The 61,667-nt window shown below is 32.5% G+C and overlaps 6 protein-coding genes and 1 pseudogene across 6 annotated transcripts; 4 read left to right on the forward strand and 3 right to left on the reverse strand.

Moving 5' to 3' along the window:
• Window positions 1-391: 391 nt before the first annotated feature.
• LOC130956654 (laccase-14) lies at window positions 392-2,941 on the forward strand. The gene is made up of 7 exons (XM_057883675.1): window positions 392-502; window positions 576-727; window positions 815-1,059; window positions 1,136-1,252; window positions 1,420-1,704; window positions 1,839-2,501; window positions 2,743-2,941. The coding sequence occupies exons 1-7, from the start codon at window positions 392-394 to the stop codon at window positions 2,871-2,873; spliced, it is 1,704 nt and encodes a 567-aa protein (XP_057739658.1). The 3' UTR covers window positions 2,874-2,941.
• A 16,756-nt stretch (window positions 2,942-19,697) lies between these two features.
• Window positions 19,698-24,181, forward strand: LOC130955027 (beta-xylosidase/alpha-L-arabinofuranosidase 1). The gene is made up of 7 exons (XM_057881801.1): window positions 19,698-20,425; window positions 21,222-21,509; window positions 21,616-21,785; window positions 21,893-21,990; window positions 22,069-22,419; window positions 22,487-22,897; window positions 23,070-24,181. Exons 1-7 carry the CDS (start codon window positions 19,985-19,987, stop codon window positions 23,639-23,641), a joined length of 2,331 nt encoding a protein of 776 aa, XP_057737784.1. The 5' UTR covers window positions 19,698-19,984; the 3' UTR covers window positions 23,642-24,181.
• Window positions 23,983-25,559, reverse strand: LOC130955028 (soyasaponin III rhamnosyltransferase-like). Its single transcript, XM_057881802.1, has one exon. The coding sequence runs from the start codon at window positions 25,505-25,507 to the stop codon at window positions 24,077-24,079; it is 1,431 nt and encodes a 476-aa protein (XP_057737785.1). The 5' UTR covers window positions 25,508-25,559; the 3' UTR covers window positions 23,983-24,076.
• Window positions 25,560-26,932: 1,373 nt separating this feature from the next.
• Window positions 26,933-28,620, reverse strand: LOC130956002 (soyasaponin III rhamnosyltransferase-like). Its single transcript, XM_057883020.1, has one exon. The coding sequence runs from the start codon at window positions 28,471-28,473 to the stop codon at window positions 27,031-27,033; it is 1,443 nt and encodes a 480-aa protein (XP_057739003.1). The 5' UTR covers window positions 28,474-28,620; the 3' UTR covers window positions 26,933-27,030.
• Window positions 28,358-30,256, reverse strand: LOC130956001 (7-deoxyloganetin glucosyltransferase-like; annotated as a pseudogene).
• A 906-nt stretch (window positions 30,257-31,162) lies between these two features.
• On the forward strand, window positions 31,163-32,447 carry LOC130956003 (syntaxin-related protein KNOLLE-like). Its single transcript, XM_057883021.1, has 2 exons — window positions 31,163-31,225; window positions 31,303-32,447. The coding sequence occupies exon 2, from the start codon at window positions 31,313-31,315 to the stop codon at window positions 32,258-32,260; it is 948 nt and encodes a 315-aa protein (XP_057739004.1). The 5' UTR covers window positions 31,163-31,225; window positions 31,303-31,312; the 3' UTR covers window positions 32,261-32,447.
• A 10,385-nt stretch (window positions 32,448-42,832) lies between these two features.
• Window positions 42,833-44,400, forward strand: LOC130957874 (NAC domain-containing protein 104-like). The gene is made up of 3 exons (XM_057884713.1): window positions 42,833-43,253; window positions 43,721-43,983; window positions 44,064-44,400. Exons 1-3 carry the CDS (start codon window positions 43,091-43,093, stop codon window positions 44,193-44,195), a joined length of 558 nt encoding a protein of 185 aa, XP_057740696.1. The 5' UTR covers window positions 42,833-43,090; the 3' UTR covers window positions 44,196-44,400.
• The last annotated feature ends 17,267 nt before the right edge of the window (window positions 44,401-61,667 follow it).

The raw sequence follows: 61,667 nt of genomic DNA on the forward strand, positions 1-61,667 counted from the left end.
TAAAAAAATAATTTAAAATTTTTTATTTAATATTTATTAATTATAGTTTAAATTTACTTTATTTAATATTTATTAATTATCACAACAATTAATAAATACTAAAAAAGATAAATTTAAATTATTTTAGTTGATTTTTTTTCACAAACATTATTAAAATTTATTCTACTATTAATATTTTCGATAATGCTAACAAGACAAAAAAAAACTAAAATTTACTTTATTTAATTTTTATTAATTATTACCATAATTAATAAATATCAAATAAGGAAAATTTTAATTTTTTTTTGTTGTTACCAAATATTTCCATAACATTTTTTCTTTTCTTCTGTCTGCACGAGACACCTTTCATTCCACACGCACTTTCGATTGGATCCCAAGTTCCCAACCAATGATGGTGATGAAGACTAGTAATGCATATTCTTTGATAATTTTTGCAGTGCTATCCGGTTGTTATCTCATTGATCATGTTGCAAATGCTGAAGTTCATCATCACAGCTTTGTGGTAAGTCTACTTTATTTCATCATGCATGCATGTTACATAACACTTAGATGAATTATGCCTTTAATTTCTGCAGATAAAATCTTCAAGTTACACTAGACTATGCAGCACCAAGAATATTTTGACAGTAAATGGAGAGTTTCCAGGCCCAACCTTGAAGGCCCACACAGGAGACACTCTTATTGTCAATGTCTATAACCAAGCAAACCATAATATAACAATATATTGGTATGTGCCTTAGCTTCTACTCTATACAATAGAAAGTATAAGTATATGCATTAATTATTGAAAGAATATTTGCATTATTTTTCAAAGGCATGGGGCTAGACAAGTGAGGAATCCATGGTCAGATGGAGCTGCTTACATAACACAGTGTCCAATTCAACCAGGTGCAGTGTTCAAACAAGTTATCCATTTGACCACAGAGGAAGGAACCATATGGTGGCATGGACATGATGGTTGGTCAAGAGCCACAGTTCATGGAGCTTTCATCATTTATCCCAAGCATGGACAAAACTATCCCTTTCCCAAACCCCATGCTGAGATTCCAATCATACTAGGTATGTACTAAATACTACTGCACCAACAAACTTTTTCCTCCATTATTGATCACTATGATTTTTGACTCTATTGAAGGAGAGTGGTGGAAGAAAGAAGTCATGAATATTCCAATAGAGGCAAACAAAACAGGAGGGGAGCCAATTCTATCTGATGCATATACCATCAATGGTCAACCTGGTTATTTGTATCCCTGCTCCGGTAATATGCTCGGAAGATAAAAAAAAAGTCAGAACTTACTTTATTTAGTATTTATTAATTTTAATAATAATTAATAAATGCTATCGTTTTTGGCTACTTTTTTTTGTTACCAAATATTTCTGTTTATTTAATTTTGTATGGTTTTGCTTTTAATATGATAGGTACTTTCAAGATGGTTGTGGAGTATGGAAAAACATATCTTCTTAGGGTGATCAATGCAGTGATGGATGAAGAAATTTTCTTTGCAATTGGAAAACACAAATTGAGAGTGGTAGCTAAAGATGGATTCTATGTCAAACCAATAGAAACAGATCACATAATGATCACACCAGGACAAACCATGGACATTCTTTTAGAAGCAAACCAACCACCTGCTCTTTATTCCATGGCCGCCAGTGCATATTTGAGTGCTGTTGGTGCTGGCTTTGATAACACAACCGCAACAGGTTTCACTCCGTTCAACCAGTGACAGATACAGAAAATTTAAAACAATATTATATACTTATAACTTTAAAACAAAAAGAAATTTTTTTTTTTGTTTAAGTCCATGAAATTTATAAGATTTCATCCATGCATGCAGGTTTGGTTATATACAATGGCTCTGAGGAAGACGGAAAAAGCCCGATTGGGTGCCGTCTTCCGCCGTATAACAGAACAGAAGTAGCAACTGAATTCACTAAGCAGTTGAGAAGCCTTGCAAGCAAAGACAAGCCAATCAAAGTACCTGAGAAAGTGGACACCAAATTGTTATTCACAATCTCTGTTAACCTGCTTAATTGCAGTGCAGATAAACCATGCAAAGGACCATTTGGTAAAAGGCTTGCAGCTAGTGTGAACAACATTAGCCTTGTGTTACCAAACATTGACTTTCTAAGAGCCTACTATGAGAAAATCCCTGGTGTTTTTGAGATGAACTTCCCCAGAAAACCAGAAAGGGGATTCAACTACACTGATGATAAGTTGCCAGGTTATGTGTTGGCAACAGAATTTGGAAGCAAGGTGTTGGTTTTGGAGTATAATGCAAGTGTTGAGGTAGTTTTGCAAGGGACTAGTGTGGTGACTGGTGATAACCACCCTGTTCATTTTCATGGATACAGCTTCTATGTGGTTGGTTGGGGTTTTGGAAACTTTGATCCAAAAAGAGATCCCAAGAACTATAATCTTGTTGATCCACCTCAAAAGACCACTGTTGGAGTTCCAAGGAATGGTTGGGTCGCCCTTAGATTCAGGGCAGACAATCCAGGTCGGTTTTTCAAACTATTTTGTCGTCGTTAATATCTTTTTATTGAGTAATACTATACATCTAAGTCTTTTTACGAACTAAATCCAACTAAGTTAAACTGGAATAATGCTAGTCGTAACTAATTTTTGTTATATTAAACCAACTTGGTTAACAAAAAGACTTGGATGTATAACATTTTGATATATTTTTGGATTGTTTAAGATTATATAAGGCTAATGAATGTGTTGAATATGATGATTAGGGGTGTGGTTTGTGCATTGTCATTTAGAGAGGCATGCAAGTTGGGGGATGGGAATGGTGCTGCTAGTGAAAGATGGTCCTTCTCCTCAGACACAAATTCTTCCACCACCTTCGGATTTACCCAAATGTTGAATCTTGTCTCCATTGCTGTCACACCAAATATGGATTATTTTACATGAGAGATTCTCCAAGTGCCTTTTCGGTTTCGGTTATAATAGTCTTGGCAGTTTGGCACCACTAGAACTCAAAATGTGACTACACAAAATAAAATTAACTTGTTATAATTGATGAGTTAGGACACTCCTATGTTATACATGGATTCATATGAGTATACATATATGACCCTATTTTACAAGCAAGTTCTTCAACCTGCAAAATCATCTTTCATATAATAAAGTTGAGAGGTGACTCCTCACAACTACTAAAATCACAACTACTAAAAGCACAGTACTTAATTAATGGTGCATATTTTGACGTAAAAACTCAGGTGCAGTTGACAGCTAAGTGCCGTTAAATAATTTGATTGATTTGACTAAATTTTTATCTAACAGCTCTTAACTATCAACTTTACATGAAGTTGACTGCACTTTGATAGAGTCAATGATAACAATGACTAGTAGTGGTATATGTATATTTATTATTGTTTGTTAGAATTTTATTATTTAATTTAATTCAATTCATTTTCCTCCATCAAATTATCAATATATATTTATTCACAGCCACGGAAGCCAAGTCACCCTAAAAGTGAAACACAGCTTTCAATTTTTGTGTCTTATACGTAATTTTAGCGTTTTCTTAAAGAATGAATTGATGCGTTGTGTCCCATTAATTCAATTTGTCTCATTCAATTTCCATATATCAAACAAAGAATAAGACATTCTTCAATAATATTCCCCAATTTTAGAAGAACGTTACTATGATCAGATCCATATATCTTAACTCTCTCGCAATTGATTTGGATCTGAGCCACTTTCATGGCTTTTTTCGGTGGTCACGACCATATGCTGCCTTGTCTTATTTATCAACCGTAGCTAGTTATACCACGGAACGTGATTATTCTCTGATTTATTATCGATTTGAAAAATCATACTCAGTTTGGTTCCATAATTTTAAGTACCTAATAAACCAAAAAAGAAGCCATATTCATGTTTGATGATGATTTTTCCTTTCACGTACGCTATGCAATTGTGGAACGTCGTCGTCGTGATAATAAAATAAAAGGATTATTATTGTTCCACATTTTTTTGAAGAACGAGAGGTTAAAATAAAAATAAAAAAAAACAAAAAAAAATAAATAATAGGATTCTGGAGAGCTAACACTTATGAACTCATTGATATTTATGAAAATGATTTAAAATGTTAGAATTGTCACCTACTCGAAGAATGAGCTACGTTCCATTTGGTAGAAATTAGAATACGAATTTTTGAAGCACTGCATAGTATGTGATTATTATTTATTAACGATTTTGACTTTGGTAGCGAGGCTGCAAATGCAATCAATATTGGGTAGGTAATTTTTTTTTGGTTAACATATTGGGTAGGTAATTTGCAGCGGACCAAATATAAAATGGGTCTAGTATGGGCCTCTATGGAGTATGCTGTGTTTCCACTTTTTAATTTGAATATGGAAACAAAAGTCGTGTTGAACTCGGATATGGGAAATATAGGTACTTCACAGCTATGTGGTGTCAGTGGAACAGAAATCTCGGACCATGCAAGTTTTTCATTAGTAAAAAATTGAAAACAACAAACAATTCGGAGGATCCGTTTTCTAGCTTCCGAAATTCATCTTTGCTCAACCACAAGTCGGACCATTCGATTTCTTAAGCAAAATTTTAAAATCAAACAACTCGTATGGTCCGATTTGTATACTAATTTTTTCAATTTTTTAACACAAATCGGATCGGATTCGATTTATGTACTCTGAATTTTTTCAACTTTTTAAACACAAATCGGAGGATTTAATTTATGTATTCCACAATTTTAAAAAATACAAAAAATTACCATGTTAAAATATATTATTCATTTTGCTTCCATATCAAAATTTTTTAGCAGCTACTTGCTTAGCATGGAGCAAAAATATTTTCTTATTCCATTGTCAAAATAGTCAAATTATTAGTAGGACAGATCCTATAAAGAAAAATTAGATATGTGAGCATTATTATTCCTCTATATGCAGGTATATGCACTTATCAAAAGGAGCTAAAGATATGTGTTGGCATATAGTTATCCTAGATAGTAAGGTAGATGGTGTTTTTGGAAGATGGATTGGGACTTGAAAACTTTATCATTGGAATTGGACCATTAACTAAGTGCTCTATCAAAGTTTAATTTGCAAGTTGCAAGCAATTGTAGAACTAACCAACGAGATGGTTGAACATAAATGAATGTGATGCATCATCATGCATGTTGGATATGAAGTGGGTGGGTGGCTTACAGTGAGGATCATATCATATGCGTCACCAAGTGGTGGACCCCACTGGAACCCGTATGAGAAGTGTGCTTTTCTGCACTCGGGTCCACCGTATCCCAGCCCCACCCCCACTTTCCCCATTCATCTCATTCTCACCTCTCATCTTAATTATGGATTTGGGATCAATACTCATTTTCTTCTATTCATATAATCATTTTTGTATCTATTAGTATTATTACACTTTATCACTACTATAATTATTTCTGTATATAACCAAAAAAATGACTAAACTAACTTTCTTCCCATTTCCAATGTTTAAATAGTAATAGTGGATTGAAATAAATAAATAAAGAAAACGAAAAACAGATGTACGTCCATTTTGGATAGGGACAAGGGTACTTTATAATTTATAGATGCCACTGAATGATGGAATCAGACACAATTATACTACACATCTAAATATTTGTATTAACTAAATTAAACTACATTTTTTTGGTGACAAATTAAACTAAATTAGTTTAATATTAACAAAAATTAATGATAAATATTATTACTCCAAGTCTTATTATTTAATTTGATTAACTTTAATTTATAATAAAATTTAGATATATAACATTACTCAATCATACAACCCACACATCTAAAACTAAATTAATTATAATATAAATTTAAATTACTATATCGTTTAAAAATAGGAAAAATAATATGTAAATTAATATTAAATTTAAAAATTAATTTATAAAAAATATTGTAAAATTTTTTTAGTAATTTATATATGATTTAATATTATTATTTAATAATAAAAAAATAAAAAAGGTACACAGTTTAATATAGATAATAATTATATTTAATTATTATTTTATAATTCAATTTAGTAATGTTATGTATTAAATTTAATTGATTAAGAAGTTTACAATTTTGTTTAGTGACATATCAAAATTAAGAGTATATACCTATTTTGGTTCTCAAAGAATTTTAAACCAGACATTTTAGTCTCCAACTAAAATTAATTACTCGAGTGGTCCCTAACAATTAATTCCGTCAGTCACTTAGGTCCTTGTCTCCGTCAACTCTAACGAAAGATAAAATGGTCCCTAAAAACTCAAACATGGGACAGAATGATCACTGACAACTCTAACAAGGGACAAAATGATCCCTAAACGACACTATTATTCTCCAATTTTTATCATATCTCGCATAACCCTAACATTCATACTCTCCTTCTTCACCTTCACAGTCTTCTCTTCCATCTTTTCCTTCATCCTCTTTAACTCCAAGATTAAGCTATGGTGTAATTGTCACACGTGTCACACCTACCTCAACATGTCATGGACCACACACTTTCTAAATCTTTGTGACTGGTACATCCACCTCATATGCACTTCACCCACCAAAAGCATCCACTTCCACGTCTTTGATAACATCACCCCAACTCCGACAACGTCCACGACATCCTTAAGATCAAATTCCACAACTACTCCAAGGACACGCCTTTCTCCACTCTCCGGCAAGCAATATAGATTGTTGAACATTAGGACATTACGAGAAGATTCTCCTTCGACATCATATGCAAATTCTCATTTGAAATAAACACCGAGTGCTTCATTCCTTCTTTCCTGAAGTCCAGGTTGGCAGACAGCTTTGATGTCGCATCCAAGCTATTACAACAAGCAATGTCGCCGTTACCGCTCATATGGAAACTGAAGCGATTACTGAACATTAGTTTGGAGAAGAAGCTGAAGAAAGCGATCGGAGTGGTGTGCAATGTGGTTATGGAGATGTTAGGATAGAGGAGGAGGGAGATGGCAACGACGACGACGAGTCTTAACAAATTAAATCAGACTTGCTGTCTAGATTCATGGGATCCATCGAAGACGACAACTAGTTGAGAGACATAGGCATTAGTTTCCTAAGTATGAATTGGTTGAGAACAAGTTGAGGATTTTTTTCTTGTGAACATTAAATTTATAGAGTGTGCATTGTATAGTTTGAAGTTACAGTGTTAGACTGTTAGTGTTATGCAAGATATGATGAAAATTGGGAGAGAATAGTGTTATTTCCTGTTGAGCCTAGTTTGATTTTGGGTTGATTAATGATGACAAACATTTAATTGGGTTGAAAAGCCCAATATTGTTTAATGTGTGTTTTATTGTGGCAGGCCCATTAATTCTCTCACAGACAAGCAATGCTACTTGTTTATTCCTTTGATGTTCCAAGCAAATGCACAAGCCCAATACTTCATCTTTATTACACCGTTCAGCAAAAATCAAAGGCTATGCATTTGGCAAAAGAAAAAGGGCAGCTGTCTACATCACAAGCAAAACAAGACAGCTGGAAAACAAAGGAAGCAACAACACAGCAAGGACAGGTGTGGCTCTGCAAAAGCAAGAAAGGACACAAAGGCACACCTCACTAACCCAAGGACAATAGCAGAGCAACATTTTGTTGGTGGTTGAGCAAAACACAAATATGCAGAAGCAAGGAGCAGCTCCTCGTATGGCAGAGATCATGGAGCAGGATGCAAAAGAAGAGCATGCCAAGGAAGAAAGAAACTCCAAGGATAGCAGAGGTAGTGGTGGAGCTCCTCAGACAGCAGGGGAAGTGGAGCAGGTTGAAGAAAGGACTGCATGCCATCAAGGACCACTCCAACAGGCAGCAAGGAAAAACAAAGAGGATAAAGCTACAATGAAGCCAAAATGAAGATATAAAACAAGCTTCAATCCAACATATGAAGTTAAGAAAGAGAGCACACATATTCAGAGCACCATCTCTAACATAGAGCTGGAATCTCTTTCTTCTACTCAAGCTTAATTCTGATTTTACGTTATGGCTGTCTTGCGTTATTTTCTGTTTTGAAAAAGGCAATTATGTGAGGTTCAAAAGTCAAGAGAGAAAAGGCAAGAGTGATGCAAAATAGCCACTGATTTCTGATGTAATTTGGGTGTATGAACTAGGATTAAGTTTCCCTTGCCAAGTTGGGTTAGCACTTGGTGAGAAGTGAATCTATGTAGATTCTCCTTCCAAGTTGGGATAGCACTTTGGGGTTGCTAAGCTTGGTGAAGAAAGCTTAGGGGTAGATACTAGTTGGATTAGGAATTAATTCAATAGTATTGGTGTATGTAATCTGAGAATTATAGTGGAAATTCCACCATGGTTTGTGGTGGAGACTGGACGTAGGATTCATGGCACTGAGAATCCGAACCAGGATACATGCTGGCCTCTTTCTCCTCTTCTTTGCTCTTTTAATGTTCTGCGTATGAGACAATTTTAAATAATCTCCTGCAACTTGAGCAACAGCAAAACAGAGTTTGAAACTTTAAGTTTTAAACTAACTTGATTCAACCCCCATTCTCAAGTTCAACTAGAACCATCAATTGGTATCCAGAGCCTGGTCTCAAGAAGGCAAGCTTCACAGCTTGGAGTAAAGATCCATGGCCAACAACATGAATCCCAACGTCGTGACTTTCACTCTCACTGAAGGGCAGTCCAACAATAGACCTCCCTACTTCAATGGCAGCAACTACTCTTACTGGAAAGAGAGAATGAGAATCTTCGTGCATTCGATCGACTAAAACATCTGGAAGATCATTCTCAACGGCCCAGACGTTCCTACCAAACAGAATGCTGATGGAGAAGTTGTGGCAAAGGAGGACAACGAATGGACAGATGAAGAAAAGAAGAAGGTTGAACTCAATGCCAAGGCAATCAACCTGATGCACTGTGCAATCAGTTTTGAAGAGTTCAGAAAAGTGTCAAGGTGTAAAACAGCGAAAAAAATCTGGGATAAGCTCAGACTCACTCATGAAGGCACTAAGCAAGTGAGGGAAACCAGAATTGACATGTTAATGAAGGAGTATGAAATGTTCAGTATGAAGAAAGATGAGAGCATCGATCAAATGTTCGAAAGGTTCTCGATAATCATCAACAATCTGGATGCCATGGGAAGAAGCTACTCTGAAGAAACCTTGGTAAGAAAGATTCTGAGGAGTCTTACTAAGAAATGGGAAGTGAAAAGCACAGCCATCTCTGAAAGGAATAATTTGATCAAAATCACCTATGATGAGCTGAGAGGCAAGCTGCTGGCTTATGAAACCACTCACATGTCTCAAGACAAAGATGACAAAAAGAAAAGTATAGCACTAAAATCAAGAATGACAGCCCAAGGAGAAGAATCTGATGACAGTTTCTCAGATGAAGAAATGGTGCTCTTTGCAAGAAAAATGAGAAGACTACTGAGATACAAAAACAAAGGCAAAGGAAGCTCTTCATCCAAAGATGTCAAGAAAGATCAAGTCAAGTTCACATGCCATCACTGCAAGGAGCCTGGTCACTTTAAGTCAGATTGCCCTCAACTTAAGAAAGGCGAAAAATCCAGGAAAGACAAAAAGAAGGTGATGATGGCAACATGGGAGGACTTGGAGAACGACACCAGCTCAGAAAGCTCAGATCAAGAAGCCCAGCTATGTTTGATGGCAGACCATGACGATGAAAATGAGGTAGATCTTTCTAACTTATCTATTGATGAACTACAATACATTATCAAAGATATCTCTGTCAGTTCCAAGAAACTCTTGGACAAGTATGCTAAATGCAAGAAAGAAAATGAGGCTTTGAGGATTGAAAATGATCTTTTGAAAAAGGTTAAGGCAAATGAAACTGGAAATGAAAAGCTTTTAAAAGAAGAAAACACTGCCTTGCGAGCTGAATTAGAAAAATTCAAACTCAAACATGAAGTTACTAATTCCACTGATTTGATTTCTGAAAACAAAAAACTGAATGAACAAATAAAAAGTTTGAATAAAGACTTAGCTAAGTTTGTTCAAGGTTCTCAAAATCTGAACAAACTGCTTGCTAGTCAAAGGTTTGGTTCTGAAAAATCAGAACTTGGGTTCAAAGAGGAAAGTAAGGCAGTTTTTAAACAAAACTTTATAAAATCTGAAGCATCCTCTTCCAAGCTCTTCAAACAAAAAAGATTCAACAAACCTCAAAAATCAGTGAGCAAGAATCAGTGCTACAAGTGCAACAGAAATGGTCATGATCCTTCTCAATGTTTCATCTTTCCTAGGTCTTTTGGTAATGATAATAAATTATATAAAATTGTTCATGATTTTAATGCTCTTGGGCAACCAAGAAGATTTCACATCAAAGGATTCAAATGGATTTGGATACCTAAGGTTAGTTGAAGAACATGCAGGTTTGCCTTGCATCCAAGAAGAAAAAGGACATGTGGTATCTTGATAGTGGATGTTCAAGGCATATGACCGGAAGAGATACTTTCTTTATTAAACTCAACAAGTATGATGGAGGATTTGTCACTTTTGGAGATAATGGTAAAGGTAAAATAATTGCCATCGGTAAGGTTGGCAAAGATTTTTCAACTTGCATAGATAGTGTCTTTTTAGTTGATGGGTTAAAGCATAATCTATTGAGCATAAGTCAATTGTGTGACCTTGGATATGTTGTAACCTTTAGGAAATCTGATTGTAGAGTCATAAATGAGAAAACAGAGGCTGTTTTGTTTGTTGCCAAAAGAAGTGATAATGTTTATGGTATCACTCTAGATGATCTAAAAGTTCAAAATGTAACCTGTTTCTCTTCAATGGAATCTGAAAAATGGATGTGGCATGAGAGGTTAGGACATGCTAGCATGTTCCAAATCTCCAAGCTTGTAAAGAGAGGCTTAGTTAGAGGTCTTCCTAATATAAAGTTTGTTAAAGACATCATTTGTGATGCTTGTCAAATGGGTAAATAAATTAAAACCTCTTTTAAACCCAAGGAAGATGTCTCTACTAAGAAACCATTGGAGTTGTTGCATCTTGATCTGTTTGGACCAAATAGGACTCAAAGTCTTGGAGGAAGGAGTTATGGCATGGTAATTGTGGATGACTATACTAGATTCGGATGGGTGTTCTTTCTTGCTCATAAACATGAGGCCTTTTCTGTTTTTGAAAAATTCAGCAAAAAGATTCAAAATGAAAAAGGTTTTAAAATTGTTTCAATTAGAAGTGATCATAGTAAAGAATTTGAAAATCAATTCTTTGAATCTTTTTGTGATGAACAAGGCATATCACATAACTTCTCTTGTCCAAGAACACCTCAACAAAATGGTGTTGTAGAAAGAAGAAATAGAAGTTTACAAGAAATGGCTAGAGCGATGTTATGTGAATATGAAATTCCCAAGTTCTTATGGGCTGAAGCTGTAAATACTGCTTGCTATGTTTTAAATAGAACACTCATTAGGAAGTTTTTAAAGAAAACATCATATGAACTTTGGAAAGGGCATCCTCCCAATCTCAGCTATTTTCATGTGTTTGGATGCAAGTGTTTCATTCTGAATATCAAAGAAAATTTAGGAAAATTTGATCCTAAAACACATGAAGGAATTTTTCTAGGTTATTCCACAAATAGCAAGGCCTATAGGGTTTACAACAAGAACTCCAAAACAATTGAGGAGACCATGCATGTCACTTTCTGTGAATCTAACAATGTTCCCAGTGTTTGTATTGATGATAATCCAGGTTTTGAAGCTGAGGTTCCATGGATTACTGAACCAGTTCCACAAAATTCAATTTCTCATGAAGTTGCATCTGTCAGCAACGATAATCCCAATTCTGCAGGAGACAATTTGGAATTATCTCCTGTCGCTGCAGAAAACACTGATGCAGAGGCAAATATTGATCAAGAGGAACCTGAATCCTCTAACCATTCAAGGAGACCAAGAGAATGGAGATTTCTGAAAAACTATCCTGAAGAGTTCATAATTGGAAATTCTTCCACTGGTAGAACCACTCGTTCATCTTTGAAAAGAGCCAAATCCAACAACATTGCTCTCTTATCAAAGATTGAACCTCAAAATGTTCAAGAAGCTCTTGCTGATCCTTCATGGGTGCTAGCTATGAAGGAAGAATTGCAGCAATTTGAGAAGAACCAGGTCTGGTCATTAGTGCCTTATCCAAATGGAAAGAAAGTCACTGGAACTAAATGGATTTTCAGAAACAAACTGGGTGAAGATGGATCCATAGTCCGAAACAAAGCTAGATTGGTCGCTCAAGGATATGATCAAGAGGAAGGGATTGATTTCGATGAATCCTTTGCACCAGTAGCTCGAATGGAAGCCATCAGATTGCTCCTTGCATATGCTGCTCATTGTGGCTTCAAGTTGTTCCAAATGGACGTAAAGTGTGCTTTCCTCAATGGCATAATAGATAGAGAGGTTTATGTGGCTCAACCACCAGGGTTTGAAAACAAAACTTTTCCTAACCATGTTTTCAAACTAGCTAAAGCCTTATATGGTTTAAGACAAGCTCCTAGAGCTTGGTATGAGAGGCTTAGCTCATTTTTATTGAAAAATAACTTTCAAAGAGGAGCCACTGACACCACTTTATTTATTAGAAATTATCATGATCATTTTATTCTTGTGCAAGTTTATGTTGATGATATTATATTTGGTTCGGCTAATGAGGATTTGTGTGCAGATTTTGCTAAGCTTATGACCAATGAATTTGATATGAGTATGATGGGAGAACTCAATTTCTTCCTAGGCTTGCAAATCAAGCAAACTGCAGAAGGCATATTCATCCATCAAGAAAAATATGCAAAGGAACTCGTCAAGAAGTTTGGGCTGGACAGTGCTAAGCCTATGGGAACCCCCATGCATCCTAACATTAAGCTTGATAAGGATGAACACGGTAGAGATGTTGATGAGACACGATACAGAGGGATGATTGGATCCCTAATGTATCTAACCTCCTCAAGGTCTGATATCATCCAAAGTGTTGGAGTTTGCTCACGGTTTCAATCAAAGCCTAAGGAGTCCCATCTCTCAGCAGTCAAAAGGATCATCCGATATATGCTTGGTACCACTGACTATGGTTTATGGTTTCCTAAGACTGATTATTTTCAATTAGTGGGTTTCTGTGATGCAGATTTTGCTGGGGATAGGATTGATAGAAGAAGCACAAGTGGCATGTGCTGCTTTCTTGGGAAATCCCTCATTGTTTGGTCTAGCAAGAAGCAAGCTACTGTGGCACTTTCAACAGCCGAAGCTGAGTATATTGCAGCCTCCTCTTGTTGTTCTCAATTATTATGGCTGAAAACTCAACTAGCTGACTATAAACTGAATGTATCTAATATTCCATTATTTTGTGATAACATGAGTGCTATTAACATTTCCAAAAACCCTGTTTTGCACTCTAGAACAAAGCACATTGAAGTTCGTTTTCATTCGATAAGAGAACATGTGCAAAATAGAAATTTAGATATTCAGTTTGTTAATTCTGAAGGTCAGCTAGCTGATATATTCACCAAACCATTGATAGAGGAAAGATTCTGCAAATTAAAAACTGAACTGGGCATTCTAACTTCATCTCTGTTTTCTTAATGTTTCTGATAATGAGATCTTTTGTGTTTTGTCTCTTAAATTGCGGTGAGATTTTTTTTTGGGCAGATGATGAGTAACCTTCTTTAGTCCATTATGAAGCCTACTGGATTCAAGCCTGATCAAAATGAAAGATGGACACTATGTGCTGAAACAGTTTTCAGAACTATGGGCTTTTTTCTTTATTGAAAACTGTGGGGTTCTTCATTTTTTTTATTGAAACAAATTTTGTTTAAGCTTTTATGAAAAGTGGGCTTTCGAAATGTGTGGGCTTAACTTCAACTTCATTCTTTTGGACCTCTGAATCTACTTCAATTTTTTGGTCTAAATTTTTTAGATTTGCATTTCATGTCATTAGGGCTTTAATTTTTGAATTGCATCCTTATCAAGTTTCATCCTTTACTTCATCTCACTTTATTTTCAAACGTACGAAAGTTACAGCTGTAACTTTCAAAACGTTTTCCAAAGATTGGATTTTTCTCTTTTCAAGGTGCAACCTTTACACTTCTCAAGCCTATAATAACTCCCCACTACATGCACCCATTCATACTACTATATCCACTCCTTCATCTTCTTCAACCTGTGCTCTATAAAATGGCTCGAAAAAAAAGAGTTGCTCGCAGAGGCTCCCACAGTGGCACCCACCGTTCTGATCACACACACTCATCTCCCTTTCATTCCCCCACTCATTCCTCACCATCTCCACCACCAAACCCTTCTCCTGATATGGCACGAACCAAGACCACTGCTCGCCGCCCTGGCGTTGTTCCTCGCCCTTCACCTCCTCCTCCAACCAACTCTCAACCAAGTTCATCCAAACCCAGCTCTTCCAGAGGAAAGAGGTCTCTTCAAGAAGACGAAGAGACAACCTACACTCAGAGTCGCCATACTCGCGGTACAGTCATTGACTTTCCCTCTTCGTTCTGTGTCTGAACCTAAGCTGTCAAACCCCATTGCCTACAAGTCTTTATATGCTGATTTTTCCCATGAGTCTTTTGATCGTCGCCATTATCAATCTCTCATGAACTATTTGTTTTTCTGCAAAGATGTTTACGAGCGTAAACTCTGTCCCCCGAAGCTTGTCAATCTTGACAAACTCCGTAGGAAAGGTCTGAACTTTACCCCATTGTTTGCATATCAAGGTTGGACATCCATACTATCCATCAAAGAGAAAGTTTACCCTGATTTGGTAAAACAGTTCTATAGCAACATGTCCTACAAAGAAGGGAGAATCACCTCTTTTGTTAAAGGCAAAGTGATCATTCTTGACAAATACCACCTAGGCAAAGCCCTAGATTACCAGGACCGAGGCCCTGATGTCTACACATCTGGTAAGTGGGACGATACGCTCAATGTTTCATACTTTGATGCCCTAAGCACTGTCTGCATCAATATCCCTCTCTTAGAAGGTAACACTCCTACTCATAAGTCTCTTGGTCCAGTCCGTGCCCAGCTGCACAGGATTGTAAACCATGTCATCTTGCCTCAGAGTGGTTCTTTTCAACGCGTCTCATTTTGTGACACACTGGTTTTGTATGCATTGCTTTCAAAAACTCCTATTTCGTTTGCTTACTTGCTTGTGAGACACATGCATGCGTGTATCAGTACCAAAAATGCTTTACCCTATGGCATGCTTCTTACAAAAAATTTTCAATATTACAATGTTGATTTTGGGGCTGAAATTGCTAAAGATTGTAACTCATATATCAAAAGGGGTGGTGCAGTAAAGAAAACAGCTCCTAGGCATCGCCAAACTGATGACAGTACTGATGTTCCCTCTATTGATGAGGATCCTCTGATTCCCCCCTCCACATCCACTACAATCAAGACCATGATACGCATTCTGAAGAATGTCCTTGAAGAATTCCTCAATCTGACAGATCTTCTTCTCCATCATGGTGCTGAGCGCAAAAGGAATCAAGTTTTGGAGGAAAATGCTCTCAAAAAGACTAAGGGAAGGATTCAGATTCTGAGAGACTTTGTGGAGGACATCGAGGTTGGCCTCACAACTTCTGACAATGAGGGAGAGGATGATGGAACCTCCGATGAATCCAACTCTGATGCCTAGCTTCTTGTTATCTCATCTGCGACTATGACTTGTTTTTTGTTTTGAACTTGTTTATTTTATTTTTGTGGGATGATTGTAACAGACTTAAACTACTCTGCTACTTGAACTATATGCACCAGCCACTAACAAATTTTGTGCAGGTTTTTTCTTTCCTCCCTTGATGACAAAAGGGGGAGAAAAGAAAGGGAATGTTAGTTTTGGCTTAGGGGTTAATAGTGATAGTTAAGAACAATGATTCTTTGTGTTGCTAAGTAACTTATTAATTCCTGTGTATCATGCCTAGTGTTAATTGCTCTGTGTTATTATTACTGTGATATATTGCTTGGAAATTTTGGTCCTGGCTGTTTGTTAAGATTTGTTCAGGTAAAGATGTAAGCCATGATCAAGGAGGAGTAATACTGGTATTGAGGGGGAGCTACTCACAATCCGAATGTCATCAAAGGGAAGTGTTCTTAACTCTTTCAAATTAAGTCTTTAATTTTCCTATTTTATCATGTTTGTCATCAAGGGGGAGATTGTTGAGCCTAGTTTGATTTTGGGTTGATTAATGATGACAAACATTTAATTGGGTTGAAAAGCCCAATATTGTTTAATGTGTGTTTTATTGTGGCAGGCCCATTAATGATCTCACAGACAAGCAATGCTACTTGTTTATTCCTTTGATGTTCCAAGCAAATGCACAAGCCCAATACTTCATCTTTATTACACCGTTCAGCAAAAATCAAAGGCTATGCATTTGGCAAAAGAAAAAGGGCAGCTGTCTACATCACAAGCAAAACAAGACAACTGGAAAACAAAGGAAGCAACAACACAACAAGGACAGGTGTGGCTCTGCAAAAGCAAGAAAGGACACAAAGGCACACCCCACTAACCCAAGGACAATAGCAGAGCAACATTTTGTTGGTGGTTGAGCAAAACACAAATATGCAGAAGCAAGGAGCAGCTCCTCGTATGGCAGAGATCATGGAGCAGGATGCAAAAGAAGAGCATGCCAAGGAAGAAAGAAACTCCAAGGACAGCAGAGGTAGTGGTGGAGCTCCTCAGACAGTAGGGGAAGTGGAGCAGGTTGAAGAAAGGACTGCATGCCATCAAGGTCCACTCCAACGGGCAGCAAGAAAAAACAAAGAGGATGAAGCTACAATGAAGATATAAAACAAGCTTCAATCCAACATATGAAGTTAAGAAAGGGAGCACACATATTCAGAGCACCATCTCTAACATAGAGCTGAAATCTCTTTCTTCTACTCAAGCTTAATTCTGATTTTACGTTATGGCTGTCTTGCGTTATTTTCTGTTTTGAAAAATGCAATTATGTGAGGTTCAAAAGCCAAGAGAGAAAAGGCAAGAGTGATGCAAAATAGCCACTGATTTCTGATGTAATTTGGGTGTATGAACTAGGATTAAGTTCCCCTTGCCAAGTTGGTTTAGCACTTGGTGAGAATTGAATCTGTGTAGATTCCCCTTCCAAGTTGGGATAGCACTTTGGGGTTGCTAAGCTTGGTGAAGAAAGCTTAGGGGTAGATACTAGTTGGATTAGGAATTAATTCAATAGTATTGGTGTATGTAATCTGAGAATTATAGTGGAAATTCCACCATGGTTTGTGGTGGAGACTGGACGTAGGATTCATGGCACTGAGAATCCGAACCAGGATACATGCTGGCCTCTTTCTCCTCTTCTTTGCTCTTTTAATGTTCTGCGTATGAGACAATTTTAAATAATCTTCTGCAACTTGAGCAACAGCAAAACAGAGTTTGAAACTTTAAGTTTTAAACTAACTTGATTCAACCCCCCTTCTCAAGTTCAACTAGAACCATCATTTCCGAACAGAGAAGATCAGGGACCATTTTGTCCACTGTTAGAGTTGTTAGGGACTATTTTGTCCTCCGTTAGAATTAACGGAGTAAAGGATCTAAGTGACTAACGGAGTTAATTGTTAGGGACCAATCGAGTAATTAATTTTAGTTGGAAACTAAAGTGTCCAGTCTGAATTCTTTAAAGACCAAAATGGGTATATACTCCAAAATTAATTTAATTTTTGTAATGATTGATGCTAAAAGATAATTTAAAATATAAAAATTAATTTAAAATTTAATAATTATAAAATTAAGAAAATTATGTATAAACTGGACTATAAAAAATAAAAAATTTAATTGAATTTTATTCACTTAATTTTATATAATTTTTTTATTTTTATTTTTAAGCAAGTGAGTGATGTTGAATACAAAAAATGATATATATTTATATATATGATAAAGACATTATATAACTAATGAATATAATTACATAAAAATAAAAATACTATGAAATACAATTACATAATCATTTAGTATATACATTATAGCAAATTTAAAAAATAAAAATAAAAATAATAGTCAATAACCAAGTTCTAATTGTGCCAAAAAAACACTAAAAGTGAAGAAAGAGAAAAAAAAAGAGGTATAAAATTATGTGAGAAGAGATAAAAAAATATGTGAAGCGAATGTTAATTTATATAATAAAAATAAAAAAAAAAGTGATGAGTATGAAAGGAGAGAAAGAATTATATTTTAATTAAATTTATATTTATTAAAAAATCAATATTAACATTAAAAATAATAATGTAACTTACATAAAAAAATAAAAAATTAAAGTCAAACACTAATTTTATAATAAAGAATAACAAAAAATAAGAAGCAGTAAATTTAATATGAGAAAATAAAATAAGTTTTATAATTCAATTATAGCGATTAAAAAAATAATGTAAAAAAATTCTATAATATTATATAAAAATAAATTATTATGAGAAAATAAAATACAATAAAAATTCTATAACATAATGTAAACATAAAAAATTATGCTACCTAAAATAAAATTAAATGTCTATGTATGATTGTGAAATTACCTTAAATTCTTTTTAATATATTATAAATAGATTGTGATAAATGTTGAACTATTTATTATTTTATTAATTTTGGTAATATGTAATTTAAAATAATTATATTAAGTAAAAATTAAAATTAGTAAAATAAAATATATAATAAAATATAAAATATATATTAAAAATAAATTAAATTATATATAATAATTAATTTTAATAGTTAATTTTAGTCCGTAACAAATAATTTGTATTGATAAAATCATAACTAGGAACCAAAATGCTTAAGCTTAACAAAAACTTATCTTACTACACGAAAACCTATATCATTAGAACGTGGCATGTTACCCTTGAATTATGGATTGGCAAAAACATTTTTCCAATTTCGCCCATATTATTGCGCTTGATTCCGATTGGTTTGGTGATCGATTTCATTAATAATACAATTCGTGTGAGATACGATTGTTCTCAGCTCTCAGAAAATTTGTACCAATTAGAACTAAGAGGACCACTCAGAACTTGATGAATAAACATTGCATGACGGTTGATGTTGATCATTCATGATTGATGAAAAAACATTGCATTTTAATGACAAACCAGTGAACTCAATTTGATACAATCGTTGTAGATATTACCACATACAGAATATCCCATCCATTTGCTTCATTTATTATACACTCCCCGAACTAAACTGCTAACTATCTAATCCATTCATGCCCGATTCGCTTTCTCCATGAAAATGACAACCTCATATTCATTTATTCTGATCCACCCTAAAAGCCTCACATCACAAGTCCAACTCATTCAGATTACCCCCCATCTAAGTAAGCTTCACATGATTCAATTGTGAACTCCTTTATAATTATGTTACATGTTATATAATACACTCTTTTACTTATAACCTGCTTTTTCCATCATTTTCGTAATTAATCAATAAAACGATGTCTTCCTTTGATTTCACTCCTCGAAAAGTAGTAGCAGCCTAGCCGTCAAAGTCTTCAAGTGATTTACCGTATCAGGCAACTGTCACCATATTATAATTAATAAATTGAATTCTTTCTTTTATAAATTTCTTTATTAATCAAATTATTTCTTCCCGCTTTCTTTTTTAATTAATTTGATTATTTTTAAATTTTCACTTATTCCTTTCTATTCTAAATTTTTTTCTTACAATAGTGCTTGACTGATTATACTACTATATATAGACACAAAAATTAGAGCTCACTCATTGGATCAAATTACATAATAGGATTCTTTTTCAGTTGTTTTTCTTTTTGGCTCTCCGCCAAAAACAAACAAAACAACTGCATTCAAAGGAGGGGGGCTTCCTCCTCCTCCTCCTTCTCCTTCATCACCCATCACGGGTTGCTACAAAACAATGTGTTCTTAACACATCTTTAAACCTTTCCAAGTTCCATTTTTTATTACTTTTTATAGATACCAAACACACAAAAACATAACCCTTTTGCCAGTTCTCTTCTTTTCTTAGAAATAACTAACTTGTTCCGTTTTGTGTTTTGAGTTTTTCATATGGGGTGCAACAACGAAAGCAGAGTACCGAAGGTCTCTGTTTTTCTCTGCATCTCATTGTGCTATGCAATTGTTTTGCTGAGTTCTGACAGAGTGGAAGGGCAAACAACATCTGCAGTTTTTGCATGCGATGTTTCTAAGGACCCTTCTTTGTCTGGTTATGGATTCTGCAACAAGTCATTGTCGGTGGAAGAGAGAGTAAGCGACCTTGTGAAGAGGCTCACACTGCAAGAGAAGATCGGGAACCTGGTGAATTCTGCTGTTGCCGTTAGCAGGCTTGGGATTCCCAAGTATGAATGGTGGTCTGAGGCTCTTCATGGCGTCTCCGACGTCGGCCCCGGCACACGTTTTTCCACTCTTGTTCCGGCAGCCACCAGTTTTCCCATGCCTATTCTCACAGCAGCTTCTTTCAACACTTCACTCTTTCAAGCCATTGGAAAAGTTAGTCACTTTTCTCTTTTCTTCTTCTTCTTCTTCTCTTTTCTCAGGTTTTGGATAATGTTTGACTATACAAAAAATTATTCAAGTTTTCAATAAATCTAATGCATTTGATAATTTGAAATTCTACCAGTAACGAATTTTATTTATGTTTTCTTAATTTTTTTTCTGACAAAGACTTAAAATGCAGTTAAGTTTTTGTCAATGGAGTTGGTAGAGGTAGTTCTATTCTGAGGAATTTATTATATATTTCTGTTACAGTCATAATCATAATGCAGTCCATTACTTGATTCAACGGTTTAGATAGAGGTGAACACCGAAAAAAGAAAAGAGAGTTCTTATTAAATTAGTGTTGTAAGTATGAAGATTTTGAAATGCTGGGGGAAAGGGATTGACTTTAGAGATTTATTTTTGTTTTTAATTTTTTTTTAACATAAAGGTGAAAATGTCTGATTAGTCAGTACAATAATTAAATGAAACAAAACTTTAGGTGAGTTGCGGTGTGAACTGCCACAATTTTGAAGTAGACTTCAGGCTTTCCAACTTGCAAGTTGAAGCCAGAGTGAATAATATAGTTGTTGTTGTTGACTTGTTGATGTTGATTGATTACCAATTACATAATTTAAGAATTGAGTCAATTGACCACTAACTCAATTCTATTTTTCTCATAATAGATTTATGAAGGAAAACACCAAATTTGCTTTTAACTTATCAAAAATCCAAAACAAGGAGTTCATGATATTTTGCTGCAAAATGGCCAACTTTTGTGGTGTTCATATTTCTTTTGTGGTCATTTTAGGTGGTTTCAACAGAAGCAAGGGCAATGTACAATGTGGGGTTGGCTGGATTAACATATTGGTCACCAAACATTAACATTTTCAGGGATCCGAGGTGGGGACGTGGACAAGAGACGCCAGGGGAGGACCCTTTGTTGAGTAGCAAATACGCCGTAGGATACGTTAAAGGTCTGCAACAAACTGATGATGGTGACTCCAACAAGCTCAAGGTTGCTGCTTGTTGCAAGCACTACACAGCCTATGATTTGGATAACTGGAAAGGCATTCAGCGTTACACTTTTAATGCTGTGGTAATTAATCTATACATTTGCCTGAAGTTTTCAAGTAGAAAGGTAGCTTGATTTGGATGTAGAGAATCATTTTCTTACCCTTTATTGAATTGTCAATTTCTTGTAGGTGACACAGCAAGATTTGGATGACACATTTCAACCTCCATTTAAGAGTTGTGTAATTGATGGGAATGTGGCTAGTATCATGTGTTCCTACAATCAGGTTAATGGAAAACCAACATGTGCTGATCCAGACCTACTTAAAGGGATCATCCGTGGCCAATGGAAATTAAATGGGTAACTTCAAATTTTACTATGGTTTCTATGATCATTTTTAATTTTACATCTTTGTTGTCCATGTTGTTCACAATCTAATGTGAACATATGTGGTTATTCTTATTCAGATATATAGTTTCTGATTGTGATTCAGTAGAAGTGCTTTACAAAGATCAGCACTATACTAGCACTCCTGAAGAAGCTGCGGCCGAAACCATTCTAGCAGGTAACACACTATAATATGATTACATATTCATTGGATATTTCTGAATTACCAATAGATTATGGTTTGTTACTTTCACAGGATTGGATTTGGACTGTGGAAATTATCTTGGCCAATACACAGAAGGGGCTATCAAGCAAGGGCTCTTGAATGAATCAGCCATTGACAACGCTGTCACCAACAATTTCGCCATGTTGATGCGCCTTGGTTTCTTTGATGGTGATCCAAGCAAGCAACCTTATGGAAGCCTTGGTCCAACGGATGTCTGTACATCACAGAACCAGGAGCTAGCTCGCGAAGCTGCAAGGCAAGGGATTGTGTTGCTTAAAAATAGTCCAGGAGGGCTGCCTCTCGATGCCAAAGCCATTAAATCATTGGCAGTTATAGGGCCAAATGCTAATGCTACTAGGGTCATGATTGGAAACTATCAAGGTATCAAAACTTCCCAACTTATGCATATAATTTGGTAAACTTATCTAATTTGCTGCAAATTTTGCAGGCATCCCTTGCAACTATATATCACCCTTGCAAGGCCTAACAGCTTTGGTTCCTATAACCTATGCTCCGGGTTGTCCTGATGTGGCATGTTCAAATGCTGATCTAGATGATGCCACACAAATTGCAGCCTCTGCAGATGCAACTGTCATTGTAGTTGGTGCAAGTCTAGCCATAGAAGCAGAAAGTCTTGATAGAGTTAACATTCTTCTTCCAGGGCAGCAACAACTTCTAGTGAGTGCAGTTGCTAATGCATCCAAGGGACCTGTGATTCTTGCCATAATGTCTGGAGGGGGAATGGACGTGTCGTTTGCAAAATCAAATGATAAAATTGCCAGCATCTTGTGGGTTGGCTATCCCGGCGAAGCCGGTGGAGCAGCCATTGCTGATGTGATTTTTGGTTTTCATAATCCAAGTAGGCCATTTACACTCACCTCCTGTTTTCACTTTTTCCTTCACAAAATCTAAAAAACAGAAAATAGAAAACACTGAAAATGAAAATGCAAACCAAACGCACCCTTATATTGCAAAATTTCCATTTTGACAATAACACAAATTTGAGTCATGGATGATTTTCCTGGATGCAGGTGGAAGACTCCCAATGACGTGGTATCCTCAATCATATGTAGATAAGGTACCAATGACCAACATGAACATGAGAGCAGATCCTGCAACGGGTTACCCCGGTCGAACATATAGATTTTACAAAGGGGAAACTGTTTTTGCATTTGGAGATGGACTTAGCTTCTCAAGTATAGAGCATAGAATAGTGAAGGCGCCGCAGTTGGTTTCATTTCCATTAGCAGAAGATCATGTGTGTCGTTCCTTGGAATGCAAGTCTCTTGAAGTTGCTGATGAGCATTGTCAAAACTTGGCCTTTGATATTCACATTGGAGTCAAGAACATGGGGAAACTGAGTAGTAGCCATACAGTGTTATTGTTCCTTACACCACCTAATGTGCACAATGCACCTCAGAAACACTTGTTGAATTTTGAGAAAGTGCACTTGCCAGGGAAATCAGAAGCACTGGTAAGGTTCATGGTAGATGTTTGCAAGGATTTAAGCGTTGTTGATGAACTTGGCATTAGGAAAATACCCTTAGGACAACATCTGCTTCATGTGGGAAATTTGAAGCATCAATTGAGTGTGAGGATTTGAAACAAGTCATCAAATCCTTTGCACTGATTTTTTCTTTCTTAATTTTTTTTCTCCTTTTTCATTGTTTGGTTTCCTTTGAAAAGAAGTTTTCTCAATAGGAGACCAGTTTGAGGTAACTGAAACAAATTTTACTGATTTGTACTATGTATTCACATCAAAATATTCAAACTTTTTACTGTTTATTCATAACATTTACATTAGCATTTCAACTCCAGTTAGTGGTTGGGAAATAACCAAACACTTTCATGCATGCTTACTAATTCACTCATATGTTACTTCTAGTTTCATAGCCATGCCATGCATGAGGACGAGGAACCCAACACATTGGCAGGACTAAGCACTAACCAAAATGCATTGTTGCACATTTTATTCATTTAAAAAAGCAAACATCACAGTAGAAACAAATGTGAAGAAGAAAATGAGACTAATGGAGCTTCAATGGGAAGGTTTTCTGTACTTTTGAAGAACTGCAATGAAATCTTCAATGTAGTGATCATGAATCTCCTTGGAGCTGAAAATTTTCCCCATCTCTTTAGCATTCTCCCTGAAACTCTTCCCTTCCTCATCCACTATTGCCAATTTCAATGTCTTGGCCACTGACTCCCTTGTGAATGAACCGTCTTGCTCGTTTCTAGGCACCTCGATCGCCACCTTCTTTTCCACTAGCGCTCTTGAGAACAGAGCTTGGTCTAGCAAATATGGCAGAGTCACAAGAACATGCCCATAATGAATCTTCTCAATCACAGAACCTGAACCACAGTGACTCATGCATCCACCAATTGCTCCATGAGCCAAGATCTTAAGCTGAGGAGCCCATGTTTTCCAAACAACACCACGATCCTTGGTTCTGTCCTCAAAACCTTTAGGCAACTCAAGTGAACCTTCTTTGAGGTTCTTGAGAGCCCAAAAGAATGGCAAACCAGAAAGCTCAATGCCATAAGCCAGCTCAGTGAGATCCTCCTGGCTCAGCTTCAACTCGCTACCAAATCCAATGTAAACAACAGATGATGATCTTTGAGAATCTAACCATTCCTTGATTTGCACCCAGTCAGGATTGTTTTCTTCCTCCTCTTGGTCAGTTATCTGCATGGAGGGAGGGAGCAATCCAACCGGAACCACAGGAACATTGTACTTATCAGCAATATAGTCCAACCACTCTCCTTCAAGCTCTCTTGATGTTCTGAGGAGGAACAAGTCGCAACTGGAATAAGCTTTGTGGAGATCAAACTTGTCAATTTCCCCTGTCTTTTCATCCCTGGCAGACATAACGGCTCTTATGATCTCGAACATCTTGAAATGCATGGTTGTTTTGAAAGGAAGCCATGTTGGAGGGCTACACATGCTTTCAAGAGACTTATTCTTATCCTGCACATGCTTCGGAGGATCAAAGAAACCTTTGTTCCAAGCTGGAGTGATGTTGTAATGAGCACATGGAATGTCAAGTCTCTTGGCGATCGGCGGCAGCCACCCGGCGGCGAAGTCATACAAAATCCAATCAGGCTTTGAACGTTTGAGCAAGTCTTCAACAGGCTCTTGGAGGCCTACATAGGCTTGCTTGAGTTTGGATACCATGTTGCTGGGAATGTCCATGGTGCTCTCTGCACCTTCTGGAAGATTTTCTACTCGTGGTAGTGGAAGTTTGACAAGCTTGATCAATGGTTGTAAAGTCTTAGGTGGTTTTGGCATGCGATCAATGTTTTTTGGGCTGTTTATGAAGGTTACAGAGTGACCCTTTTGAGCAAGAATCTTAGCCAACTCGAAATATGGGTATATGTGTCCCATGGCAAGCCATGGAAGCATGGCAACGTGAAGAGGCCTATCGCTTTTGCCATTGCCATTGCATGGAATTGGAGCACTTGAATCCATATTTGTGTGTGTGTGTGTTCTTTTCTGTTTTTTGCGTGGGTTGCTATCATATAAATTTTAGGTGGGGTTTAAGAAAGGTTCCATTCGGCCAAGTTTAATAAAAAAAAATTATCCATGTGTTCCTCGCAGCAAATATTCTTTCATTAATAAACCTACAAATAATTTACAAAAATGTTAGGTGCTTATTTATGTAATTTAACTTAATTTTAATGTGCCTTGGGTATTAAAAATGTTAAATGAACGATAAAATTAATTACTAAAATTAACTATCAATATATTTATGTATAAATATATGTATAGTTTAAATATTTTTAATGTATATGACTATTTTGTATTTTAATATGTATTTTATATTAATAATTAATTTTAATATACGTATATTTTATGCTGGTAATTAATTTTAGCGATTTTAATATAAATCCAACGATTTATAAGAAGTGATGCATGTTGTGTTACAGAGCTATTTTCTTTTTGGCCTTTAACAAAGTCCCAAAACGACATGCCACGAGATCCACGCTGCTAATATACTATACTATTATGATCTCTACTCAAATTTACGGCGAAAGTCACTCTATAACTCATTAGTCTATTAAAATCTATTCAATTTTCATCATATAGTGATTTGCACGAGATATATACCATATCATATTTATCATCTTGTTATACATGTTGCAGTTTCGGTAGCGTTTGTTGAATAGATAGAGACGAAAAGACTGAGATTAAAAGATAGAGATTGAAATTGAAATAATAATAAAACTCTATTTTTTTTTATCAAAGATAAGAGACTTAAACCCGCAACCTCTTAATTGAGTATGGGAAGTCTATGCCATTTGAGCTATTACTCATTGTCGAATGAAATTCTAATTTAATTTGTACAAAAGATAAAATTAGAATTAATTAATTGAAATGAAAATATTTTAGATATAAAATGTTATTAAAGTTTCAGTTTTCATCTCAAAATTTTTTAGTCCCCTGTGCCCTTACTTTTTGGAGGCACTGAAATACTGAAATTTTAAAAAGACAAAAATTTTAGTATCAGTCTCTGAACCAATAAACATGATACTGAGTCTCAATCTCTCAGTCTCTGTCTCAGTACCTCAAAACAATCGCTACCTTACCTTAATGTTGTTATGCTTATGATATTCATTGAAACCTTTAACAATCTGGTGAGCACTTGACCAAATTTAAAGAAATTTTCTAGAATCTTTTAAAAGTAATGCTACATATTTAAGTTCTTTTATGAACCAAATTAAATAATAATACTTAGAATAATGTTAACTGTAATTGATTTTTGTCATATTAGAACAATTTGGTTGAATTTAGTTAACAAAAAGACTTAAGATAGATAGCATTATTCATCTTTTAAGGGGGTGACTGTTTTCATCTTTTCCTTTCAAAACTATGCATAAATAATAAGCAACTCCATAATTTCAACACTTTTATTTCAGAACAAAAACCAGGTGAAATTGAACAGAAGGGAAATGACCTATTCCAGCTCAACTACACATGTTTTCTAGATCTCTCTATACAAACTTGTGATTGTGAAGGGAAGCAATGAAGTCTACAATATACTGGTTATTGAGATCTTTATTACTGAACTTGTTGCCCATATCTTTAGCATTCTTCCTGTAAGCACTTCCTTCTTCATCCACCATAGCTAATCTCAATGCCTTGGCCACTGAGCTCCTTGTAAAGGACCCATCTTCCTCCTTCCTTGGTATCTCAATCCCCACTTTCTTCTCTTCCATCACTCTTGCATACAACCCTTGGTCTAGCAAGAATGGCAACATAACAAGAACATGTCCAAAATAAAGATTCTCTATCATTGAACCAGAACCACAGTGAGTCAAGCAACCCCCAACGGATCCATGGGCTAAGATTCTAGCCTGTGGTGCCCAAGTTTTCCAAACAATGCCGCGATCTTTGGTCCTATCTTCAAACCCATCCGGTAACTCAACAAGGCCCTTCTGAAGGTTCCTCAGGACCCAAAAGAAAGGCAAACCAGAATCCTCAATGCCAAGAGCCAATTCATGGAGATTCTCTTGGCTTAGCTTCACCTCACTCCCAAAAGCAATGTACACCACTGATGACCCTTTTTGTGTATCCAACCATGCCTTGATTTGAATCCAATCAGGGCTATCAATGTTAGTATTATCTTCTTTAGCATCGGATGCTTGCGGCGGAAGCAACCCCACAGGAACAACAGGCTTCTTGTAAAACTCAGCAAGATAATCCAACCACTCAGGTTCAAGATCTCTTGAGCTCCTTATCACAAACATGTCACAGGCAGAATTGGCTCTGTTGAGATCAAAAACAGGAGAAGCTCCCGTTTCGTTAACAGTGACATGTTCCATCAATTTCTTGACCTCATGAGGCCTTAAACCAATCTTGGTGGGAAAAGGGACCCATTTGGGAGGGCCATAGTAGTCTTCAGGCTTTGTTCTTGTTGCAGCATCAACATCACCACCCAATTGCTCCATTGGGGTGTCAAAGAAGCAAATGGTCCAGGCAGGGCAAGGACTGAAATATGCACAGGGAATCTGAAGATTCCTACATATCTGTGGCAACCAACTAGCTGCAAAATCATAGAAAACCCAATCAGGGGTTTGGGCCTTGATTACCTGGGAAACTGAATCTTGGAGGGAATCAAAGGCCGTCTTAAGGTAATAGAGCTTGTTGGAGGGAATGTCCATGGTGGATTCCGCATCTTGATTGAGGTGGTTGGTGTCAATGAAGGGTGACAATGGAAGCTTGGTGAATTTGAGGAATGGGGAGAGGTGTGGTGGGAGTTTGGGGAGGCGATCTATGATTGATGGTGTGGATATGAGAGTTGAGAAGTGACCGTACTGTGCCAGAATCTTAGCGATCTCGAAACATGGATAAACGTGTCCCATGGCTAGCCATGGGAGCATTGCAACGTGAAGTGGTTTCGCCATGCTTTTGGTTAGATCTGATGACTTCTCCATCTCTGTTTCAAGGAACCTTAACTACTCTTGGCTTCCCCTCGTGCTGCATGTGCAAACATAAACCTATTATAAAATATAAACTACCAATTATTTTTTTATTTATTTATTATAAATAAAAAAGAAACTATGTTTTTCGTTGTTGTAAAATATAGTGTAACTCTTAAATCCATTAAGAATTAAACTTCATTGACCATTTTCTCCAAATTGAGAAAAGGAGGATCCATCAGTGTTTGCAGCTTGTTGTGACAAGTTCTTCCACTCCATTGCTCTTGTCCTTAACTGCTTACCCTTTTGACCCTCCAATAACTCCTTCACAAGCATCTCCACTTCATCCCTTTTCACATCATCACTATTCATCGACATTCCAACTCCCCACACATCACAAACATACTTGCAGTTCACAGTTTGGTCATTGAAAAATGGACAACATATGAGAGGCACCCCATTGATTATGCTCTCAAGAGTGGAGTTCCAACCACAGTGAGTAAGAAACCCTGCCACTGCATGGTGCTTCAGAACTTGCTCCTGTGGACACCAACTCACCATTAACCCTCTCTCTTTGGTTTCTGATACAAAATCTTGTGGCACAATGGAGGCCTCATCTTCAACCAAATCAGGCCTAATAACCCATAAGAACTTTTTCTTGCTATTTGCTAGTCCCCATGCAAATTCAACAACTTGTTCAGGTTTCATTCAATGACACTACCAAAATTCACATACAGAATTGAATTCTGTTCCTGTGAATCTAACCATTTAAGGCACTCAGACTCTTCTTTCCACAGATTACACTTGATTGACTCTAATTTGGTCTCTAAAGTAGTTTGATGATGATCAAGGAGCAACTCCATTGGTCCAAATGGTGTAGAGCTTTGGAAACATTGTGGAGAGTGCAATCAGCACATCAGTCTCCAAGGCATCAAATGTTGGTAGGAGAATAGCTGAAGCTCTTGAAGCTGCTTCGATTTGTTCCACCACAAAGTCCAAAAGCTTGTCATTTGGATCTGTGGTGTGATATATTCCAGGAAGGTCCCTTAGAGATATGTTCTTCATGCCAGGGATCCAGTCTATGATGGTTTCTAAGTCCCCGTTTGTTAGATACTTTGCATCTACAAATAAACCAAATACTAATTAGAGTAAATAAAGTACTAACCAATAATCTATGTAATCTTATAACAACTTTATAAGATTACAAATATATTTATGTACCTTTAAGTGGTGTTAGGCCTCTTTGCATGAGATTCATGCATTGTGTAAAGCACATGAAAGCACATGCACTATGAGTCCAAAAAAGTACATTAGGCAAACCAAATTGCTGAGAAGCCTTCAGAGTGAAGGTCATGATACCATCCGAGATTATGCAAGTCACTGGAGGAGAATCAGAAGCAGCATTGAGTTTTGAGATAAGGTTGGAGAATGGAATGAAGCAGTTCTTGCTGGTAGAGTCACAAAGTGCAGGGATGCTTCATTGCTTTGAGTTGCATCCATGTTAGAGGGAGGAGGTAGGCCATCTGGGATGGTCTCAAAATTGAAGCTTGGAATGGCATTGAGAGCATTGGAGCCTCTGGATTTGAGGAGGCGCAAGTGGTTGAACTCTGTTGACAAAGGTTATGTGGAAGCCTTTGGTGTGAAGGATCTTTGCTGGTTTGAGGAATGGATTTATGTGACCTTGTGATGGAAATGGTACCATAACAGAATGTGGCTTCTTCATCTTAAGTGTGTCACACAGTTCATCAAACTCTTTGAATTGCACTGATTATTAAAGGCAAGAGATTAAGGATGGAAAACAACACAACATAAATAGAAAGGTTAAAGTTTCAAGTCACCTTCATCATGAATTTGAGTGTGTCGGTGGATATATGTGTCACCTTTCTGCTGGAAACATTTGAGCCACATATGCTATATCTATATGCATTGAACTTTGGTAAAATGTGTTTCTTACAGTAATAGCAGAACAGAAGGCTTTAAATTTCATATATTTTTCGCCTTTCAGGTCAAACCATTAATCTTGGTAGATAATGTAACAAAAATAATGTGAGCAAGAAGGCTATTAAAGTCAACATAAGAATTAAGAGCTTTGTTTTAAAAGATTTTACGATATCAAAATTAAACTTCAGTCTCATTCTTAAATTTCGCACAGCTTTATCAATATGACATTTTGTTTATAGGACATATCGTTTTTCCTATCCTCATTTTTGCACTTTGAATAAGAGTAATGAAGGTATGATTTGAGAAAAAGAAGGTGAGACCCACATCTTTGTTCATAAATTGTCCAAAAGATTGAAATAGTGAAAACATCTTACTCTTAATTCATTCAATTTCAAATAAGTGTCCAATTTTAATTACATTAAATTACTTTTAATATTATTATTATTAAGAAAAGAAAAATAATATCGCCCGTAAACTAAAAAAAAAAGAATCAAACTTTTAGAATGGACATTGAGTATTATAATGTTAAAATATTTATGGCGTAGTTTAATTTATAGAACTTAATTAGGCGAGATCTAATTAACAAGTGGGAGTTAAGACTTAAGCGCATAGAACACAAGTTAAACTGGGGATAAAAAAGGAAATAAAATACAACATTTGAAGAAAGAAAAAAATGTAGCCGTTGAATTGGGCAACGGCTCTATTGTTTCCTTATTAAACTATCCGTTACACTTTTGAACTCATAAAACACCCTTCACTTCTTCTTCTTCTTCAACAAACACACAGACATAACTTACCTTGCTACATTTCGTGCTTCAAATCTTAGGTATGTTTGTTTCAACTCACAATTTCGCCAACCTAAATTGTTGCAGAGAGTTCTGATTGGTGTTTGTGTTGTTGCAGGGAATCGAAAATGAACGACCTAATGACCAAGTCATTCACGAGCTACGTGGATCTGAAGAAAGCGGCAATGAAAGACGAATTGGACTTGGAAGCAGGGCAGGGAGTGGAGCTGAGCTCTTCCACCACTCACATGGACACGGACATGGGCCTGTTCTTGGAGGAAGCCGAGAAGGTGAAGACGGAGATGGCGAGCCTCCGCGAGATACTGGAGAGGCTCCAACAGGCCAACGAGGAGGGAAAATCACTCCACAAGCCCGACGCTCTGAAATCTCTAAGGACAAGAATCAATTCCGACATTGTGACGCTTCTGAAGAAGGCCCGGGCCATTAGAGCCCATCTGGAAGACATGGACAAAGCCAACTCCGCAAACAGGAGGCTCTCGGGACTCAAGGACGGGACCACAACCGCCATCTACCGCACTCGGATCGCGGTCACGAACGGGCTCCGGAAGAAGCTGAAGGAGCTGATGATGGAGTTCCAGGGGCTGAGGCAGAGGATGATGACAGAGTACAAGGAGACTGTTGGAAGAAGGTACTTCACGGTGACGGGTGAGTACCCGGACGAAGAGGTGATCGAGAAGATCATTTCGAATGGCGAAGAAGAGGAGTTCTTGGGGAAGGCGATTGGGGAGCATGGGAGGGGGAAAGTGATGGAAACGGTGGTTGAGATTCAGGACAGGCACGATGCGGCGAAAGAGATCGAGAAGAGCTTGCTTGAGTTGCATCAGGTGTTCTTGGACATGGCGGTTATGGTGGAGGCTCAAGGGGAGAAGATGGATGACATTGAGCACCACGTGATCCATGCTTCTCACTACGTTAAGGATGCTAACAAAGAATTTGTGAGCGCTAAAAAGTACCAGAGGAACAGTAGGAAGTGGCTCTGCATTGGGATCATTATTCTTCTCATCCTCATCCTTGTTATTGTCATTCCCATCGCCACCAGTTTCAGTAGCTCTTGAAGGGATCAACATTTCTCATGACTCTTGGTTTCTAGTTGCTGCAGAGTTGTACCCTACGACTCTCTCCTTGTTTTCTGCCATTTGTTCAAGAGTTAAATTAGTCATGTATTGTGCTCATATCAGCTGAAATTAAGTTATCCCCTTTTCTGAATGTTGAATGCTACCAACTATGTTCTCAGATTCTTAATTTGTTACTACTTTGCTGGTCTTTTAGATTCTTAAGCTGATATTGTTTTTGTCCTAATTCAAAGAATTCTTTGGGACAAGAATACACAAACATTTCCAACTGATATGCAAATTTTTGGTAAGTTTTGGGGGAGAAGAATTCTTAGATAGATACTTATAGAAAATTACTCTGTCTTCTAAAGTAGGTCTGTTCTGGTGCATATTCAAAACAGTGTGAATTGAAAGGCTTGCCTTGCCTTGAAACAATGTTAGATCAGCTTAAATTGCCATACTTGGATTTATTATTATGACTGTGAATTTTGAGAGGCTTAGCTTGATTGCAAATAATGTTACAAGTATAATAATTTCGTGTAATGTACCAAAAACCTAGTGACATATTGCCTTCATCATTATCATCATTCATAGGCAACTTCTTGTTTATTTGTTTAACCAAATTTGTCTTGGAAAAAGATAGCATCATTATTTATCCTTCAAACTATTCTATTTATCTTTATTCATAGATTTTATTTCTCTTAAAAAATACCCCCTTGTCATTTTGTTAAATTAAAAATTTATATATCTTTTAAAAGCAAACCTAGTGATTATAGTAAATTTTTATATCACTAATGAGTATTTGTCTCTTTTTTTCTTGCATAATAACGTCTAATACAAGGCAACAAGAGTTTCTCAGCGACAATGATGTTATTTCCTCACTTTTATATTAACTTTCTTTTTAATTGTTTTGAAAATTTAATGAACCCGGCCGCACAATGCGCAAAAGCTAATATTATAAATTTTGTGTTCATAATTTTTTAAATAATTAAAAATAATAGATATATTTTTATTTTATAATTAGTTATAAAATAATCTATATAAATGTTAAAACAAAAAATTATATGATAATAAATTCTATGATGATAATTATAACAAAAATTAATTTAGCAATTTATATTTTATACATATTGAAGTATTTGCTTTAGTAAATATTTGAATTTATAAATTATATATTTTTTTTTTACACAGTCACATGAAGAGGTAATCCCTTTATTGTTATATTTTTTTGTACATATAGGACTAAACAAATTTATAAAGTAAATACAAATATTGATATGTTTGTTGAATGATCATTTGTGTTGTAATTTTGATCTTGTGCCAAAGTTAAAAGTAGTTGAGGAGATTTCTGAAAATTTGTATGACAGATTAAGAGATCCATAAAGTAATTTTGATCTTGTGCTAAAGTTAAAAGTAGTTGATGAGATTTCTAACAATTTATATGAAAGATTATGAGATCCATAAAGTAATATTGTAATAGTAGTAAGAGTGTTGTTGATTATATATAAGTAAACCATAATAATACGCAATTTGGATATTAATAACTGAAAAAAATTATTATTATTATTACAATTTTAATATAGATGTTAATTGTATCAACCGTTACTTTATAATTAAAATCCTTAATGATTCATAGTAAATTCAATTAATTAAGGTATTGATTATTAGAATACTTTTTTAAAAAAAATATAATACAAGAGAGTTTTTTTTAATGAATGCCATCTATTCAAAATGGATGACATAGTTCTGTTGAGGCTTAATTTTATCGTTATGGAAGTCTTGTATGTGATGTGCTTGGTTATGAATTTAAGAGGTATTAGACAAATGTCTCGGACAATTTTTTGTAAGTGACAGGGGGTAGAACTTGGACTGTGCGAGTTCTGTATTGCAAAAATTTACTCAACAAATTAGAGGGTCCGATTTGGCAGGAAAAAAATTTGAATTTCAAAGCAAGCAAATCGGATCGTCTGTCTTATATATATATCTGAATTTTTTATATGAATGCGAAAATGAATTCGCACGGTCCGAGTTGTACGTTATAAATTTTTTTTGAATCAGCTGTATCTAATCGAGGGGTCTAGTTTATGTATAGATGTGTATATAAAAGTGTGTAACTCGTAGAAGAGATTAGATCACATCTTCTTCTTCATCTTTTTCGGCTTCTTCTTTTGGTTTCTTCTATTTGTATTTCTCTCTTCCTTGATATGAAGTCAAAAAAATCTGGTAGTGAAGTTTCTGTTATTGTTTAGGTGATGAGTGAGAGAAATGGATGACAGAGTTCTTTTAAAAATGTATTATTTTTGTCAGATTTTGTTATAAACATCTGAAAGAGTAAAATTTATTTGTGAAAATTCGTTAGATGTTGTTATTCCTTTCACAATCTCATTTGAAAAGCTCAAAGGTATAATATGTGAGAAGATAGATTCTGAGATGTCAAGAAAAATATTATGTATTTTATACAGATATCCCATACCGGTGTTTGGTGAATTCTTCCAACTTCAAACCAAATATGTAACGGACGAAGCGAGTATGCAAGAGATGTTTTCAATATATATTGAAAGTCGTACTCAAATCTCGTTCATCGAGTTGTATGTTGAATTCGAACAATCTGAGGCCGAATGGAATATTGTACGCGAAGATTACAATAGTGACAGTGAAGAAGAGTTCGAAAGCAATTACAAAATTGTTGGTCCAGATGGAGATAAAGATCAAGGTGACGGCACGATGGCTCCAAATGTGACAGACGTGGCAAATGCACTCGCAAACGAAGTGCCGTTTGAGGAGCCATCTTTCATGCGAGTTTTGAATTTGGAAGCCATGCATGTTCCGGAGTTTCCGGAATATATGAGTGTTGGTACGTAGTTGCCTATATTTATAAAAAGGATTAGAATTTTGTAATAATTTATCTTGATCGATGGACCAAATAGTTAACGAAGTGTGAAAATATACTCAATTAGCATTTGTTTATCTATTTATTTAGTTAAGTTTAAGATAATAACGTTGTTAGTTAGTTATTGATTTAGTTAAATATAAATTAGTATTTATTAATCAGTATTTAATTATGTGTTTATGTTGTTATTTTGTTTAGAATGAGATAATAACCTGATATAAAGTTTATTTATATCATAATTAATGCAGCGAGTATTGATTTATTTTTAGTTTCAGTTATTAAATATTCGTGTATTAAGTATTTTTTGTACGGCTACCTTCGCGGTAGAAATTCCTATTGTCACAAATGGTGAATTTGCTGTTGGGATGGAATTCAGTTCTACGGTAGCTGTTATTAAGGCGATGAAAGAGTATACCATCCAAAAAAGTGTAGACTACCAGGTGTATGAGTTAGAGCCGTTTGACATTTTATGCCAAGTGTACACAGTATGGATCAGGGTATGATTAGTTTATCAGGGTTAGTATGATCAGCAGGAAGTACTGTTAGGTTATAAGGAGGTATAATGATAGTCACACTTGTACCAGAGCCACCATTTCTCAGGATCATTTCAAACTGGATTCGATCACAATTGCAGAAGTTATAAAGCCGTTGGTTGAGGCTGACCCCTCGTTAAAGGTAAAATCAGTTATTGCAGAAGTGCAATCGAAGTTCAACTACACCGTCAGTTATCGGAAAGCATGGTTGGCTAAGCAAAAGGCAGTAGAAAAAATATTTGGAGGTTGGGAAGTATCGTACGAAGCGTTGCCTATATGGTTTGAGGCCATGTGTCATAAGGAGTTATCAGCTGTCGTCCATTTTGAGACTATGCCTGCATATCAAGGCGATGACTTGATGAGTGATATTCGGGTATTGCATCGAGTCTTTTAGAGTTATTATCCCTGCATTAGAGCATTCAGACATTGTAAGCCAGTTGTCCAAGTGGATGGGACTCACTTGTACAGAAAATATAAGAGTTGTCTATTAGTGCCAGTTTCACAGAATGGCAACAACAATATCGTCCCAATTGCATTTGCTATTGTAGAAAGAGAAACTTCTGATACGTGGCACTTTTTTCTCAGTAACTTGTGACAACATGTTGTCACTTGGGATGGTGTGAGACTGATATCCGACCGACACGAATCCATCAATGCAGTTGTGGCACACAGTAACGGAGCTTGCCACATCTTCAAGCGTCACAGCACATTCACCAATCGGAAGGTAAAAAGTATGTGTGTCTGGGTAGCATCACAGCACATTCACCAATCGGAAGGTGAAATGTATGTATGTCTGGGTACCACCTTTCGATTAAAGCATTCACCAGTGCTTTCTGACATTTGACTACCCCAATCTGAGATACATGATAAAAACCAATTAATCGTAAATACTCCTCCACCCTACCATTGTACCGATCCAAAGGGACTGGGTGATCACATGTCAACATCTTTAAACTCTACAAAAACATAATAAATTATTAGTCAACTCATTAACAATTACTAATTTACTACTAAAAAATAATAATTTTCTAACTAGAGCAACTAAAAGATTAAACTCTGCTAAACTTTTTCTTAATTACAAAATTTAGTAATTACCATATACTAACCCACCAATTAATTAAGTTTCATTATTAAAAAATCTGCACAACTAACTCAACAACACATATTAATTGAAACCACACAACTATCATAAATTATTTTACTAAATCCAACTAAAATAAATAATTCTAACTTCTAAATTTAGTTAATAATCCTAAAAATTATTCATAACTAACTATTAACAATAACAACTAATACATAATTCCAATTCTTATTAAACTAATAATATTCTTCTTTAATATTAAGACCTCAACTACAATAACATATTTATTTCAACTAAAACCTAACAACAATCAAATTAATATTACCAAAAAAACAAATCCACTATATTTAAGTATATTTCACGAAACTGAATCATCATCAATCAAAATTCTCAATAACATTACAAGATCTAGATTAATTGTTTATTTATTCATGGTTACAAAAAAATGTTTTAATATCTAAAATTATAATTTTAAAAATTAATTATAAGAGTTAATTAAATAATTATAATTTCTAAAATTATTACAAAAAATTTTAACCGTACATTATTTTTTACTTAGCTATTATATTAGTCTAACTCAAATATTATCATTCATTCAAATATTTTCTAACTACATTTAAACAAATATTCTAACTATTATTTTTACATATATTTCTAAATTTTTAAAAATAATAATTATTCTGTTTATATTCCTAAATTCAATTTCTAACAACAATAATAATTAACTTCCTAACAATAATAATTATAATTATAAAATATTAAAAAATTTTAAAAAAACTTACATAATCAGATAAAAACAATAATAATCATTTTGTTTATATTCTTAAATTAAATTTCTATCAACAATAATAATTAACTTCCTAATAATAATAATTATAATTATAAAATATTAAAAAATTTTCAAAAAAAACTTACATAATCAAAATGGCTAAGATAATGTATAATATGAAGTTCAGGACGATCAACATCTCTAGATTTTTCTTCTTTGGCATTTTGATTTTTCTTCCACCATGCAATGCAAGAAGCAGTGGAGAAACGAAGAAGAAGAAGGAGTGGCTGCTCTTTGGTGTGAAGGAGAAAGTGTGATATCAAATGGTGGGTGTGGGTTCAGCATGTGGTTATGTTGGGATTAAGGGCACCATTGCGGGGAGAGTTCTGCACACGACACGTGGCTGGGGAACCACAACACGGACTATCCGTTTTCACGCCAACAACTCGGACCTCTGATAAGTATGGTGGAACTCGCATGGTCCGATTTGTGTTCATCTAACACCATACACATGTCAAGCACCTGTGTTCTCCATAACCATGTCTAACCCCATTGTTGCCTCCATATTGAAATTAAAAAGCGTTCCATGGAAGAGAGCTTCTATTTTTAATATATAAAAGTAGATGGATACGTTTATCCACATTATTTTTAAGATATGTTTTTCTTCTTACTAATGTCATGTTAGCAATATCACTTACTTAGCAAAACTTCAAAATCAACCACTAAATTTTTACCAAATCAACTATTATTATTTCCAAATCAACAAAAAAATAAAATATACAAAAAATAATACAATAATTACCAACGACAATAATTAAAAATTAATAGTGTCTAACTAAATTTATAATTTACAAAGACATTAAATCTATATTCCTATATTTATTATATCATACCGTTATAAACAATACAATAAATTTATAACCCCAATAATTAATTAATTAATTTATATAAATAACTCATTCAATGTAATAAACATCCATATTACAAATATCATAATAATAATATTATTAATCATAATAAATACATTACAAATATTCAAATTTCATACTATTTGAACTACTCATATAAGTCTCTTATTACTATTCTTTCAAATAATATCAAATTTAGCACAAAAAATTCATTTCCAAACTACACAACATCTCAAACTTACTCAATAGAGATAAATATGTTGAATGTGAAAAGTATAAGAAAAAAGCATATAAAAAAAGAGATAACTACATTTGTGGCACATGTAATCAAACACCACAATATCCAACAATAAGGTAACTCTATATATGCGAACAAGCTATAGCTCAAATGACATAGTCTCTCCATACTTACTTAAAGGTTGCGGGTTTGAGTCTATGAAAAACATGCTTTCACACCAAATAAAAATGTCATTTTGTACATATAACTATAATATCTAAATCTTGTGTCCTATAAATTATTTTAAATCACCAAATAAAAATATCATTTTGTACATATAATTCTAATATCCAAATTTTTTGTGCTACAAATTATTTTAGTTCTTAGTAATTGCCACCTATTTAAAATAATTGATAGTTAAAGTGACACAATAGAAAATAAACATATGGCATAAGTTCATCTCACAATTTTAATTTAATATCAACTTTTATATAATAAGAATAGATAGATTATCTTTCTTCTTCCTTTTTTTTCTTTTGGTTAAAAGAATGGCACAGGATAAAAAGATTGAAAATGAAATAAAAAACAGTATTATCGTTTTATTGGTATCAGACCCAAAAAGGAGAATTACAATTATACAAAAACATTTACGTAGACAAGTATTGGAACGAAAGGCCACAGCAGTTGCAAAGTAGCCCCATGATCACATGGCTAAGCTAACAAATTAAAGCAAATATTTATATAATCTCTGTATTCTTTTATAGAAAATCAAATAAAATTTTAGGCAGATATAAAACTTGTTAATCACAATACAGTAGAGAGTTATCTATCCAACTAGTGGAATTGGAAGTTATTGGAACCAGTCATTAGCAGTTGATATTCATCACAAGATGGGACAAGACCACAAGGAAAAAAGCATGGCTTCCTTTAATGTCATTTTAATTTCTTTTCTTTCTATGCCACCTTCATAATTTGTGGATATCAGGCTTTTAATTTCCTATTATTGGTCTTATCCCATATCAGCATGCATCTTTGAAAGGAACATTCCAATATTTTCCCAAGAACATCAGAAGCCTACTGATTTTTGGTACTTGGCAAGTTGGCATAGTTATCAGCAAGTTTCATATAAAATATTATTAATAGCACTATTAGAAGCAATATAATCTACAACTGCTTCCTTTTTGACAAATACATTAGTCTAGTCTTGGTGATTTTAGTAACTATAAAGCATCAAACACATTATACTATAATTAATCAGTATTATCATAGATTTTTAGTTCTTTCTCACATTCTTGTTCTACCCTTTTCTCCTTCCTTCTTTCTCAGTCAAATCCTAAAATCATTGCCATAATAAAAAACATGAAAATCCATAAGCTGCTGTCTGATTCATAGCTACAGGAAAATAAATTATGTATATAACAACTAACATGCAAGTACATGACTTTCACATTAAGCTAGAAGCAAATGAACATACACACTATAATAATTCATAAATCTTTCACATTGAGAACATATGTTAGTCAATAGTCAATGTCATCACTTGAAATGGCTGTTTTCATAAGGGAACAATTAGAAGCTTATCAGTGCAACACTACACTAGTGCTTTTTCCAATGATGATTCAGTACATCACTACCAATTAATCTGTGGTGTAGGTTCTAGCTACAGTAAATCATTGGTAGGATATAATTCATTCTATTTAAATTTTCCTACCCTACCCTTTGATGTTGACCAAGAACAAAACAAAAAGAAAAGGATGAAGTGATAAAAACGTATGGGAGTAAAACTTGCCTAACTCAGACCCACCACCACTCAATTATCATAACATTCATCCTCATAGTCAGCTAAAACTAGCTTACTCATTCCATTTGGAGCATTATAGTGCTCTTTTAGCACACTTTTGATTCTAACTGAGGATATATTATACTATATCAGTATCAGATACAAGAAAACAAGAAAATATATTAGTGAACTTGTTATTATTCTGATGTATGCGTTATCTTTATTAATGTCATTAACCACTTCAAGTTATGGTGGTGATATTGAAATATCTCAAAATGTAAATTATGAGTCTGAGTAAACTTGTGAGTGCTCCAACAGTGGTAGATAAATGTCATTTTTTATTTATGTCAATATATCTATGTATAGCTATCTATATCCATAAATCTATATTATATCCACTATAGTGGAAGGGTAATTATATGAGAATAAGGAATCAAATGTGGCTAATTAATGACTGAGGAGGATCATGTTAGATATTTCTATGAGTCTATCTTGCAATCTGTAGTTTTCTTAAGAAAAGGGTAGCTATGAGGCTGGAATGGTGTATACTACTTTACACTCACCTCCTTGTTTAGTCTTTTATCTCATGATAACCCCACCATGTAAGATCCAGCAGATATGTTAAATTCTTCTAAGAATAATATTTTTAGATATTTCCTTTAAAGAAAATACAAAATGCCCCCACAACTTTTTCCATGGGTCAATTACACTTATCTCTTCTATTCTTAGGTAAGATTATACATGAAACTTTTTCACTTGTAAAAATATGTATTAATTACTTATGAAATTTAGGTTATGTCAATGATTGGTATCCTTATAGTCATAACAACTCAAAAAGAAGTCATATGTAATATAGTCTAATCTTACTAAAGATCTCATTGTAATTTAGTCCTGAATAATTTACATTGATTTGAAAAATCTCTTCCAAAGATAAAATGGTACAACATACTGAAACAGAGGACTATTCTTTGTTGTGTCCCCATATAAAGAAAAGTTCTAGAAACAATTAAGAATGTGCATGAGCAATTTCTTTGTGGAAGAAGCACTGACTCCCAATAAGATGGCTAGAGTAAGTACCAAAGGCACATGGCATTGTGGTTTGTGGATGAGGAAATAGACTCAAAATTTTAGGAACTTTGCTCACTGAGCCTTTGTTATGGATGGAATTTGCCTTTTAAGTGGAAGGCTGCTTCTGAATTCTTGGTCCACTTGAGCCCAGAAATAGTACATCCTCCACTTCCACATACATCTAAGATGTGTAACATGTTCTTCCCAACAAAATTTGGATCTCTCACATTTTTTTTTTCTTATAAAACTTTTATATACTGTGTTGGTGTCACAAACTGTAGCCAGAATTGGTACAAGCACTGTCTGAAATCAATGGCAAGCCTTGGATATGGAGATCTAACATGGTACTAATAAATTAACAGAATTGTTGAAACTACAAATTGTAAAAGAATTAGAATTTGGAAAGCCATTGTCTTGGTGGTTGATGCTCTTAGTTTGGTTGCACTCTCTTTTGGTACCAACTTATAGAGCATATGTCTACTTCAGTAATAATCCAAATAGGTCATTATGCCACAAAAAAAAAGGTACTTAGGTACCCTTCAATGGCCCCCAACATCATGTCTTGCAATTTATGAAGCACAAGATAAATAGATAATGACCTACTTAGAAGACTGCATACAGTAATTAAGTAACACTCTTACATGCATAAGCATAATAATTAACTATGAAGCATGATGATAATTGGAGTTAGAAAACCTTGGCTTAGTCATCAGAGACAAAATAATGATGTCTACTTTAATGGAATAAATATTATTGCTCGGTGCTGACTTACTAAATCAGAAGAAGAGATGCAAAATTAATGGTTGGAAAAGTTATAAGCAAAGTAGTAGTTCATTGTTAAATGTTTAATGTACTTGTTTCTTTCTCCTGCAAGATTTAATAATTGATTAATTATATAAATAAATAAATAATGTGGGGTCCAGCAAATGGGCCAAGGAAATCAGTTAAACTCCCTCTTCCAAAGAAATAATTGATGATTGCTTTGTTTTCATGTGTGGGATGGGAGATATGTTATGTGCAGTTCCCACTTCCCACTGTGCTTGCTACTCCATAGAGCAAAACAAAAAGCTCTCATCTTTGTATATTTAAATCTCAAAAACATTTGATAATTGCTAATAATTATGAATGCACATACATATATAAATACACTCCAATTAGGTGGGGGCCACCCCAGCTCAATTGGTCTGAGACCAAACCCATACCAATTCATGACACGTGGAAAACAGCAGCTTGATGATATCAGCATGAAGTGTGATGATGATCCATATACACAATAAAAATCACCTTATTCATCACCAATGTATTAACCAAGTCCTGTTAGATCATAAATCCTTGTCAAGATAATATGATCTGCTTTCACTCCTAATGAAATTGTTTCAATCTGGTGTCACACACTCCTTCCAAGTATTCTGTTTATAAATTATAATGAAAATATTTGGTTGATGATAAACACCAGCTTGGGTTTCACGTCAACACCCTTATTATAAATACCTTAGGTTCTCTATTTGTACTATAAATACCACTCATCTTCACCATTACTCTAAATTGACACATTCCCTCCTCTTGTTTTCTCTGCCTATCTTCTTAATGGGAGATAACAATGTGAACCTTCCACCGGGGTTTCGATTTTATCCAACAGATGAAGAGCTTGTGGTCCATTTTCTTCATAGAAAGGCAGCACTCTTACCTTGCCACCCTGATGTCATCCCTGATCTTGATCTCTATCCTTATGATCCTTGGGAACTTGATGGTATATTTATTCTCTCTATTCTCTCTATTCTATATAGTCACATACATAGGTTGCATTTGTTTATAAAGACACAAAATTGTATTTGACAGAGGAGACATGGACAGAGACAATATGTCCAGAGACACTTAATTAGTGTATGTTGTGTCTATTCTGACAAGAAAGACATAGAGACACTAACACGGGATATAAGTTATTTTTTTTTTTTTCATTATTCTTGTTAATTTTTTCATCATTATATTTTTTGTTATTATATTTTTCATCTCAAATTTTTTGAATGAAAAAAAAAATGAAAATAAATTAGGTTTTCATAATTTGTTTTAATTTATCACAAAGCAGAATATAAGAATACAAAATTTTGTGTTTCTATCCATCAGTGTCTTATCCTATCCTGTTATCAATGTTTTGTCCTTTTCTCGCAAACAAACGCAACCTATAGATACAACAACTGAATGTTTATATATTTATAGGTAGAGCGTTGGCAGAGGGAAATCAATGGTACTACTACAGCAGGAGAATACAGAGTAGGGTGACTGAGAATGGATATTGGAAAGCAACGGGAATGGAAGAACCAGTGATGACAAGCTCAAGCAACAAGAGAGTTGGCATGAAGAAATACTTTGCGTTTCATCTTGGTGAATCCCCTTCTGCTATCAAAACAAATTGGATAATGCAAGAATATTGCCTTTCCGATTATTCTGCTTCCTCTAGCAGATCCTCCAAAAGAAAATCAGTAAGCTAAGCACAATATTTATATATATCAACTTATTGAAAATTTATTATTGATAAGTGTTGGTTTGTTTTATTATTCAGGATTATAGTAAATGGGTGATATGTCGTGTTTATGAACGCAATGGAGATGATGATGATGGAACGGAGCTCTCCTGTTTGGATGAAGTTTTCTTGTCACTCGATGATCTTGATGAAATAAGCTTACCAAATTAAATTAATCAAGCTAGATAGCTGCATTAATTAGTATAATCCAAAATGGATATAATTATTAAGTATATAGCAGTGTGATGTTGCAAGTATAGGTAGGTTTAGATTTCTATAGCAGCCCTTTAACACAAGTGGAAGTGGGGCACTATGTGAAATTCATGACCAAACAATATGTACTATGACGTTATGCTTTCAAAGATTCCATTTATCATTTTACCACAAATTTTTCTCTGCTCTTTTCTCCAATATAAACACACGTGGATAATTGCCCTCCCATTCTCTCAACTCAATATTAATCCAAAATGAAAACTCCAGTGCATGCAGTCAACTTTAGGGTGAAGTTGATATCTGAGATTCGTTAGATAAAAATTTTGTCAAATCAGTTAAATTATTTAACAGCTCTCAGATATCAACTTTACCTGAAATAGACTGCATCTGAGTTTTCACCCATCATATCATATATAATCTTTAATCTTTAGTGAAGGGTCAATTTTTTATTTTATTTTGTGTGTTTGCTTAATATATATGTTAGAAAGGTAAAAGAGATTTTGAACACTAGAGAAGAGGTTTGTGTATTTGAAATGGTGTATACATGATACAAGATATAAAATATGTATGGAGATATCTACGAACTATTATTATTATGTTAAATTACTAACAACTAACTATATCATAAATATTTAAGCTTCTAGTATTCTAATATTTTCTAATAATATAGACTATATTACATAGTAATATGAACCTTTTTTTCCACGTTTTCAAAATTTGAATTTGAGATCATTTAAAATGGAACCGAATTGGTCTCTGTGTTAAATGTTAATTATGTGGGTGGTTTTAGTAGGATAATATAATACTTAAAAATATTTTTAAATTAAAAAATAACAAATGTACAAATGTAAAAGATGTACTTTAGTTTTAGTAAAAGAAGAGTGTAACAAGTAGGTCATATATATTTTTTAGCAGTTATTTAGAATGTGTGGTTAAAAAGGAACGAGCGAATCTTTAATAACAAGGAATTCAATATAAAAGAGGTGTTTCAGTGTTTTACAGATCATTGACCAGTTATAGAAAATGGTGTAACTTAAATTTTTGTTGTTATTGATAGCAATGCTGGAAATAACACTAAGGATTGTTCTCAAATTTATTTCATTGTTTTTTGATGTTTGTAATTCTGTTTGAAATTTTATTGCTCCACTTTATTGTGTTGAACTCTTTTATTCTAAAAAAATTAGTAATATTTTTTAAATATTGTCAAAATTATATAACTACTATGATCAGAATGAACTCCGACTCCATTTATATATAAAGATTTTGTTTGAGTTGAAAGTTGGAAGATGTTGGCTAATTTTTTTTTATAGAAATGAGATGAGTGATATATCTAAATATTATAATTTTAGTTATTTATTAAAATTGTGAGAGGTACACACAAAATTCGAATAATTCAATTTTTACTTTCTAAATTAAATCGTTTTATGTTTTAGAAAATAACACTACAGTAATCTACAATTTAAAAAAATATCATTATTAATCTAATATTAAAAATAAAAGATAGAAAATGCCACGTGCAGAGATTGTTAAGAGAATTATGATAGATTTAAGTGAGGATGATATAGGAAGCTAAGAAGGTGTGGAGCCCAAAGAGCAGTGTGTAAGAGGAAGGTTGCAAACCGAGCGTTGGGTAATAATCCCATTATGGTTTTATAGCTTTTGATGCTATTTGGTAGCTGTTGTAAGTAGTAGTTGTCTTGTATAACAATGTTAAGGAACACATACATTTTCTTTTTTCACTTATAATCATATATGGGTGACTGCTTAGGGAAGCATCAAGTCATGTGTGATGCAAGCATTCGCATGCTCTCAAACACCACCACCACCACTATATTATATATCACATATGCATAATGCATTTATATATAAATATAATGTCAAAAAACACTGTCATATGCCATATTATATATAAAAAGGGACATTGTAATTTAGTAATTAATCACAAATAATAATAAAATAACCTATATCTGATGTAAAATCCGTGAACAATAATGGATATATATTCGATTATTACAAGAGTCCAAGAAATGGGTTTTGATATGATTATCCTTGTCATCACGTCTAATGTATCAAATAATACATATATACAAACGGACGTTTAATTATAATGAAATGCTGAAGCTTATTAATAATAACTATATATTTATTTTATATTTGACGTGATTTGACACCATTATTCATGCTACTATAATATATTAATATTAGATACACAGAATGAAATGATGGAATCTTTGTTTTTGTCGAATTTCTACTTTGTTTCAAGATCAAAATTATTAAAGCACTCACTCATTCAGTATGCGCATAAACGTTATTTCAAGCTTAATAATAAAAAGAAGGTAAGGAGAAATTAAACCGCTAAAACGGTCATAAATTTAATTGGAGTGTTTTATTCATGCTAGTATAATTATAAAATCATGTATATACTTTATTCTGCTATTGGTTTAATTTTTTAAAATAAGTACTTTTATGATTAAAAAATTTAAAAATTCAATTTTTATTATTCGCAAATAAAAAACCTTAGGGAAAAATTTATATATACTTACAAAGTAACGAAAATGAATTAACGTTTTAAGTTAGGAAACCAATTATTTTCTTTTTACCAATAAAATAAATAATAAGTTAAAGAATTATGAGAACTTGAATTAATATTTATTATAAACAACCATTACTCGATTTATAAGTGTTAGAATATAATTAGCATTAATTAGTATCAATTGTTATTATTTAGTATATCTGAATATTTATTATAGGAGATTACATCTTTATTATTACGATTCTTTTAGTACCTAGCTATAAATATCTTTTAATATTGTATTATTCCACACAACTTAAATAAATAACTTGAATACACTTAATAATAGACAAATCTTTTTTCAGTTTACTCTCTTATTTCTAACAATAAGATAAAAAATACGACCTAATGAAGTGGTGCATAGAATGTTTTATTTTTCTTCGAAAAGAAAAACATCATAATAATAATAATAATAATAATAATAAAATTAATAATAAGCTAGGGTTGTTGTCCTATATGTGTAGGCATGCTGCCCTTGCTATATCCATTGCTTCTGGTAAATAATAAACAATTTCATTGCTTAATCAGATAGTAATAAGCACTGATGAGGCTCCTATAATCATCTCACTCGTGCTTGCTTCTTTTCTGAGCATGTATGTCACATGCGACTTGAGACTTCAGAATTGTGTTATAGGTGCATGTGGTTTTCAAACAACAAAAAATAAACCCATTTCCTCAAACACGTAATTATTATACTTTGTGGCTCTCATATCAATCAATTATATATATGTCTCGAAATATTTTCAGATTCAAAAATATTTCGGATCTATTCAAAAAAGAAGAAAGAATATTAATAGTCAAATTTGTCTCTAAAATATTATTTATTTTTTAAATTAGTCTTTAAAAATTTTTTTTAGTCATATTAGTCTTTGAAAAATAAAACATAAATTAAATTGGTATTTCTGTTAGTTAGATGATGACGATTAATGTGTCACATTAAACACCACGTAGAATGATGACGTAGTAGGTTAATGTCACGTGTCACAAGATGATTAGTTGACGTGTCAGGTCAATGACACCTAGCATGCCACTGTCACTTGACGTATAAAAAAGTTATTTATAATTAAAATAGTCATTGAAAATATAGATGTAGGTCATTTTCATCTCTAAAATTTTAAAAATTAATCAAATTAGTCCTTATATAAATTTTTTTATTTTTTTATAATATTAAATTTGAAGTATTTTTTTATAATACTAATTTTAATATTATTTTTTAGACCTCAAGAAATAAAAATTTATTTACATAAAATTATAAAAATAATTAAATTATTGTAAAGTTATTTTGTCATTTGTATTTTAAATTTTATATTTTCAAATTGTAATTTTTTATAGTGAAATTTTTTTATTTAAATGAGTTTATCAAATTATTGTTGATTATATATTTAAAAAATTAATATTTTAAATTTATAATTTTTTTGAAATAACTACTATATTTATTTAATGAGATATAAAATATTAAAATATTTAAAATAATTACGATATTTATTTAGTAAAATTTAAAATATTAAAACTCTAGTTTTTTAATACTTTAAAATAACTATTGTATTTATTTAGTGAAATATAAAAGATTAAAATATTTGAAATAACTACTAATAATATTTTAAAATAAATACTATATTTATTTAGTGAAATCCAAAATATTGAAACTATATTTTGAATTTTACTAAATAAATATAGTAGTTATTTTAAATATTTTAATCTTTTATATTTTACTAAATAAATATAGTAGTTATTTTAAAAAAATATTAAAATTCAACAAGTGATCCCACAAATCGATTTTTCAATTATTGAGTTCTACCGTATATATTAAATAATAATAAAAATTATAATTTCAAAAATTTAAAAGATTTAAATTTTAAAATAAATATTATATTATGTAATAAGATTTAAAATACTAAATTTTTAAATATATAATCAACAATAATTTGATAAATTCGTTTAAATAAAAAAATTCATTATGAAAAAATTATAATTTAAAAATATAAATTTAAAATACAAATGACAAAATAATTTTATAATAATTTAATTATTTTTATTATTTTATGTAAAAAAATTTATTTATTAAGGTCTAAAAAATAATATTAAAATTAGTACTATCAAAAATATTTCAAATGTAATATTATGAAAAAAATAAAAAAAATTATATAAGGACTAATTTGATTAATTTTTAAAATTTTAAAAATGAAAATGACTTACATCTAAATTTTTAGAGACTATTTTGATTATAAATAATTTTTTTACACATCAAGTGACACGTAGTATACTAGATGCCACTGACCTGATGATACGTCAACCAATCATATTATGACATGTGGCATTAACCTACTATGTCATCATATTGTCATCATTTAACTAACGGAAGGACCAATGTGACTTACGTTTTATCCTTTTAAGGACTAATAGGACTAACAAAATCTTTTGAGGACTAATTTAAAAAATGGATAATCTTTCAAGAACAAATTTGACTATTAACTTTATTTTTTTGTGTAATTTTAGAAATAATAAAAATTATAATCTATCTCTGTTTCTGTTTTATAAGATTCGTTATAATTGAATTTTTGTGTCTTCTCTCAAATTATAATTTAACATAGAACTTATTCATTTTTTTTCTAATGTTAGATCTTATGTATTTTCTGCGATTTATATGTGTCGCTGCCGCTGTTCTCTTGAATGAAAGTTTTTCTTCTCTTAAAAAGAAATAATATGTTCCCTTGGACCTTGTTTGAACTTGCAAATTTTGAAAGGGACATTCTACTATACAGATTGAAGTGGTATATAAAGAGAAAATAATTTTTTTTTATAGTTATTTTTTATTATTTTATTATTATTCAAAGTGTGGGTCCTATCTTTTTCAATCTCCCTTTCATTCCATAAAAAAAAAATCTATAAACTTACATCTTTATTGTATAATTCACCATTTTAAAAATGCCAAATCAAATTGGAATCTATAATCACTGCCAAAGTATTCATGAATATAGCCCTTTTCCAATGGGCCATATTTTTATTTTCATTTTTGAAACTTTATTTTTTCAACTTGTTCATAAAGCTTTTAATTTGGTTGTTTAATTTGTAACAAAATTCATGTACGAAAATGGATGAAGGTAGGTATTTGATATATCCCAACCCTCTTGTCCCTTTAATTTGCTGGCTTGCTTAGATATGATGATTGGTTTTTAAATATATATTGCCATGCCAAACCAAAAAAGTGCAACTAGTAATGAGAGTGATTCTGAGGCCAATACATATGTTGCTTTTGAGTGAAGTTAATTACACTAATCCGTCCATGCAACCATCAAAAGTCAACACAAAAGTTCAAACTAAGTCAACCCCACAGTCCCACACAAAACGGAAAGGAAAAAGCCTATCAAATATAAAATAGTTAAATTATATTATTATTTCCCATATATAATTTTTTTTAAATAATAAGCCTAGATGATATTTATATATAAATATAATAAATAATTATTCGATTGGATGATATTTAAAATATCAAATTAAGTTGGTCGAGTGATAATATTTATATATTGGTCACTTAAGCAAGTGTCAAGTTCGATTTTCGCTTTAATTTGTGTATGTAGTAATTTATTGGTCAACGATAGATTTTTGGATAAATTTAAAATATTAATTTAATTTTAATACATTGATAATAATATAAAAGATTTTATATAATTATTTAATTAAATTAATATTATATAATTTTTTGAATGTAAATTTAAATACTAATTATTATTATTATTGATATCGGAGATGAATCCAAATCCAATATATATATATATATGTACGGTGAATTTTAGTATACAGATCAAAAAGTCATACAGATTTAAAGATTTGTTTACATTACACTTTTTAAAGCCACACTTTTTACTTTAAACCGTAACTCTTTACAAAAGCGTCACCTAATGGAAAAAAGTAAATTAGAAGATTTAAGAGAAGAAATAATTAAGTTATCAAAATTAATAGATCAAAAATTAATGATTTTAACTAATGTTAACTGTAATGACACCGAATTCTTAAAATCAATACAAAATGATTTTTCTCAAAATCTTTATTTTACTATAAGTTTTATTGAAGGACTTCAAAAACCTAAAAAAACTTATTTTTCACACGGAATTTCTAAGAAATGTTACCATGGAAATGATTCCCCACATCTTTATCATACTTTTAACCCACAATTAAATTCTATAGTAGATATGCTTGAAGAAATATTAGTATCCATAAAATTTCAAAGAAATAAGGAAAAAGAGAATCCTAAAGAAGAAAAATTTCAAAATATAATCAACATAACAGATTTAAAAGTAAAACCACCACTAAAATTATGAATATTGAGGAAAAATTAGAAGAAGTTACAATGCTCTTTAAACAATTAAAAATGGCTCAAGAAAATAATATTATGGAACAAGGATTTCAAATAGAAGAAGAATTAGTAAATTCTGAAAATATAGAAAATGAAGAACACATCCTAAATTATTCAAGTGACGAAGAACCAGCAATTCCAATACAAGTAAAAAAATGAAGCTGGAACATCTAAAGATAATCAATCTCAATTTAAATGGGAAACAGGTTTTGATAATTATGCTTTTAAAAAATGGTTTATAAATAAAGATTCAAAATATACAAAAATACCATCAAAATACGTTCTTAAAATCCAGGAAATGGAAGGAGAAAGAATGCTTGATTTAGACTGTAAAAAGGATGAAAAAGAAATTTTCAAAAATTGGTTGAATTCCTTTTTATTAGAAGCTTTTACTAATCCAAAGCTTAGTGATTTGTCTGGAAGGGATATTTGGAATTACATAGGGTTTCATACTAAAGGAACTATAAGAGATTATATGACATCAATAGAAAACCAAATAATAGAAGATTTAGCAACAAAAACAACAGCTTATGACAAAATATTATATATAATGATGATTCTATATAAAGAATTTTTTGGAAAAAATATTATAGATCATAGACAAGAAGTCTATAATAAAGAATATCAAGAAGCAAAAAACTATTTAGCTAATATTCAGATATATGATCTATGTAATGTGGAATCTTATATATGCGAATATAGAATACATTATTACAAATTAAAAGAAGAAGATAAAAATCATTATCTTAGTATGTATATAACAAAACTTCCATATCCTGCTAATGAATTTATAATGGGAAGATTTATAAGAGAAATAAATAGAGGGACAATTGAAAATAATTTTGGTGGAGCAACCTCTCCAATAAGAGAGGAAATAAAAGAACATTGTATGCAAGAAGCGACTAAAAAAAGATTTGCAAATATAATTAGAATCTGCTGTCAGGATAATGAAGAGATACCTCAAAAATATGGTCTTAATAAAAACCTTCAAAGAAAAAGAAAATATCAATTTAAAAAAAGAAAATACTATCCAAACTGGAGAAAAAAGAGGTATTTTAGGAAGGAAAATAACAATAAAAACAAAAGACAAAAAAATAACTATTGCCCAAATAAAAAAAAAAATTGTAAGTGTTAGTATTGCCAAGAAGAAGGACACTATGCAAATGAATGTCCAAAAAAGAAGGATAAAAAGAATCTTACTAAACAAATAGAAATTGCTAAGTCTTGTTTCATGGAACCATTAGAGGAATCTGATGATAACTTAGACTATATTTTTGAATATGTCTCAGAAACAAACTCAGAGATTGAGTAATAATGCCACATTTATTACTATAAAAATAACAGAAAAGTTTATAAATGCTTTCATAGATTCTGGAGCAACACAATGCTTTGCTAGTTCAAATATAAAACTTGATTGGAAAAAATTAAAGAAACCATTAAGAGTTAGAATATCTAACAAATCAATACATAAAATTGACCAAAAAGTAGAGATGGCTGAAATTTTTATTCAAAATTATAGGTTCATTGTTCCATCTATATATATGTTAGATTCTGGAATGGATTTTATCATAGGAAATAACTTTTTAAAGCTATATCATCCATTCATTCAAGAATTAACATATATAGTTTTAAAAGCTCCACACGATTCTTCAATAAATCAAAAATCGAAACGTATAAAAATACCAACCACTACTATAGATAAGATTCTAAAATTTAAAATATTTTCTATATTAGAGACATGTTATTTAAATTTATACTTTCAGATAAAAATTCCAAAAAATAATCTTGAAACAAAGATAGAAGAACTTCTAGATGAAATTTGTACTGAAAATCCTTTGGATATTAAAAATACAAATAACGAATTAGTAAGCATTAAATTAAAAGACCCTACAAAAGAGATAAATGTTCCAAATAAAATTCCTTATTCCGCAAGAGATAGAGAAGAGTTCTCATTAGAATGTAGAGATCTTTTGGAAAAAGGAATCATAAGATTAAGTAAAAGCCCTCACGCGGCTCCATTCTTTTATGTCGAAAACAATAATGAAATTAAAAGGGGAAAACGAAGAATGGTTATTAACTATAAGAAGATGAATGAAGCAACTATTGGTGATGCTCATAAACTTCCAAGAAAAGATTTTATTTTAGAAAAAATCAAAGGAGCAACTTGGTTTTCATCTCTTGATGCAAAATCAGGATATTGGCAACTTCGTTTAGACGAAGAAACAAAGAAATTAACTGCTTTTACTTGCCCAACAAAAGAATCAACAAGTGTGTTGCTCTATGAATGGAATGTATTACCATTCGGATTAAAACAAGCCCCAGGTATTTATCAAAGATTTATGGAAGAAAATCTAAAGGAATTAAATGAATTTGTTTTAGTGTACATTGATGATATACTAATTTTTACAAAACAGGATAAAGAAGATCATCTTCAAAAATTATTAATAGTTTTAGAAAGATGTAAAGAAAAAGGATTAGTTCTTAGCAAAAAGAAAGCAAGAATAGCAAAACAAGAAATAGAGTTTCTTGGATTAATTCTATCCACTCAAGGAAAGCTAAAACTTCAACCAAATGTTCTAGAAAAAGTAAATTTATTTTCTAATAAAATAGAAGATAGAAAAAAATTACAAAGATTTTTAGGGTGTATAAATTATATTTCTGATCAATGATTTTTAAAGAATATAACAGAATACACTAAAAGCTTATTTCCAAAAATAAGTACTAAAAAAGAATGAAAATGGGATGAAAAAGATAGTATGCAAATTCAAAGAATTAAAGAATTATGTGAAAAACTTCCAGAACTTTATATTCCAGAAGAAAATGACTACTTAATAGTAGAAACAGATGCCTCAGACATAACCTGGTCAGGATGTCTAAAAGCTAAGAAAGCTATAAAAAGCTTGGAACAAGAAAAAGAATCACTAGATTCTAAATATCCCCCAAAGGAATTACTTTTCAGGAACTTTTACTCCAACAGAACAGAGATATACCACTCATGAAAAGGAAACTCTGGCAGCAATTAAATCTCTTAAGAAATGGAAAATTGATTTACTACCCAGAGAATTTACATTAAGGACAGATTCAAGTTACCTAACAGGTTTTATACGATATAATTTAAAAGTTGATTATAATCATGGACGATTGGTAAGATGGCAATTATTTTTGTTACAATATCCAATAAAAATTGAATATATTAAGGGTGACAAAAATGTTATTGCAGATACATTAACGAGAGAATGGAGTTCGTCTACAACGCATTAGATCAAGAAATTCAAAAATATGAACAAGAACTCGAAAAATGCAAGCATTGTCAGCAAATAAGGACACAGATCCAATCCCTCAAGAAAGCCATTGAAGCAATGAAATCAACACAACAAGCAAAACCATCAGAGTTCAGCCAGCTAAGCATGATGGACAAATCAGGTGAAGAAAAAATTTCAGAAAATAAAACAATTGCTGAAATCATTAAAAAATCCACCCAAGATAAAAAAATATTATGTATAATGGCCCCATGAAAGGAGTATATGATGCCTGGGAAAAAGCAGCACCATTCACACATCAATCAAGGATAATTCATAAAGGAGGATTTCTAACACTGGAAGAAGCAAAGGAATCCTTCAGGAAATATGAAGCTCTCCATCCAGAGCAAACCCTAAAAAGAGCAGATAAAGCTCCAATTCAAACCCAGAGAACAGGGATAATAAGAAACATTCCTACAAGGGCTGAAATCAAGGAAAAGAAAAGGGTCTGTAGATCAAATCTCAGAGAAACCCTTAACATAGTCCTAAATTGGACTGAAGAAAAAAGGGCAATTTTGGGATATTATCCTATTGCCAAAGAACAGCTAACAAAGCTGGTTATATTTCCAGATGCTTCCCCATCGGACACCTATCAGTTTTTCCAGTATGGATTAATTGATACAATTTTAATTTTTAATGATCTAAAAATTATTAGTGAGTTTCCTGCAGGATTTGTTGATGCAGTAAAGAGATTTAAAAATATGATTGACAATGTAAATCCAAGGGATATATCCCTAAAATTTACAAACAGTCAACCTATTTTTAATGAAGAAGAAGAATGCTTGGTTCCAGCACACCAAGTAATATTCATGTCCGTCTTTCTAGGAAATTTTCAACCAATTGATCAGATTCAAGACTTAACGATTTACAGTCATGAAGGAAGACTAGCCAGCACACTAGCAAGGGTTTTCGAAAGAACTCAAAAGATAACAAGGGAATCTCACACAAGAATCAATTATAAAAGCAGAAATACTCTGCTTGTGTCCAGTAAAAGAAATGAAATTGAAGAAAGAGAGATGGGACTCTTGGTAGAGTTTGAATCTGCATTATACAATCTATCCGGACTCTTAGAAAAACTCCCTGAAGGGATAAAAAGGAATCTCTGCTATTTGATAAAAAACAGAGAAGACCACAAGTGCCAGCTGTGTGTCTCAGAAATATCTGAAGAAAGCAATAATAAAATGGGATCCACCCACATGATAAAAGAAGAAGACAGCTCATCCACCCACATAAAAGAAGAGGACAGCGCATCTGAAGCATCTCTCGACATTATTGCATAATGACGTAAGCGCTTAGGTCATAGAGCACCAACAATGTAGCTGGTGCAAGATAATAAACAATGACGTAAGCAATGACGTCATAAGAAGGGTAAGGATGAGAATTGTCCATCAGACCCAACCATTATAAATAGATTGTTTAGGCAATTGTAGAAGGCATCAGACAATAGAAAGCAGGAGGCTAAGAGTACTCATATGCTAGGAGAGCAAGGAGGAAGCTGCCAAGGCAATTCTATAATCTGAAGAAGAATTCTCTTAGGAAAAACCAATTCTAAACTCCCCTCTGGAGTTAGTATCTACAATCTCCCCTCTGAAGACAAAAACATCTTATGTAAAATATTCTAAATAAATGAAGTTTTTCTCCAGAAAGGTACGCCTTTATCCTAATCTCTTAGTTATGAATTATTTAGAAAGTTTAGAATTAACGGAAGAATATGATTATTATAGATTATCTGCCTTATTAGATAATGAAAAACAGGTTGTTCTAAAAACAGAATTAAATCTCAAATCAAATGAAAATTTTAATAAACAAAATCTTTTAAAAGAAGTTTTTAATAGAAAAAATATAATATACTATGGAAAAATTCAACTTGAAGCACCTATAAAGATAAAATCCGCCAATGGAGAACTTGAAATAGCTTTGATAAATGATGAAGAATTGAGTAAACAGATTGAGAAAATTAAAGATCAACAAAAAAGATCTAAAATTGGATGGATCCATATTAGTACTATACAAGTCTTAATCAAATCTACATACATGAAAGGAATTAATTCACCAATAAGCTTAGCAATCTGCGATAAAAGAATTACTGATGACCCAATAGATCAAATAATTGGAATTGTTCATGGAAACTTGGCAAACGTAAATGTTAAATTCAATGCCCATCTTGGATACGCTATACCTTTATCAACTGAAAATCTTGGAAGATCTATAAGCTTAGCTTATAAATTTCACAGAAAGAATCTAATGGAACAAGATGATGAACCATTTTCAATTACATATGCAATAAATTATGCTTTAACAAATAGCCATCATAGTATAATATTTAAAAACAGAGAAAGAATTTATGTTGATGAATTATTTCAGAAAATCGTAAAAACAGAAATACCAAAATATAAAGCTATTGAAAACTCAGTTCTATTATTAAAAGAACCATCAGGAAAATTAGTTTCATCGAATTTTCAAATAAGAGAATCTAAAATTAATAGCCCTTTAAGTTTATCTAAGTTAAAGATTAAAGAAGAAAATTCTGAAATAAAAGAATTAACAAAAAAGGTCGAAAAATTAAATGAAACCCTAAACACTAAATTATGACAATAAATAAAGAAAAAATATATGTAACCTATCAAGACAAGAAACAAGAGCTCTTTGAAAGAGAAAATCGGTTGAATTATTTACAGTTTTCTGAAATAAATTAAAGAGCATTTGAAGCTCTAAAAGTAATCTATGACAAATTGAAAGGAGAAGTTGAAGAGTTAGAAAAATTAATAGAATCTCTAGAAAATAGTAATGAATCAATGATAGAATTTGCAGAAATTCTAAGATAAATAATGAAGTATACAAAGATTGAAAGACCAGAAAACAAAATAAAAAGAAAAAGGGCGAAAAAATTAAAAAGTAAAATAAAGGAGTATAAAAGGGAGTTAAATAACCTTCGGTTCGAAATTAATGACCTTATAATAAAAAGGATAGAAATAAGAACAAATATAAACAAGTTGGAGCTAAACTTAAAAAATTTATAAATGCCTGTAAAACCATATTATGACTTAAAAGAATTAAAGCTGTTGAAAGAAAAAATGGAGAATGAAGTTGAAAAATTAAAAAGATATTTAGAAACAACAGAAAGTGTAGAAATAAAAGAAGTTTTTGAGGATTTGAAAAATTATATTAAAGAAAAAGACAAACAGATAAAAGATTTTATATACAATAATCCATGCAAAAAAGAATATTATAAACTAAAACAAGATTGAAAAAACTATAAAAAAGAAATCAGAATTAGTAATAGTAAAAATGGTCAATACTTTTGATTATAAAATTGCAAATTATAAAGTACCACCAACCAAATCTATACAAATTATAAACTTATTCGAAACAAAATATGAAGAGTTAATAGAAATTTTGAAAAAGAAATTACATTTTAAAATTGGTATCAGAGCCAAGTTAACGATTAAGGATAACACTTTTTCTTTAAGCAACACTTTTAGTGATACACTTTTAAATCAATAAACAACCAAATAAAAACAAAAATTTGTAAATCTGTACCAAAACACATCTGTACACTAGATGGACCCTATATATATATATATATATATATATATATATATATATATATATATATATATATATATATATATATATATATATACCTTGTGGCCTAAGTGACGATGAATTTCCCAACCCCCCAACATATAGTAGAGAAAAGCTGCATTGTGCTTTGTGCCATGAAAGTTGTAGAGAACACTAACCTACCCAATTCAGGACCACATCAGAAAAAGAAATGGATTAAAATATTGTAAAGGTGAAAAGTTCATAATATCAACAAATTATTTGTCTTTGGCCTTGTCAAGATTTATTGCATATTGAAAACTTGCTTTGAGGACAAATAATGTGTGTCTTGATTTAAGCACAATAATAATAATGTGGTTGGGAGTTTTTAATTTGTAGTGGGTGATGTAAGGAATGACCACATACATAACTCACAAAATTATAATTCAATTACTTATTCAAATCATCATCTACTGAAAAGAATGCATGTATATGTTGCAACTACTATAAATATATTTTAATAACATTTTATTGGTTAATATTATTGGGTTGACATTTCATATATAATAATATATGAGTTGAGATGGAGATAAAAGAACATAAAGGAAAGGATGAATGTATGTAGCTATCATGGGAAAAATAAAATAAAATAAAGGTAGCTAGATTACAGTATGATGAGTTAGTGGTTGTTAGGATTAGATTAGGATTTGGATTAACATTAGTGATTAAGAATTGTCTACGAAGTACATACATTTTACTGAGTTATTATATTTGCGTGTTAGACACATTTTAGATACGATACTCATCAAAATTTGTCTGATATATATATTATTTACGTTTAATCATATTTTAATAAAAAATAAAAAAATTCTTTTTCGAATACGTTTGGATACACTTAAATATCATCACGTGTCAACGTGACTAACTTTATTCTTAATATATATTCTTAAAATAAATATAAAAATAATATATATTATTATTTATTAAAATAAAAAATCTTTTAAATATTTTATATAATTAAAAAAATATTAATAATTAAAAAAATTAATTTATATTTTAATATCAATAAAATATTAAAATATTATTATGATTTATCTAAAATATATTTTATATTATATTATATAATATTATATTATATATACGTATTTATAAGATTTTAAAATTTGGGTATTAATTCTAATCATATTCTATATCTATGTATCATGGGGGATTGTTATATGTTAGGATACAACGATCTTGCTAGCAAGTGATTGTATGCTATGTGATAACTGATGAGTAGGCAATTTCTTTTGGAGGAAAAAAAGGCATTGCATGTATTAATATGACTAAATTATCAAATTAATTTTTAAAAAATTATTCATCTTTTAAATTAATTTCTGAACATTTTTCTAATTAAATTTATTTTTTAAAAATTTTAAATTAGTTATGTTAATTTTTTTTATCATTTTTATTGTTAATAGTATTAGAATTTATTAATATAATACGTTAAATAACATCACAATACATATCTAGTAGTCTTAATTAATTATTAACATAATTAATTTATAAAATTAGATCAAATCAACCTTAAATTGAGAAGTTTCAATGTCTCAAGTTATTCCTTTAATTAGGTTTTGATTTGATATAATTTCATAAATGGGTTAAATATTTTTTTCGTCCCTAAAGTCTTGGATCAAAATCAAAATCATCTCTAACATTTTTTTTATTATTAAAATCATCTTCAACATTACAAAACGTTATAAAATCATCCTTTTGTCCATCAACAATATTTTTTTGACGATTTTGCCCTTAAAAAAAACTCTTTTCCTCATCGCTAACCCCAACCCCCTTCTTCATCATCACCGAGCCTCTTTCTCTCTCTCTCTCTCTCCCAAACTCTTAATCTCCCTTAATCCCTAACCACAAAATAAATAACAATCCAACAACAGCAATAGCAAAATAAATCAATAATCTAGCAACAGCAACAATCACAAAATTAGCAACAACATAAATTAAAAAAGTTAAAAAGAAAGAACTCATGTATATGTTCTTCAAAAATTAAAAAAGAAAAAAGAAAAAAGGAAGAACGAAGAACAGAAAAAGAGAGTAACAATCCAACAAAATAAATTAACAATCCAGCAACAACAACAATTATAAAATAAATCAACAATCCAACAATAGCAACAATCACAAAATTAACAACAACATAAATTAAAAAAGTTAAAAAAGAAGAACTCATGTATATGTTGTTCAAAAATTAGAAAAAGAAAAAAGAAAAAAAGGAAGAACAAAAAACAGAGAAAGAAAGCAAGGGAAAAAAATTGAAAACTGGATCGGTTTCGTCGTTAACGTCTCCCTCATCCACCGCGTCGTTCGTAGCGTCGCCACCATTTGTTGCGGCTCCTCCTCCGACAGCAACAATGTTCAAGCTCTTGAAGAAGCTTCTACTGAATGAAGTCTCTTTACTTTGTGATTTTTTTATTTGTGTGTGATTCAATTTTTGTTTTTGTGATAATGATGATGGTGATAGTAATGGTGATGAGAAGATGAGTGGGGTTAGTGGTGAGGGAAAGTAAGAATTTGGAATAAAGAGAGAGAGAAAGAGCTTCGGTGATGATGATGAATGAGGGTTAGTGATGAGAGAGAGAGTAGAAGTCTGAGAGAAAGAGAGAGAGAGAGAGAAAGAGGTTCGGTGATGATGAAGAAGGGGGGTTAGGGATTAGTGGTGAGGAGAAGCGTTTTTTAAGGGTAAAATCGTCAAAAAAATATTGTTTATGAACAAAAAAATGATTTTATAACGTTTTGTAATGTTGAGGATGATTTTAATAACAAAAAAAAGTTGTGGACAATTTTAATTTTGACCCAAGTCCTCAGGGACGAAAAAAGTACTTAATCCTTTCATAAATTTATTATATTAATAGTCAATTAAGATTCCTAAGTGTGTGTTGTGGTATGCCACATTAAGAAATTTTGACACGATCAACAACGAAAGTGACGGAAGGATGAATTTGAGTAAAAAAAATTCGGAAACTAATTTAGAGAACAAATGATCTTTCAAAGACGACTTTAACCATTTACTAGTAATTCAGTTCAATCATAATTTTATCATGGCTAAACTACATTAAAACAAACTTTGGAAGTTTAAATAGTCTCTTCAGAATCTTGAGTTAAGCTCCACTTTAGTCTTTGAGATTGTTAAGTTGCACTGAGTTAGTTTCTGACTTTTTAATTGCTACAATTTGATCCCTCCATATTAAAAAAAGTGTATCAACGCCATTAGTGACGTGACTCAAGCCTTGCGATGCTGGATATATTAAAACGATTGACGTCATATGCGTTTTGACGTTAAAGAAAGTATTAAATATGTCATTTGAGGATTTGAATAATTTTGTCATAACCAAATTCTTTGTCATAACCTCAAACGATGTCGTTTAATGCATTCTTTAACGTCAAAACGTGTATGATATTATTTTAATATGTCCAGTGTGACAAGACTTTGAATTACGTCACTAACGACATTGAATTTTGGTAACACAAAATACACAAAAAATAATATTAATATATTTTTTAAATTTAAAAAATTAAATTATAACAATTAAAAAATTAATGACTAAATCAATACAATTTTTTAATTTGATAACCAAGATAGGACTTAACTCCAGAATCTTATTAGTATAAAAAAC

Source organism: Arachis stenosperma, chromosome 10, assembly GCF_014773155.1.
Source record: "Arachis stenosperma cultivar V10309 chromosome 10, arast.V10309.gnm1.PFL2, whole genome shotgun sequence".
NCBI classification, from domain to species: domain Eukaryota; kingdom Viridiplantae; phylum Streptophyta; class Magnoliopsida; order Fabales; family Fabaceae; genus Arachis; species Arachis stenosperma.

What these genes read in the sequence shown, in the direction of transcription:
- LOC130956654 (XM_057883675.1), top strand. Translation starts at nt 392, where the DNA reads ATGGTGATGAAGACTAGTAATGCATATTCTTTGATAATTTTTGCAGTG. An exon ending in TGAGATTCCAATCATACTAG is followed by an intron (nt 1,060 to 1,135) that starts GTATGTACTAAA and finishes ACTCTATTGAAG; the next exon opens with GAGAGTGGTGGAAGAAAGAA. An exon ending in ATTCAGGGCAGACAATCCAG is followed by an intron (nt 2,502 to 2,742) that starts GTCGGTTTTTCA and finishes TATGATGATTAG; the next exon opens with GGGTGTGGTTTGTGCATTGT.
- LOC130956003 (XM_057883021.1), top strand. Translation starts at nt 31,313, where the DNA reads ATGAACGACCTAATGACCAAGTCATTCACGAGCTACGTGGATCTGAAG.
- LOC130955027 (XM_057881801.1), top strand. Translation starts at nt 19,985, where the DNA reads ATGGGGTGCAACAACGAAAGCAGAGTACCGAAGGTCTCTGTTTTTCTC. An exon ending in GGCCAATGGAAATTAAATGG is followed by an intron (nt 21,786 to 21,892) that starts GTAACTTCAAAT and finishes ATTCTTATTCAG; the next exon opens with ATATATAGTTTCTGATTGTG. An exon ending in TTTTGGTTTTCATAATCCAA is followed by an intron (nt 22,898 to 23,069) that starts GTAGGCCATTTA and finishes TCCTGGATGCAG; the next exon opens with GTGGAAGACTCCCAATGACG.
- LOC130957874 (XM_057884713.1), top strand. Translation starts at nt 43,091, where the DNA reads ATGGGAGATAACAATGTGAACCTTCCACCGGGGTTTCGATTTTATCCA. An exon ending in TGATCCTTGGGAACTTGATG is followed by an intron (nt 43,254 to 43,720) that starts GTATATTTATTC and finishes ATATATTTATAG; the next exon opens with GTAGAGCGTTGGCAGAGGGA. An exon ending in GATCCTCCAAAAGAAAATCA is followed by an intron (nt 43,984 to 44,063) that starts GTAAGCTAAGCA and finishes TTTATTATTCAG; the next exon opens with GATTATAGTAAATGGGTGAT.
- LOC130955028 (XM_057881802.1), bottom strand. Translation starts at nt 25,507, where the DNA reads ATGGATTCAAGTGCTCCAATTCCATGCAATGGCAATGGCAAAAGCGAT.
- LOC130956002 (XM_057883020.1), bottom strand. Translation starts at nt 28,473, where the DNA reads ATGGAGAAGTCATCAGATCTAACCAAAAGCATGGCGAAACCACTTCAC.